General features: G+C 45.6%; 1 protein-coding gene across 1 annotated transcript; it reads left to right on the forward strand.

The window, feature by feature from the left end:
* The first annotated feature begins 17,677 nt into the window (after positions 1–17,677).
* On the forward strand, positions 17,678–47,198 carry LOC120999955 (oocyte zinc finger protein XlCOF6-like). Its single transcript, XM_040430987.1, has 3 exons — positions 17,678–17,775; positions 17,912–18,032; positions 44,719–47,198. Exons 2-3 carry the CDS (start codon positions 17,912–17,914, stop codon positions 47,196–47,198), a joined length of 2,601 nt encoding a protein of 866 aa, XP_040286921.1. The 5' UTR covers positions 17,678–17,775.
* The last annotated feature ends 24,891 nt before the right edge of the window (positions 47,199–72,089 follow it).

The raw sequence follows: 72,089 nt of genomic DNA on the forward strand, positions 1-72,089 counted from the left end.
AAAAGTAAATTTGAGCATAACGAAGAGCTGGAAGACCAATTAACACTAATTAGGTCAATTGGCAACATGATTGGGTATAAAAAGAGCTTCTCAGAGTGGCAGTGTCTCTCAGAAGCCAAGATGGGTAGAGGATCACCAATTCCCACAATGTTGAGCAATATCAGAAAGGTGTTACCCAGCGAAAAATTGCAAAGACTTTGCATCTATCATCATCAACTGTGCATAACATCATCCGAAGATTCAGAGAATCTGGAACAATCTCTGTGCGTAAGGGTCAAGGCCGTAAAACCATACTGGATGCCCGTGATCTCCTGGCCCTTAAACGACCCTGCACCACAAACAGGAATGCTACTGTAAAGGAAATCACAGAATGGGCTCAGGAATACTTCCAGAAACCATTGTCAGTGAAAACAATCCACCGTGCCATCCGCCGCTGCCAGCTGAAACTCTACAGTGCAAAGAAGAAGCCATTTCTAAGCAAGATCCACAAGCTCAGGCGTTTTCACTGGGCCAGGGATCATTTAAATGGAGTGTGGCAAAATTTTCTCAGTTTAAACTTTTGTTCCGTGATTTATGTTCTATTCTGAATAAAATATTAGAAGTTGGCACCTCCACATCATTGCATTCAGTTTTTATTCACGATTTGTATAGTGTCCCAACTTTTTTGGAATCCGGTTTGTAGATGTCCTCACCCGGATTACATCCTGCAGTGATGTAGATGTCCTCACCCGGATTACATCCTGCAGTGATGTAGATGTCCTCACCCGGATTACATCCTGCAGTGATGTAGATGTCCTCACCCGGATTACATCCTGCAGTGATGTAGATGTCCTCACCCAGATTACACGCTGCAGTGATGTAGATGTCCTCACCCAGATTACATCCTGCAGTGATGTAGATGTCCTCACCCAGATTACACCCTGCAGTGATGTAGATGTCCTCACCCGGATTACATCCTGCAGTGATGTAGATGTCCTCACCCAGATTACACGCTGCAGTGATGTAGATGTCCTCACCCAGATTACACCCTGCAGTGATGTAGATGTCCTCACCCGGATTACATGCTGCATTGATGTAGATGTCCATCTCCTTGTCCTCCCCTAGATTACACCCTGCAGTGATGTAAATGTCCTCACCCAGATTACACGCTGCATTGATGTAGATGTCCATCTCCTTGTCCTCACCCAGATTACACCCTGCAGTGATGTAGATGTCCTCACCCGGATTACACGCTGCATTGATGTAGATGTCCATCTCCTTGTCCTCACCCGGATTACACGCTGCATTGATGTAGATGTCCATCTCCTTGTCCTCACCCGGATTACACCCTGCAGTGATGTAGATGTCCTCACCCGGATTACATGCTGCATTGATGTAGATGTCCATCTCCTTGTCCTCCCCCAGATTACACCCTGCAGTGATGTAGATGTCCTCACCCAGATTACACGCTGCAGTAATGTAGATGTCCTCACCCAGATTACACGCTGCAGTAATGTAGATGTCCTCACCCAGATTACACGCTGCATTGATGTAGATGTCCATCTCCTTGTCCTCACCCAGATTACACCCTGCAGTGATGTAGATGTCCTCACCCGGATTACACGCTGCATTGATGTAGATGTCCAACTCCTTGTCCTCACCCGGATTACACGCTGCATTGATGTAGATATCCATCTCCTTGTCCTCACCCGGATTACACGCTGAAGTGATGTAGATGTCCTCACCCGGATTACATCCTGCAATGATGTAGATGTCCTCACCCGGATTACATCCTGCAGTGATGTAGATGTCCTCACCCGGATTACATCCTGCAGTGATGTGCAAACCGGATTCCAAAAAAGTTGGGACACTAAACAAATTGTGAATAAAAACTGAATGCAATGATGTGGAGATGGCAAATGTCAATATTTTATTTGTAATATAACGTAGATGACAGATCAAACGTTTAATCCGAGTAAATGTATCATTTTAAAGGAAAAATACGTTGATTCCAATTTTCACAGTGTCAACAAATCCCCAAAAAGTTGGGACAAGTAGCAATAAGAGGCTGGAAAAAGTAAATTTGAGCATAACGAAGAGCTGGAAGACCAATTAACACTAATTAGGTCAATTGGCAACATGATTGGGTATAAAAAGAGCTTCTCAGAGTGGCAGTGTCTCTCAGAAGCCAAGATGGGTAGAGGATCACCAATTCCCACAATGTTGAGCAATATCAGAAAGGTGTTACCCAGCGAAAAATTGCAAAGACTTTGCATCTATCATCATCAACTGTGCATAACATCATCCGAAGATTCAGAGAATCTGGAACAATCTCTGTGCGTAAGGGTCAAGGCCGTAAAACCATACTGGATGCCCGTGATCTCCTGGCCCTTAAACGACACTGCACCACAAACAGGAATGCTACTGTAAAGGAAATCACAGAATGGGCTCAGGAATACTTCCAGAAACCATTGTCAGTGAAAACAATCCACCGGGCCATCCGCCGTTGCCAGCTGAAACTCTACAGTGCAAAGAAGAAGCCATTTCTAAGCAAGATCCACAAGCTCAGGCGTTTTCACTGGGCCAGGGATCATTTAAATGGAGTGTGGCAAAATTTTCTCAGTTTAAACTTTTGTTCCGTGATTTATGTTCTATTCTGAATAAAATATTAGAAGTTGGCACCTCCACATCATTGCATTCAGTTTTTATTCACGATTTGTATAGTGTCCCAACTTTTTTGGAATCCGGTTTGTAGATGTCCTCACCCGGATTACATCCTGCAGTGATGTAGATGTCCTCACCCGGATTACATCCTGCAGTGATGTAGATGTCCTCACCCGGATTACATCCTGCAGTGATGTAGATGTCCTCACCCGGATTACATCCTGCAGTGATGTAGATGTCCTCACCCGGATTACATCCTGCAGTGATGTGCAAACCGGATTCCAAAAAAGTTGGGACACTAAACAAATTGTGAATAAAAACTGAATGCAATGATATGGAGATGGCAAATGTCAATATTTTATTTGTAATAGAACGTAGATGACAGATCAAACGTTTAATCCGAGTAAATGTATCATTTTAAAGGAAAAATACGTTGATTCCAATTTTCACAGTGTCAACAAATCCCCAAAAAGTTGGGACAAGTAGCAATAAGAGGCTGGAAAAAGTAAATTTGAGCATAACGAAGAGCTGGAAGAGCAATTAACACTAATTAGGTCAATTGGCAACATGATTGGGTATAAAAAGAGCTTCTCAGAGTGGCAGTGTCTCTCAGAAGCCAAGATGGGTAGAGGATCACCAATTCCCACAATGTTGAGCAATATCAGAAAGGTGTTACCCAGCGAAAAATTGCAAAGACTTTGCATCTATTATCATCAACTGTGCATAACATCATCCGAAGATTCAGAGAATCTGGAACAATCTCTGTGCGTAAGGGTCAAGGCCGTAAAACCATACTGGATGCCCGTGATCTCCTGGCCCTTAAACGACACTGCACCACAAACAGGAATGCTACTGTAAAGGAAATCACAGAATGGGCTCAGGAATACTTCCAGAAACCATTGTCAGTGAATACAATCCACCGGGCCATCCGCCGTTGCCAGCTGAAACTCTACAGTGCAAAGAAGAAGCCATTTCTAAGCAAGATCCACAAGCTCAGGCGTTTTCACTGGGCCAGGGATCATTTAAATGGAGTGTGGCAAAATTTTCTCAGTTTAAACTTTTGTTCCGTGATTTATGTTCTATTCTGAATAAAATATTAGAAGTTGGCACCTCCACATCATTGCATTCAGTTTTTATTCACGATTTGTATAGTGTCCCAACTTTTTTGGAATCCGGTTTGTAGATGTCCTCACCCGGATTACATCCTGCAGTGATGTAGATGTCCTCACCCGGATTACATCCTGCAGTGATGTAGATGTCCTCACCCGGATTACATCCTGCAGTGATGTAGATGTCCTCACCCGGATTACATCCTGCAGTGATGTAGATGTCCTCACCCGGATTACATCCTGCAGTAATGTAGATGTCCACCTTCTTGTCCTCACCCAGATTACACCCTGCAGTGATGTAGATGTCCTCACCCAGATTACACCCTGCAGTGTGATGTAGATGTCCTCACCCAGATTACAGGCTGCAGTGATGTAGATGTCCACCTCCTTGTCCTCATCCAGATTACAGGCTGCAGTAATGTAGATGTCCACCTTCTTGTCCTCACCCAGATTACACCCTGCAGTGATGTAGATGTCCTCACCCAGATTACACCCTGCAGTGATGTAGATTTCCTCACCCAGATTTCAGGCTGCAGTGATGTAGATGTCCACCTCCTTGTCCTCATCCAGATTACAGGCTGCAGTGATGTAGATGTCCACCTCTTTGTCTTCACCCAGATTACACCCTGCAGTGATGTACAGTCGTGGCCAAAAGTTTTGAGAATGACACAAATATTAGTTTTCACACAGTTTGCTGCTAAACTGCTTTTAGATCTTTGTTTCAGTTGTTTCTGTGATGTAGTGAAATATAATTACACGCACTTCATACGTTTCAAAGGCTTTTATCGACAATTACATGACATTTATGCAAAGAGTCAGTATTTGCAGTGTTGGCCCTTCTTTTTCAGGACCTCTGCAATCCGACTGGGCATGCTCTCAATCACCTTCTGGGCCAATTCCTGACTGATACAACCCATTCTTTCATAATCACTTCTTGGAGTTTGTCAGAATTAGTGGGTTTTTGTTTGTCCACCCGCCTCTTGAGGATTGACCACAAGTTCTCAATGGGATTAAGATCTGGGGAGTTTCCAGGCCTTGGACCTAAAATGTCAACGTTTTGGTCCCCGAGCCACTTAGTTATCACTTTTGCCTTATGGCACTGTGCTCCATCGTGCTGGAAAATGCATTGTTCTTCACCAAACTGTTGTTGGATTGTTGGAAGAAGTTGCTGTTGGAGGGTGTTTTGGTACCATTCTTTATTCATGGCTGTGTTTTTGGGCTAAATTGTGAGTGAGCCCACTCCCTTGGATGAGAAGCAACCCCACACATGAATGGTCTCAGGATGCTTTACTGTTGGCATGACACAGGACTGATGGTAGCGCTCACCTTTTCTTCTCCGGACAAGCCTTTTTCCAGATGCCCCAAACAATCGGAAAGAGGCTTCATCGGAGAATATGACTTTGCCCCAGTCCTCAGCAGTCCATTCACCATATTTTCTGCAGAAGATCAATCTGTCCTTGATGGGGTTTTTTTTGGAGAGAAATGGCTTCTTTGCTGCCCTTCTTAACACCAGGCCATCTTCCAAAAGTCTTCGCCTCACTGGGCGTGCAGATGCGCTCACACCTGCCTGCTGCCATTCCTGAGCAAGCTCTGCACTAGTGGCACTCCGATCCCGCAGCTGAATCCTCTTTAGGAGACGATCCTGGCGCTTGCTGGGCTTTCTTGGACGCCCTGAAGCCTTCTTATCAAGAATTGAACCTCTTTCCTTGAAGTTCTTGATGATCCTATAAATTGTTGATTGAGGTGCAATCTTAGTAGCCACAATATCCTTGCCTGTGAAGCCATTTTTATGCAACGCAATGATGGCTGCACGCGTTTCTTTGCATGTCACCATGGTTAACAATGGAAGAACAATGATTTCAAGCATCACCCTCCTTTTAACATGTCAAGTCTGCCATTTTAACCCAATCAGCCTAACATAATGATCTCCAGCCTTCTGCTCGTCAACATTCTCACCTGAGTTAACAAGACGATTACTGAAATGATCTCAGCAGGTCCTTTAATGACAGCAATGAAATGCAGTGGAAAGTTTTTTTTGGGATTAAGTTAATTTTCATGGCAAAGAAGGACTATGCAATTCATCTGATCACTCTTCATAACATTCTGGAGTATATGCAAATTGCTATTATAAAAACTTAAGCAGCAACTTTTCCAATTTCCAATATTTATGTAATTCTCAAAACTTTTGGCCACGACTGTAGATTTCCACCTCCTTGTCCTCACCCAGATTACACGCTGCAGTGAGGGCTTGACCTAGAAGGCAGTGATTTATGTATCATTGCCTCACCCTTCTGCACCGCGGCATGCTTAGTGATGAACTTCCCGTGGTCCGTATTCCACCCTCTAGGACCGTCTACAGAACTCTCAGTATAAGGATCAGTGAGACAGACATAGGTGATACTGTGCTGACACTTTGGTTTCCATGTCCTTCGATGTTTGACTACCATGTACATATATCATCACAGACAGTGGTCTCATCAATGGTCAGTGGTCTCTCAATGCCCCCCTTTTTATCAATGTAATTTCCTATCCCCCCCTTTCTGAACCCACGGACAGCAGCAGAGCTGGTTCGCTGCATTACAAGATTAGGGGTTGTAATAAGCACAACCTCATATTTGTGGAGTCACTGGAGAGGTGTCTGGAATGTCTATGAGAGGACCTTGGAGGACTATCCTCCATCTTCTTGATGAGTTCAGGGGATCCCAGCAGTATCCCGGGGGCTTCTGTTTACCCCTGTGCCCGTATACAAGACCCCCGAGGCTTCCCCCACCAGTTCATAACAAAATAATATAAACTTTTTATCATAATTTTGGAAGCAGCGATTAGTGTAAGCTACCACCTACTCTTATAGTGACTTCACCATCACCACCTCCTCAGGCAGAGTCCATAGTCTCACTGCTCTTACAGTAGAGTCCATAGTCTCACTGCTCCTACAGTAGAGTCCATAGTCTCACTGCTCTTACAGTAACGAGTCCATAGTCTCGCTACTCTTACAGTAAAGAGTCTATAGTCTCGCTGCTCTTACAGTAGAGTCCATAGTCTCGCTGCTCTTACAGTAAAGAGTCCATAGTCTCGCTGCTCTTACAGTAAAGAGTCCATAGTCTCGCTGCTCTTACAGTAAAGAGTCCATAGTCTCGCTGCTCTTACAGTAAAGAGTCCATAGTTTCGCTGCTCTTACAGTAAAGAGTCCATAGTCTCGCTGCTCTTACAGTAGAGTCCATAGTCTAGCTGCTCTTACAGTAGAGAGCCCATAGTCTCGCTGCTCTTACAGTAGAGAGCCCATAGTCTCGCTGCTCTTACAGTAGAGCCCATAGTCTCGCTGCTCTTACAGTAGAGCCCATAGTCTCGCTGCTCTTACAGTAGAGCCCATAGTCTCTCTGCTCTTACAGTAGAGAGCCCATAGTCTCGCTGCTCTTACAGTAGAGAGCCAATAGTCTCGCTGCTCTTACAGTAGAGAGCCCATAGTCTCGCTTCTTTTACAGTATAGAGTCCATGTAACACAAAGGGTTGCCCACTGTGGTTGTTGAATTTCATTAGTCTCGTGGGAGATAGTCCTGGTCATGTAAAAGAAGTCTGTTGACATTTCTGAGTTTCTAACACCATGGACTGTAGATGGAAGCCCTCTTCTCTGGAATTTGGGGGAGACTTCAATGGCCTCCAAGTCTGTCACTGAGAGAAAGAAAGACACAGATACTATGTCTCCAGGTGTGTTTTATATATCCATACGAAGGGTCTCCTGCCCAGTACTATACCAGTATGAACTGGACTTCTCCAGTCTGAACCATCCTATGGACACCGTTTATGAACTCTACAGTAGGAGAGATGAAGGGGGATGTGCGAGATGTATGGGAAAAGCAGAAGTCATCTTTGTCAGGCACTTCAGCCCTGATATCGTGGGCGCTCTCGTCCCTCTATGAAGGTTCAGTCCTGATATCGGGGGGTGCTCACCTCCCTCTATGGGGGTTCATTCCTGATATCGGGGGGCGCTCTCCTCCCTCTATGGGGGTTCAGTCCTGATATCGGGGGGCGTTCTCCTACTTCTATGGTAGTTCAGCCCTGATATCGAGGCGCTCTCCTCCCTCTATGTGGGTTCAGTCCTGATATCGGGGGTGCTCTCCTCCCTCTATGGGGGTTCAGCCCTGATAACGGGGGCGCTCTCCTTTCTCTATGGGGGTTCAGCCCTAATATCGGGGGGTGCTCTCTTCCCTCTATGGGGGTTCAGTCCTGATATCGGGGGGCGCTCTCCTCCCTCTATGGGGGTTCAGTCCTGATTATTGGGGGGCGCTTCTCCCTCTATTGTGGTTCAGCCCTAATATCGGGGGCGCTTTCGTCCCTCTATGGGGGTTCAGCCCTGATATCGGGGGGGACGCTCTCGTCTCTCTATGGGGCTTCAGCCCTGATAACGGGGGCACTCTCATCCCTTTATGGGGGTTCAGCCCTGATATCTGGGGCGCTCTCCTCCCTCTATGGGGGTTCAGTCCTGATATCGGGGGGCGCTCTCCTCCCTCTATGGTGGTTCAGCCCTAATATCCGGGCCGCTCTTTTAAATTAGAGGGGCAAAGGTTTAAAAGTAATATCAGTAAGTATTACTTTACTGAGAGAGTAGTGGATGCATGGAATAGCCTTCCTGCAGAAGTGGTAGCTGCAAATACAGTGGAGGAGTTTAAGCATGCATGGGATAGGCATAAGGCCATCCTTCATATAAGATAGGGCCAGGGGCTATCCATAGTATTTAGTATATTGGGCAGACTGGATGGGCCAAATGGTTCTTATCTGCCGACACATTCTATGTTTCTCTATGGGGGTTCAGCCCTGATATCGGGGGGAGGGGGGCGCTCGTCCCTCTATGGGGGTTCAGCCCTGATATCGGGGGGAGGGGGGCGCTCGTCCCTCTATGGGGGTTCAGTCCTGATATCGGGGGCGCTCTCCTCCCTCTATGGGGGTTCAGCCCTGATATCGGGGGTGCTCTTTTCCCTCTATGGGGGTTGAGCCCTGATATCGGGGGGCGCTCTCCTCCCTCTATGGTGGTTCAGCCCTAATATCGGGGGCGCTCTCGTCCCTCTATGGGGGTCACACTTTCCTTGGATTTTCTTTTCAATTAGAAGCAGAAAACTGAAGGGTCAGAAATTCTCCTAGAAACCGTAAAATGATTTATCTGTGGCTCACAAACTGCTGCCGGCTGCCCATAGACTTCCAGGCTGCTGAACTCCACCCTAGTGCACTCTAGGGTTGGGCGATATACAGCGGTATTAAAAAAACGGTAATATGGCGATATCGCTGTTTCCTAATTACCGCAGTATTTTGTGGCGTCATCAAAACGGTCATGTGCGCTGACCGCTTCTTAACGTGCGTCCGCCCGCCCCTGCACTTAGCATAGCGCTGAGTAACATTACTTGCTTTCGCTCCTGGCTCCTTCTTGCTCCGCCCCCCTAGTCAAGTCTCCACCCACCATCTGACATCACCGTCGTCACCGACCAGTGCCGACTCTATTGTATGTGGCGAACTCTGTGTGAGTACTGGTGTCTCTGGAGAGACTTTTCCTGCGGCTGCCTCGCTCGTGTGCTCTGATGACAAAATTACAAACGTATTACTTCCCGCAGCGGCCGCCCCCGGCTCTCCCTCCTCCTCGCTCCCATATTCAAATCTCTGCCCACCGGTATCTGATGTCAGAATCGGAGCACACAAGCGAGGCAGCCGCGGGAAAAGGATATCGTAAAGTATTACTGTATGTATGGTGGCCTGTGGCCACAAGACTTTATTATAATGTCTCCTTGTGGCCCCGCCCCCTACAGTGTAACATTTCCTTGTGGCCCCCCATACAGTGTAACGTCTCCTTGTGGCCCCCCATACAGTGTAACGTCTCCTTGTGGCCCCCCATACAGTGTAACGTCTCCTTGTGGCCCCCCATACAGTGTAACGTCTCCTTGTTTCCACCCCCATACAGTATAACGTCTCCTTGTGGCCCCCCCATACAGTATAACGTCTCCTTGTGGCCCCCCCATACAGTATAACGTCTCCTTGTGCCCCCCCCCATACAGTATAACGTCTCCTTGTGTTTTTCCTTTTAAACGGGTATTTATCGCGATATATATCGTTATCGCGATAAAAAAATTTATATCGTTATCGTCTGAATATTTTTGTTATCGCCCAACCCTAGTTCACGCATATGTTCCTGCTCTCCTCTGACGCATTTCAGCGCTCAGTATTGTATTTAGTATGTGTGTTATCTCCTATAGGTTCTGACTCCGGGAGGAGAAGTCCCCCCGAGAGATGTCCCCGTCCTCTGTATTCCCAGGACTGTCCAGAGGAGAAGCTCCCAGAGAACCATCAGGTAGATGGAGCTGAAGTCTCCTCAGAATCTGACCAGAAAGGGACTGAACCAAAGACCATTTTACATTTCTCTTCTTTAGGATGAAAATCTGATGGATATTAAGGCTGAGGTTAAAGATGAAGAAGAGGAGACAGATTTATGGGGCAATCAGCAGGGTAAGGAGGGGGGCTGTCATGGGTCACCTGGATACTACTCCCATCATCTCATCATCACATGTAATAATCTCTCCTGTCCCTGTGTGTTTCCTACAGATGGACTCATAGAAGGAAATCCCCTCGAGAGATGTCCCCGGCCTCTGTATTCCCAGGACTGTCCAGAGGAGATGCTCCCAGAGAACCATCAGGTAGATGGAGCTGAGCCCTATACACATCAATATAGGGGGTCCTGCAGTCATAGAGGGGTCATAGATGGTGGGGGTCTCTTATGTGGATCTGTTAGATTTCCCACCTGTCTGCTGTATTGTCCTGAATTGTTACAGATGACAAATCAGGGGGAAGATGTGACTGATATTAAAGTGGAGGATGAAGAAGAGCGGACGATGGGCGATCCCCTGTGTAAGAGTGAGGTGGAGGAGGACATTCTAGTCCATGTGACCACAGGTATGGAATCATGAATGGAGGAAGGGAATTGGGAGGTTTCTTCAGGTGAGGCTCCACCTTAGAGCTGCAGTAAAGGAGCACTCCGGGCAGTGACCCAGCTTTGAGTCTTGAAATATCAGGCTGATGTTTTTATACTAGTAAAGGCATTGGAGACATGTAGTAATGGCTGTTATACCTCAGGTAGGTGTCATCAGATGCCGGGTGTTATAGATGACATTACTACTACACTATAAAGGCCGGAGACATGTAGTAATGGCTGTTATACCTCAGGTAGGTCTCATCAGATGCCGGGTGTTATAGATGACATTACTACTACACTATAAAGGCCGGAGACATGTAGTAATGGCTGTTATACCTCAGGTAGGTGTCATCAGATGCCGGGTGTTATAGATGACATTACTTCTACACTAAAAAGACTGGAGACATGTAGTAATTTCTGTTATACCTCAGGTAGGTGTCATCAGATGCCGGGTGTTATAGATGACATTACTACTACACTGTAAAGGCTGGAGACATGTAGTAATGACTGTTATACCTCAGGTAGGTGACATCAGATGCCGGGTGTTATAGATGACATTACTACTACACTATAAAGGCTGGAGACATGTAGTAATGGCTGTTATACCTCAGGTAGGTGTCTTCAGATGCCGGGTGTTATAGATGACATTACTTCTACACTATAAAGGCTGGAGACATGTAGTAATGGCTCGATATTTTTACTAAAGACCAATTGAAAAAATGATTTTCTCTTTCACCTATGACCGCACCCCTGGAGAGACCGCCTCCTCCTCTGGACAGGAATCAGGAACCAGAACGCGTTTTAAAAGAGGGGACCTCCCCTCCACCTCCAGCTCTGTTTCCTGTCCTAAGAGGCAGGAAGGAATCGGATCACCGATACTCTTTTACAGCTGCGGGGGCCCCGGCAATTTATGCAATTGAGGAGGGTTACCCCAAGCGGCTTAAGTCTCCATGAGGAGCCGCTGCTCAGTTTGGGCTCCAGAGTCTGTCCCTCACCTTCCGTCCCCTTCCCTGGATCTGGGGGGTTTGTACCTCTGGGTCTTCTGCGAACCTCTGCGGCCGTGTTCGCATGTTCGGCCGCCGGCCCGCGTGTGTCTGAACTTCCGGGTTTGGCGGTGGAAGGAAGCCGACGCTGCGGACCGGAAGGGGAGGGCCACCAGCGCGTGCCGAGGACAAAATGCCCAGCCAGCTCACTGCCATGCGGACTGAAGAGCTGTCAGTTTCCCATTCCGGCTGAGTTTGCTGTGTAAGGAATTGAGCAGGTTCAGCGCGCTGAGACCACCAGTAATACATCAGTACCAGGGTGGGGTAAGAGGGGTCATTCCCCAACAGATTTAATTTACTATTGCTTATGGGGTTATGTTTGTTTGTGCCTAGGTATCTAAGGAGTCTTCCAGGAAGACCTCCAGAGCTAAAGAGAGGGGATGTGCGGTTTGTAAAAAGAAGCTACTCTCTGCATGGGCTAAACTCCTTTGTCAAGGATGTGTCAGCAAGTTAATGGAGGAGGAAGCTCCATCCTTGATGAGCAGTATTAAGCAGATGATCAGGGATGAGGTCAGAGTTGGTTAGCGGATTGATTAAATGTCCCCCCGGTACTTCTGCTGCTGCATCTAAAGATTCTTCCTCCAGCGACAGCGATATTCTCTCTGGGAGGAAGAAGGAGAGTGTTTGTCATCGGACGATTCTTCTGAGGACGAGGACGCAGGAAAACTGCTGTTTCATACTGAGAACACTAACTCCCTAGTCAAGGCGGTTAGAGCTACTATGGGATTGGATGATCAAAGACCTCAGCAATCAGTGCTATGTTTGAGGGCCTGGGTCCTAGAAAGAGGAAGGTGTTTGATGTACATAAGAACATTCAGGCGGTAATCGCCAGGGAATGGAAGAGACCAGATAGGAAGTTTTTCGTTCCTTCCTCTGTTAAACATAAATGTCCGTTTGATGAAGTGGTCTCCGCCCCCTGGGATAGGACCCCAAAACTGGATGCTCCCGTGGCTAAGATGTCCAGGAAAAATTCTCTACCCTTTGAAGATATGGGTTCCCTTAAAGACCCAATGGACAGAAGGGCAGAGGTTTACTTAAAGAGAAATTGGGAGGCCTCTGCAGCAGCCTTTAAATCTGCTATTACTGCTACCTCTGTCGCTAGGTCCCTAAAGGTGTGGATGGGAGACTTAGAGGCCCGCATTAAAGGGGGGTACCCCTAGGGAGCAGTTGCTTACCTCCTTCCCCATTATAAACAATGCCCTAGATTTCTTGGCTGATGCCTCTACGGATTCTTTAAGATTCTCCGCCAGGGCTACGGCCTTGTCCAACTCTGTCTGTAGGGCTATTTGGCTAAAGGGCTGGAATGGGGATGCTTCCTTTAAGGCTAAGCTTTGTGCTATCCCATGTCAGGGTGAGTTTTTGTTTGGCCCAGTCCTTGACGACCTTTTAGAAAAGGCTTCCGACAAGAAAAAAGGTTTTCCCTCCGCTGTCCAACCCCCTCGGAGAACTTTCCGTCCTCGATTTAATAAAGAAGGGTTTAAGGGAAAGTAAAGAGCAAAACAGTTTTCTGGTGTTACTAGAAAGAATAAGGGGTTTATTTTTTTCCGGGTCTGATGCCTCTAAGAAACAGTCCCAATGACGCCAGGCCCCCTGTCGGAGGTCGTCTGTCTCTGTTTGCAGATCGGTGGCAGGAGATTTCCAACAGTGCTTGGATAAACTCGGTGGTAAGGGAAGGCCTAAGATTACATTTTCAAAGCATTCCAGAGGGGAGGTTTGTGGTCACAGATTACCACTCAGATCCGGCAAAACAGTCAGCTATCATTACAGAGGTTCTCTCTCTAATAGAGAAAAAAGTATTGATAAAGATCCCAGAGCAGGAAGTGGCAACAGGGTTTTACACTCCCCTGTTTCCTGTCAAGAAACCAAATGGTTCATTTTGGACCATAATAAACCCTAAAGTGCTTAAATCAGTATCTGGTGTACGAGAGGTTTCGTATGGAGTCCATCAGGTCAGCAATAAGCAATCTTTTCCCGAACTGCTTTATGGCCACTGTGGACCTGAGGGATGCATATTACCATGTCCCTATCCATCCCAGCCATCAGAAGTTTCTGAGATTAGCAGTCCAATCGGAGCAGGAAGTTCTTCATCTTCAATTTCAGGCCTTACCCCTTGGGCTTTCGCAGGCTCCTAGAGTGTTCACAGAAATCGTTTCAGAAATTATGGCCCATGTGAGGGAGAAAAATAGTGATCATACCTTACCTGGACGACTTTCTTCTCGTGTCTAAATCGTATCGGGCCCTTCAGAGGCAGATTGCCTGGTTGAAGGAAGTTCTAAAAAAGCTAGGATTGGAGATAAATCTAGAAAAGTCCAGTTTATGTCCAAGCCAGAGGTGCAACTTCCTAGGGATGATTGTAGACTCCAGAGCCCAGAAGTGTCGGTTGCCCCTTCAGAAGGCCTTACAAATTAAGTCCAGGGTCCAACACATTCACTCGCACCCGTCTGTCACCCTAAAAGAGGCCATGTCTGTGTTGGGCCTCATCACGGCTCCTATTCCAGTAGAATGGGCCCAAAATTATTCAAGGATTCTACAACTTCAGATTCTACAGGAATGGGACAGATGTATACTCTCGCTGGACTCTGAGATATCTCCATCTCCTGGGACTCTGAGCTCCTTGAGGTGGTGGATGAATTTAGAAAATCTTCAAAAAGGGGTTCCGTGGATTAGAGAAGTGGTTCTTCCTTTGACTACAGATGCAAGTCCATCCGGTTGGGGAGCCCATGTGGAGTCCCTTCTGTTGCAGGGGAGCTGTGACAGCAGAGCCTTATCCCAGATCAAGTTAGCCCAGGAAAAGAGTATTCCAGTTATCAGGGGCAGAAATGTAGAGATCTACTCGGACAACACAACAGCCATAGCATATATCAATCGGCAGGGAGGTACAAGAGCTCAGGGCCTCGTGTCTCTTACCCATCAGATATTCAGTCTGGCAGAGGCTTCTCTATCTTCTCTTTCTGCGGTGCATCTCAAGGGCTCGGACAATGTGAAAGCGGACTTCCTCAGTCGTCACCACCTGAGCCAGGGAGAGTGGTCCCTAGAGCAGAGGGTTTTCAACCAGGTCACAGCATTATGGGGGATTCCGGAGACAGATCTTTTTGCCACCAGATCAAACAGAGAGGTAGAAGTTTTCTATTCTCTATCTCCGTGGGAACATCCGAAAGCGGTGGACGCATTGTCTCAATCTTGGAGACAGAAGTGAAAGTAAATCCCGGCAACTGCTTGGATATGCTGAATCTTTTTCAACAGGCAGTGTGCCGAAACGCGTTGTTACCTCTTTGTATATATAAAATAAAAAGAAGAAGATTTAGCATATCCAAGCAGTTGCCGGGATTTACTTTCACTTTTGTTCTCGTGGAGCTCCACTCCTCCCCGCAGCAACGCTGACCTTTAGCAGCTAGCGCTGGCTGGATTTGTCTTTATCTCAATCTTGGAGACAGGGCCTTCTCTAGGCTTCCCCCCCCCCCCCTAAAAATGTTAGAGTTTTCTCAAAAAGATCAGAGAGGAAGAGGCCACTGTATTAGTTATAGCCCCATTCTGGCTGAGAAGAGTTTGGTTCTCCTGGCTCCGCAGGATGTCGATAGCAACTTCGTGGGAGCTTCTGTCTCAAGGTCCAGTCTTTCACCTAGAAGTAAAAAAATCTACATCTGACTGCTCAGCTCTTGAGAGGGAGATTCTAAAAAGAAAAGGTCTTTGTGAAGAGGTAGTTAACACTCTGTTTGCCAGTCGGAAGAGGGTTACTTCTGAGATCTACCTTAGAGTTTGGAGGGCCTTTTTTAGATTCGCCAATAGACCAGTGGATGTGCTAGAGGTTCCTGACATTCCGCTAGTGCTAGAATTCTTGCAGGAAGGTTAGAAGAAAAAACTTTACCAATATCTGGACTTTTAAAGAACTAGGCCTAAGTGCCTTGTTTGAGTTTAGATTAGCAGTCCATCCCTGGATCAAGAGGTTTGGTACAGCTGTGTCCAAGTTATCTCCTGTCTCTAAGGTCAAAACCCCTGTTTGGGATTTAAACTTGGTCCTCTCTGCACTTTCTTCTGACCCCTTTGAGCCGATTGATAGTATCTCCCCTAAGATGCTCTCCCTAAAGCTTGCTTTCTTGCTTGCTATTACCTCGGCTAAAAGGGTTAGTGAGATCAGTGTACTCTCTGCTGATTCCCCCCCCCCCCCCCCAATTTGGTTATCTTGGAGGATCGGGTAGTTATTTCTCCTGATCCTTCTTTTTTACCAAAAGTATCTTCTCATTTTCACCGCTCTCAGGAGATAGTGCTACCTTCCTTCTGTGCCTCCCCTAAGAATGAGAAGGAATCAGAGTTCCACTGCCTAGACGTTAGGAGGTGTATTTTACTGTATCTGAAGATCACTCAGCCTTGGAGGGCCTCCTCTCGTCTGCTGCTTTTGTTTCAGGGAGCTAAGAAGGGTTCTGCTGCCTCTTCTCAGACCATTGCTAGGTGGATCAGACAGGCCATTGCCTTAGCTTATTCTTCTAAGGGACTAGTTCCGCCCTCGGGCTTTGGGGCTCACTCTACAAGATCAGTCTCCACATCATGGGCAGAGAGAGCTTTCGCTTCAATTGAGCAGATCTGTAGAGAAGCTACCTGGAGCTCTCCAAATACTTTTTTTAGGCACTATACACTCACTTAAAGAATTATTAGGAACACCATACAAATACGGTGTTGGACCCCCTTTTGCCTTCAGAACTGCCTTAATTCTACGTGGCATTGATTCAACAAGGTGCTGATAGCATTCTTTAGAAATGTTGGCCCATATTGATAGGATAGCATCTTGCAGTTGATGGAGATTTGAGGGATGCACATCCAGGGCACGAAGCTCCCATTCCACCACATCCCAAAGATGCTCTATTGGGTTGAGATCTGGTGACTGTGGGGCCATTTTAGTACAGTGAACTCATTGTCATGTTCAAGAAACCAATTTGAAATGATTCGAACTTTGTGACATGGTGCATTATCCTGCTGGAATTAGCCATCAGAGGATGGATACATGTTCTCATTCTGTTTACGCCAAATTCGGACTCTACCATTTGAATGTTTCAACAGAAATCGAGACTCATCAGACCAGGCAACATTTTTCCAGTCTTCAACAGTCCAATTTTGGTGAGCTCGTGCAAATTGTAGCCTCTTTTTTCTATTTGTAGTGGAGATGAGTGGTACCCGGTGGGGTCTTCTGCTGTTGTAGCCCATCCGCCTCAAGGTTGTGCGTGTTGTGGCTTCACAAATGCTTTGCTGCATACCTCGGTTGTAACGAGTGGTTATTTCAGTCAACGTTGCTCTTCTATCAGCTTGAATCAGTCGGCCCATTCTCCTCTAACCTCTAGCATCCACAAGGCGTTTTTGCCCACAGGACTGCCGCATACTGGATGTTTTTCCCTTTTCACACCATTCTTTGTAAACCCTAGAAATGGTTGTGCGTGAAAATCCCAGTAACTAAGCAGATTGTGAAATACTCAGACCGGCCCGTCTGGCACCAACAACCATGCCACGCTCAAAATTAAATCCCCTTTCTTTCCCATTCTGACATTCAGTTTGGAGTTCAGGAGATTGTCTTGACCAGGAGCACCCCCCTAAATGCATTGAAGCAACTGCCATGTGATTGGTTGACTCGATAATCGCATTAATGAGAAATAGAACAGGTGTTCCTAATAATTCTTTAGGTGAGTGTAGACTGCAGCTACCTTCTAATGAGGGTCTTTCCTTTGGCTGTAAGGTGCTGCAAGCTGTAGTCCCTCCCTAGATTCAATTATTGCCTATTCTCCTGGGGTGCTGTCATAGGCAAAAGAGAAATATTGGATTACACTTACCGATGACAGCATCCGGTTAATTCCCACCCCTCCCCCCCAAAAAAGAGGGTCGAAGTATTTACGGGAAAAAAAAATTGCTCTCCTCTGCCGCATTTCAGCACTCAGTATTATATTCAGTCTGTGTGTTATCTCCTCTAGGTTCTGACTCCAGGAGGAGATGTCCCCGTCCTCTGTATTCCCAGGACTGTCCAGAGGAGAAGCTCCCAGAGAACCATCAGGTAGATGGAGCTGAGCCCTATACACATCTATATAGGGGGGTCCTGCTTTCATAGAGGGGTCATAGATGGTGGGGGTCTCTTATGTGGATCTGTTAGATTTCCCACCTGTCTGCTGTATTGTCCTGAATTATTACAGATGACAAATCAGGGGGAAGATCTGACTGATATTAAAGTGGAGGATACAGAAGAGCGGATGATGGGAGATCCCCTGTGTAAGAGTGAGGTGGAGGAGGACATTCCAGGAGATGTGACCACAGGTATGGAATAATGAATGGAGGAAGGGAATTGAGAGGTTTCTTATGGTGGTGCTCCACCTTAGAGCTGCAGTAAAGGAGCACTCCGGGCAGTGACCCAGCTTTGAGTCTTTAAATAGCAGGCTAATGGTTTTATACTAGTAAAGGCACCGGAGACATGTAGTAATGGCTGTTATACCTCAGGTAGGTGTCATCAGATGACTTTTATTATGAATGATCAGATTTTCAAATTTCTCATGTTATATCCACAAACTTAAAGGCTATGGACACCTTTGGGGGCATATTAGCGTATTGTACTTATTTTGAGCTTAAATTCTTTTTTTCAATTGATCTATTAAAAATATGGAGTCCTTTTCTCTGTACAGAGCTGAGATGCTCTGCTGGCAGGATATGAATTTTATCTATGCTCCGTCAGGCAGGGAGGTGACGGGCTCCTTATCTCTGACATTATAGACCCTCATTATAGATCAGTTCTTATCTTACTGATGGCCTCTAAGGCCTGTATTACACCAACAGATTATCTGACAGATTTTCTGACCATTCATTGGTCAGATGGCCTATTACACACACAGATCTTTTGTTATACACACCAACTATTGGTCTCATTGGACAGATATTGGTCAGATAATCTGTTGGTGTAATACAGGCCATAGTAATTTAGGGATCAGGATTATTAGATGACCAGCACAAGTACCAGTCACACAGCTAGAAAAACAATTAACCCTTTGTGACAGAACGGCTCAATATTTTTACTAAAGACCAATTGAAAAAATGATTTTTTTGCCCCAAATGAGTAAAATGCAATCATAAAAATACTGTTCCCCATACATGTTCTTTAAATGTATTTTATTGGGATTTCATGTGATCGACCAACACAAAGTACAAGTCTGTGTGAGGTTTCTCTGCAGAAGCGTCTGTGAACAGCAATTTTTAAGTCTTGTCACAGACAAGACTAAACCCTTCCATTGTAGGTCTGGCTGGATGTTTAGGGTTGTTGTCCTGCTGGAATGTGAACCCCGCACCAGTCTGAAGTCTTCTGCAGCCTCTACCAGGTTTTCCTCCAGGATTGCCCTGTATTTAGCTTCTTCCATCTTCTCACAAACTCTGACCAGCTTTCCTGTCCCTGCTGAAAAGAAGCCCCCCCACAGCATGATGCTGCCACCATGTTTCACGGTGGGTATGGTGGGTTCAGGGTGCTGTGTAGTGGTAGTTTTTGTCACACACAGCATTTTGCATTTGTGCCAAAAAGTTCCACTTTGGTCTCCTCTGACCAGAGCACCTTCTTCCACGTGTTTGCTGTGTCCCCTACATGGATTGTGGCAAACTGCAAGATTTCTTATGGCTTTCTTCTTGCCACTCTTTCATAAAGGGCAGATTTGTGGAGTACACAACTAATAGGTGTCCTGTGGACAGATTCTCCCACCTGAGCTGTGGATTTCTGCAGTGTGACCATGGTCCTCCTGGCTGCTTCTCTAATTGGTGCTCTCCTTGCCTCGGCTGTCAGTTAAGGTGAACGGTCATGTATTGCTAGATTTGCAGTTGTGCCATACTCCTTCCATTTTCGGTTAATGGATTGACCAGTGCTCCGTGAGATGTTCAGAGCTTTGGATCTTTTTTATAACCTAACCCTGCTTTACACTACTTCACAACTTTATTCCTGACCTGTCTGGCGTGTTCCTTGGTTTTTCATGATGCTGTTTGATCCCTGATGTTCTCTAACAAACCTCTGAGGCCCTCACAGAAGAGCTGGAGTTATACTGAGAATACATTACACACAGGTGGACTCTATTACTAATTAGGTGACTTCTGTCAGTCCAGGGACGGCACTGCCGCAGCCGGACACTTCCTCTGCCAGTCAGGGGAATGTCAGCTCCGGTAAGCAGGGGACCAGGAGAGCAGGGCAGGCCAGACAGGTGCTGGTAGTGGGAGACTCAATTATTAGGGGAACAGATAGGGAAATCTGTCACAAAGACCGTGATCGCCGAACAGTGTGCTGTCTTCCTGGCGCTAGAGTTCGACATATCGCGGATCGGGTTGACAGATTACTGGGAGGGGCTGGAGAAGATCCAGCGGTCATGGTCCATATCGGAACCAATGACAAAGTTAGGGGTAGGTGGAGAGTCCTTAAAAATGATTTCAGGGATTTAGGGCAAAAGCTTAGGGCAAGGACCTCAAAGGTAGTATTTTCCGAAATACTACCGGTACCACGGGCCACACAAGAAAGGCAGCGGGAGATTAGGGAAATTAACAAGTGGCTCAAGAACTGGTGTAGGATGGAGGGGTTTGGGTTCCTGGAGAACTGGGCCGACTTCGCTGTCGGCTACAGCCTCTATCGTAGGGACGGGCTGCACCTCAATGGGGAAGGAGCAGCTGTGTTGGGGAAGAAGATGGCTAGAAGGTTGGAGGAGTGTTTAAACTAGGGACTGGGGGGGAGGGTAATTACACTATAGAAGGGGAAGATAGTGCAGATAGAGACCGGGGGCAAGGTAGTGGGACTGGGGGAGAAATGGAAGGAGGGACAAGAACAGTTCAGAAGGAAAGGTGTAGGGTAAAAAATATACATAAACCTCTCATATGTATGTATACTAATGCCAGAAGTCTGACTAATAAAACTGGTGAACTGGAATTAGTGATGTGTGAGGAGGACTATGACATAGTGGGAATAACTGAGACATGGCTGGATGATAGCTATGACTGGGCAGTTAATGTACAAGGTTACAGTCTGTTCAGAAAGGATCGTCAAAACCGGAGAGGTGGAGGGGTCTGCCTTTATGTAAAATCTTGTCTAAAGCCCACACTCCGTGAAGATATAAGTGAGGGACATGAACATGTGGAGTCACTGTGGGTAGAGATACATGGAGCTAAAAACAACAATAAATTACTAATAGGAGTCTACTATAAACCACCTAATATACCAGAGTCCACAGAAAATCTACTACTAAACGAGATAGACAAGGCGGCAAATCATAATGAGGTGGTTATTATGGGGGACTTCAACTACCCAGATATAGACTGGGAAACTGAAACTTGTATATCTCATAAAGGAAACAGATTCTTGGCAATAACCAAAGACCATTATCTCTCCCAACTGGTTCAGGACCCGACTAGAGGGACGGCCATACTGGACTTAATATTAACCAATAGACCTGACAGAACAACAGACGTGCAGGTTGGGGGACACCTGGGAAATAGTGACCATAAAGTAATAACCTTCCAATTATCATTCAAAAGAGCGTTTCTACAGGGAGAAACAAAAATACCAAACTTCAAAAAAGCTAAATTTAGCCAACTAAGAGAGGCCATAGGCCTAACTAACTGGGACAAAGTCCTCAAAAATAAAAATACAGCCAAAAAATGGGATATCTTTAAAAACATCCTAAAATCTCATTGTGAGAGGTACATACCGTATGGGAATAAAAGGTTAAGGAACAAAAAGAAACCAATGTGGATAAACAGAACTGTAAAGAAAGCAATAAATGACAAAAAGAAAGCATATAAAACCCTAAAACAGGAGGGTAGCACGGAAGCACTGAAAAACTATAAGGAAAAAAACAGAACATGTAAAAAACAAATAAAAGCGGCCAAACTAGAGACCGAGAGATTAATTGCCAAACAGAGTAAAACTAACCCTAAAATGTTCTTCAATTATATAAATGTTAAAAAGTATAAATCTGAAGGTGTCGGCCCTTTAAAGAGTAATGAGGGGGGAGTCGCAGAGAGCGACGAGGAGAAAGCAAAGCTGTTAAATATTTTTTTCTCCAGTGTATTCACTGAGGAAAATAAACTGTCAGATGAAATGCTGAATGCTGAAATAAATTCGCCATTAAAAGTGTCCTGTCTGACCCAGGAAGAAGTACAACAGCGACTTAAAAAAATCAAAATAGACAAATCGCCAGGACCGGATGGCATACACCCCCGTATCCTAAGGGAATTAAGTAATGTCATAGCCAGACCCTTATTTCTGATATTTGCGGACTCTGTACTAACAGGGAATGTCCCACAGGATTGGCGCATGGCAAATGTGGTGCCAATATTCAAAAAGGGTCCAAAAACAGAGCCTGGAAACTATAGGCCGGTAAGTTTAACATCTGTTGTGGGTAAACTGTTTGAAGGTTTTCTGAGAGATGCTATGTTAGAGCATCTTATGGGAAATAAGCAAATAACGCCATATCAGCATGGCTTCGTGAGGGATCGGTCATGTCAAACTAATTTAATCAGTTTCTATGAGGAGGTAAGTACTAGACTTGACAGCGGCAAATCAATGGATGTCGTGTATCTGGACTTCTCCAAAGCATTTGACACTGTACCACATAAAAGGTTAGTATATAAAATGAGAATGCTCGGACTCGGAGAAAACGTCTGTAAGTGGGTAAGTAACTGGCTCAATGATAGAAAACAGAGGGTGGTTATTAACGGTACATACTCAGATTGGGTCACTGTCACTAGTGGAGTACCTCAGGGGTCAGTACTGGAGGGGTCACTGTCACTAGTGGGGTACCTCAGGGGTCAGTATTGGGCCCTATTCTCTTCAATATATTTATTAATGATCTTGTAGAAGGCTTGCATAGTAAAATATCAATTTTCGCAGATGACACTAAACTGTGTAAAGTAATTAACACTGAAGAGGACAGTATACTGTATATATACTACAGAGGACAGTATACTACTACAGAGGGATCTGGATAGATTGGAGGCTTGGGCAGATAAGTGGCAGATGAGGTTTAACACTGAGAAATGTAAAGTTATGCACATGGGAAGGAATAATGCAAGTCACCCGTACATACTAAATGGTAAAACACTCGGTAACACTGACATGGAAAAGGATCTAGGAATTTTAATAAACAGCAAACTAAGCTGCAAAAAACAGTGTCAGGCAGCGGCTGCCAAGGCCAATAAGATAATGGGTTGCATCAAAAGGGGCATAGATGCCCGTGATGAGAACATATTCCTACTACTTTACAAATCACTGGTCAGACCACACATGGAGTACTGTGTACAGTTCTGGGCTCCTGTAAACAAGGCAGACATAGCAGAGCTGGAGAGGGTCCAGAGGAGGGCAACTAAAGTAATAACTGGAATGGGGCAACTACAGTACCCTGAAAGATTATCAAAATTAGGGTTATTCACGTTAGAAAAAAGACGACTGAGGGGAGATCTAATTACTATGTATAAATATATCAGGGGGCAGTACAGAGATCTATCCCATCATCTATTTATCCCCAGGACTGTGACTGTGACGAGGGGACATCCTCTGCGTTTGGAGGAAAGAAGGTTTGTACACAAACATAGAAAAGGGTTCTTTACGGTAAGAGCAGTGAGACTATGGACTCTATACTGTAAGAGCAGTGAGACTGTGGAACTCTCTGCCTGAGGAGGTGGTGATGGTGAGTACAATAAAGGAATTCAAGAGGGGCCTGGATGTATTTCTGGAGTGTAATAATATTACAGGCTATAGCTACTAGAGAGGGGTCGTTGATCCAGGGAGTTATTCTGATTGCCTGATTGGAGTCGGGAAGGAATTTTTTATTCCCCTAAAGTGAGGAAAATTGGCTTCTACCTCACAGGGTTTTTTTTGCCTTCCTCTGGATCAACTTGTAGGATGACAGGCCGAACTGGATGGACAAATGTCTTTTTTCGGCCTTATGTACTATGTTACTATGTAAAGGTCACACTGGATTTTATTTATGGGGATCAGAGTACAGGGGGCTGAATACAAATACCACATTTTTCAGATTTTTATTTATTAAACATTTTGAAACCATGTCTCATCTTCTTCTCACTTCACACAGACTTGTGCTTTGTTGGTCGATCACATAAAACCCCAATAAAATACATCTAAGTTTGTGAGTGTAACGTGAAAAAATGTGGAAAAGTTCAAGGGGTACGAATAAGTTTTATGGCACTGTATAAGACCTACATTCCGAATATTGCGCCTTCTTTATGAAAGAACCCAGCCAGCCTACATCGCTTCATGGAATGTTCACTATGCCTTGCCTCCAGGATGTATGAGGAGAGGGCTGAGCGAGCTGAAGTTTAAAGGGGAGTTATACCCTGTGGGTTATACAGGGAGTGCAGAATTATTAGGCAAGTTGTATTTTTGAGGATTAATTTTATTATTGAACAACAACCATATTCTCAATGAACCCAAAAAACTCATTAATATCAAAGCTGAATATTTTTGGAAGTACTTTTTAGTTTGTTTTTAGTTTTAGCTATTTTAGGGGGATATCTGTGTGTGTAAGTGACTATTACTGTGCATAATTATTAGGCAACTTAACAAAAAACAAATATATACCCATTTCAATTATTTATTTTTACCAGTGAAACCAATATAACATCTCAACATTCACAAATATACATTTCTGACATTCAAAAAAACAACAAAAACAAATCAGTGACCAATATAGCCACCTTTCTTTGCAAGGACACTCAAAAGCCTGCCATCCATGGATTCTGTCAGTGGTTTGATCTGTTCACCATCAACATTGCGTGCAGCAGCAACCACAGCCTCCCAGACACTGTTCAGAGAGGTGTACTGTCTTCCCTCCTTGTAAATCTCACATTTGATGATGGACCACAGGTTCTCAATGGGGTTCAGATCAGGTGAACAAGGAGGCCATGTCATTAGATTTTCTTCTTTTATACCCTTTCTTGCCAGCCACGCTGTGGAGTACTTGGATGCGTGTGATGGAGCATTGTCCTGCATGAAAATCATGTTTTTCTTGAAGGATGCAGACTTCTTCCTGTACCACTGCTTGAAGAAGGTGTCTTCCAGAAACTGGCAGTAGGACTGGGAGTTGAGCTTGACTCCATCCTCAACCCGAAAAGGCCCCACAAGCTCATCTTTGATGATACCAGCCCAAACCAGTACTCCACCTCCACCTTGCTGGCGTCTGAGTCGGACTGGAGCTCTCTACCCTTTACCAATCCAGCCACGGGCCCATCCATCTGGCCCATCAAGACTCACTCTCATTTCATCAGTCCATAAAACCTTAGAAAAATCAGTCTTGAGATATTTCTTGGCCCAGTCTTGACGTTTCAGCTTGTGTGTCTTGTTCAGTGGTGGTCGTCTTTCAGCCTTTCTTACCTTGGCCATGTCTCTGAGTATTGCACACCTTGTGCTTTTGGGCACTCCAGTGATGTTGCAGCTCTGAAATATGGCCAAACTGGTGGCAAGTGGCATCTTGGCAGCTGCACGCTTGACTTTTCTCAGTTCATGGGCAGTTATTTTGCGCCTTGGTTTTTCCACACGCTTCTTGCGACCCTGTTGACTATTTTGAATGAAACGCTTGATTGTTCGATGATCACGCTTCAGAAGCTTTGCAATTTTAAGAGTGCTGCATCCCTCTGCAAGATATCTCACTATTTTAGACTTTACTGAGCCTGTCAAGTCCTTCTTTTGACCCATTTTGCCAAAGGAAAGGAAGTTGCCTAATAATTATGCACACCTAATATAGGGTGTTGATGTCATTAGACCACACCCCTTCTCATTACAGAGATGCACATCACCTAATATGCTTAATTGGTAGTAGGCTTTTGAGCCTATACAGCTTGGAGTAAGACAACATGCATAAAGAGGATGATGTGGTCAAAATACTCATTTGCCTAATAATTCTGCACGCAGTGTATACTTCATGGGTTACCTGAAATGCTCTTATTTTGTTGTAGAGCTAAGACCAAGGGGAGAGAGTGTTCCTCAAGAAACCTGCCCCCGCATGGCTTACACCATTGTATAAGCAGTGAGTGGATAAGGTTATGGAGGAAGAATCCCCATCTCTCAGTCAGAACATTAGACGTGATTAGGATGGAAGTATCTACTTCTTTTAAAGCTTTTGAGAATCTTCCACATTATCTGGGAAGTTAGCATCTTCTATTACTGAATTAACAGAAGACAGGGCAACACAAGTAGACGGGATTAACAATACCATAGTGCAAAATACCTTCCCAGCAGAACCAAATAACACAATGTAGCACAATATACTGCCCCAAAAGCTGCCCCTCTGTGGTGGCCATCAATAGCTATCTGTCCTCCTCCTCCTCCTCCAGTCATCTATGGAGCAGGGGGCTTAGGAGGTGAGGTGCGGGCAATGTGCGGTCGCTGGCTGGGTACCTGAGTACCTGATTCTCACAGCATTAGTCACTGTTGACACCTCATTATGTACTCAGTCAGCAGCTGAGAGGAGAAATTTCCCTGTAGGGTCTATGGCTAATCTGCCCCTGGACAGGGATACTCTGATGATAACTGAGGGATTTCTTTGTAGGAGCCAGTCAAACTTAGAAAAAAAAGTCTAATCAACGAAGACGTAGGATCACTGGGCCTGAGAAAAAGGGGCACTCTGCTTTTTTTCCCCAGGTTTGTGAAAACATTTTGGCAAGCTGTTAGATGAGAAGCATAGTAAAGGAGGGTTACCACCTTCAGTCCCAGCCCCAGAAAAATACAAAATCTCAGATTTACATGCAATTTCAGAAAGAGCTTCTGCAGTAAACAAGGAGGTCTTTTCTCTATTGGAAAGGTCTGAAAACTTTATGGTTCCTTTTATATGATTATAAACCTCAGGGAGATGAATCCATACCTGGCGTGTAAGGAAATTCAGGTCGGAGTCCATCCAATCCACAATCAAGTATCGTTTCAAGGACTGTGTGATGGACACAATAGTTATGAAAGATGCTTAGTATCGCGTGCCGATTCTTCATTTTCAATATCGTGCCCTACCATTCGGAGTCTGCCAAGCCCCCAGAGTGTTCGCGGGGAGACCCGTGTAGCCCTTTGAGTAGACCACCATAAAAAGGCATATTGGCGGTCATTGGGTTAAAGAGGTTTTCAGGTTTAATGTTTCCTCCGCTCCAGATAAATAGCATGGGATGCCTTTAAGGCTTTTGTTGGGGGTTTGGGTTAAAGGGGTTCTCCAGGCTTTTACTATAAATATCAGATCAGCGGTGGTCCGACGCTTGGCACCCTCGCCGATCAGCTGTATGAAGGGAAGGCGCGTGCACTGCGCACATGCCGTCTCCCTTCCTGGTCACCGCTGCTGCCTTCTCCTGTGAGCGGCGTCACATCTTCTGTACTTTATTTCACACCATCAACACGGATCCATCTTTAATATCTTTTCTTACGCGTTTCGATCATAACGTCTTAGTCACAGCCGGGGTTACACTAATAAATGCCATCTTTACATAATGTCCAGTCTGAGACTCCCAGCATGCACCTCTCACTATGGGGTGAGCGCCGGCCCCTGTGGTTACCAAACCTTACTGAAAACAGATGGAATTGGAAACCTGAGCATGGTGGAGAGTCACTCCTGAAGTGTTAGTAGGTGAGCGATGGTGGGATGTTATGTCCGTCAGTACGCCTCTCCTTCCTCATCTGAAACCATCTGGATTGTTCTTGTGATGTTTTATGAAATGTTTGGAGGCCGAGGAAGGGTTAACTGCACTTTTGCTGGTGACAAATGCTTCCGCAGGGCAGGTTGTGCAGCCACGTACTGGACACTGCAAAACGTGGCAGTTATTCCACTAGGTATGTAGTGGAGCAGTGGATGTAGGACTGGATCTGCGGTGCAAGATGGAAACAGATGCCGCACTTCCAAAAACCTGCAAGCTTTGCAGATATTGTGTCCGCACTTATGGGAACCATTCACACTAAGCCAAGTAGCCGCAAACAAACTGTGTGAACCGGTCCTGATAAAGCGTCTCATATCTAATGCTTTACATCTACAAATTACTGCACATTTTCATTCTTTTTTTAATCAGTTTTTTGGATTTAAATATTTACAGTGGTCTTGTCTGAGGTGAAATCCGTCCGTCCACGTAGCGTAAACCCGTCTCGTGTCGTCCAATACACCGTAAAAAAGCCGCCCCTATGGGTGAACTGGGCAAAGAGAAACTGCTCCACTGAAGGTGGGACTACAAGTACCAGACTAACTGAGCGAGGCTATCCCGGGTGGACTGTCCATCGGGCAGCGCAGAATTAACATGATCAGCGGTGATGGTAAATCCAAAGCACAGAGCGAGACGCAGTCACATACCGTGAACTATTCCAGGAAATACAGAGGATATTTGATCATTTCTCCCCATTCTGAGACACGGCCACGTGCCGGATAAAACTGCCGCAGAAGGAGCGCAGATTGTGCCTAAGAAGGCCCCAACATTGGGACCGCAAAAAACTGCGGATACTTGGCTTAGTGAGAATGGTTCTCATAAGTGCGGACACAATATCTGCAAAACTTGTAGGTTTTTGGAAGTGGTGCATCTTTTTTAGGGCTCATGCACACGAACATGCCATGTTTTGCTGTCTGCAAATTGCGGATCCTCAAAATACGGATGCCGCCCATGTGCCATCTGCAATTTACGGATCAGGCGGCCCATTATAGAAATGCCTATTCTTATCCGCAAAGCGGACAAGATCAGGAAATGGTTATAAATTTTTGCGGGGCCACGGAACAGAGTAATGGATTCTGACAGCGCACAGGGTGCTAGATGAAGAGAAAACCGGCACTCCAATAAGTTTCTAAATGATTCTCTTTATTGGTCACTTATAAATACAGTGACGCGCGTTTCGGCACGTACATGCGCCTTTGTCAAACAGTGAGTGTACAGCTGATTGCAAAGTAAAAAAGTGAACAAGGATTTAAATAGCCCGCCCCGTGTCACATGACCTAGGCGTCACGTTACCAGTCAATGGGTGCCGAGTCTGTTTTCTCAGACACGTTATCCCATGACCACTGCATGCAGCGTTTTTCTGTCCGGCATGGGAATGCAACCAAATGGAAAGGAATGTAATCTGGTGACTCCGTTCCGTTAAGTTTTGTCCCCATTGACAATGAAGGAACAGAACTGAAGTGTTTTCCAGTATTGAGATCCTATGACATACAGTTAGGAACAGAAGTAGTTGAACACCCTGCGATTTTGCAAGTTCTCCCGCTTAGAAATCATGGAGGGTCTGACATTCACATTGTAGGGGCATTCCCATCTGAGAGACAGAATAAAAAAAAATATTCAGGAAATCACATTGTATGATTTTTAAAGAATGTCTTTGTCTTGCTCTGCTGAACAGAAGTATTTGAACATCTGGGAAAATCCGTGTTAATATTTGGTACAGAAGCCTTTGTTTGCAGTTCCAGAGGTCAAACGTTTCCTGTAGTTCTTGACCAGGTTTGCACACACCGCAGCAGGGATTTCGGCCCACTCCTCCACACAGATCTGTCAGGTTTCGGGGCTGTCGCCAAGCAACACAGCGTTTCAGCTCCCTCCAAAGATGTTCTATTGGATTTAGGTCTGGAGACTGGCTAGGCCACCCCAGAACCTTGATATGCTTCTTACGGAGCCGCTCCTTGGTTATCCTGGCTGTGTGCTTCAGGTCGTTGTCATGTTGGAAGACCCAGCCACGACCCATCTTCAATGCTCTGACTGAGGGAAGGAGGTTGTTGGCCAAAATCTCACAATAAATGGCCCCATTCATCCTCTCCTTAATACAGTGCAGTCGTCCTTTCCCCTTCGTAGAAAAGACCCCCCAAAGCATGATGTTACCACCCCCCCATGCTTCACAGTAGGGATGCTGTTCTTGGGATGCAACTCATCCTTCTTTTTCCTCCATACACGACGAGTGAAGTTTAGACCAAAAAGTTCTACTTTGGTCTCCTCTGACCACATGACTTTCTCCCCGGCCTCCTCTGGAGCATCCAGATGGTCATTGGCAAACTTCAGACGGGCCTGAACCTGTGATGACTGGAGCAGGTGAACCTTCCGTGCAATGCATGATTTGAAACCATGACGGCGTAGTGTTCTACCGACAGTGTTCTTTTGAAACTGTGGTCCCAGCTCTCTTCATGTCATTGACCAGCTCCTTCCTTGTGGTTCTGGGCTGATTCCTCACCTTTCTTATCAGCGATACCCCACGAGGTGAGATCTTGCATGGAGCCCCAGTCCGAGGGAGACTGACAGTCATCTTTAGCCTCTTCCATTTTCTAACAATTGCTCCAACAGTTGATCTATTTTCACCAAGCTGCTTGGCCACTGCCCCGTAGCCCTTTCCAACCTTCTGGAGGTCCACAATTTTGTCTCTGGTGTCTTTTGACAGCTCTTTGTTAGTAGTTGGCGTCTGACTGACTGTGGGGTGGACAGGGGTCTTTAAAGAGCTCAGGCAGGTGCGACTAAGTTAAATTAATTAATGGAGTAGAGGTGGACTTTATAAAGGTGCAGTAACAGGTCTTTGAGAGACAGAATTCTTGCTGTTACTTAGGTGTTCAAATACTTCTTCTGTTTATCACTGTATTTCAATACTGGAAAGGAAATACGCTGATGTGAAAGTAGCCTTAATCTTGCACCACAGAGGACACTACATTCCTAGTTCAATAACTTGCACTTAATGCAATGTCCAGTACGTGGGCTGCACAACCTGCCCTTTGAAGGGCTCATGCACGCAAACCTATTTTTGTTTCGCATCTGATCAGCATTTTTTGTGGGTCAGATGCGGACCCATTCACTTCAGTGGGGCCGTAAAAGATTTGGACAGCACACCATGTCTGTCCACATCCATATGTCCGTTCCGTGGCCCTGCAAAAAGATAGAACATGTCCTACAACACAGATGGTTTAGATGTATGGGAACTGAAAAAGTTAAACGGGGGGGGGGATTCAGAACAGAAGATGACTGAACGAGAGGCGTACTGAAAACTAGATATCCAGAAGGATGGAATGACGGATAATGTTAAAGGAAATATAAATTATTGATATTTTGAGAAATCTCAATAATTAATATTATAAATAGGCGTGAGTCGTCTATTTATGACTCTGCCTATTTATACCTAAAAATAAATACTAACTAACTCTGTTGCCTTACCTAATTTCCTGAACTAAGTGCGAATTACTACTACGATATACTACGGCGGCTACTACTACTACAATAAACGACTATACGGTGTGTTATGAATAACAAGGACTTTATTAAAACAATTACAGATAGGGGTACAGAAAGGGTAACACAATCCCAATAATAAGCAGGGATTGTAGTGAAGGGATTAGCCCAGTAAAGGGTTAATATAAGGCTGCAGGAATGCTGGGGCCACAGGGATTTGAAGGGGTTAAAATGCAATTACAATAATGAGCAGGAATTGTAGTGAAGGAGTTAATGCAATGCCAGGGTTAACTACAATGCAAGGGTTAACTGGGCTGGGTATGCAGGGGGTACAGGGCAGCAGGGGTTAATGCTAGGGCTGGGTATGCAGGGGTTCATGGCAGCAAGGGTTAATTCTAGGGCTGGGGTACCTGGGTATGCAGGAGTAAATCAGTGCAGGGGAGCAAGGCACAGTAGGGGTTAAGGCAGGGAATGGAGGCAGAGCAGGGATACTTAGCCAGCTGCAGGGCACTCTTCCATGGAGCTGCTCCGTCCATCCTGCGTTTCCTGCTCTCCTCCTCTGGGGCTGTTAGGGGTTCAACTCCTGGGAGACACTTTCTTCTGAGCGCTGCCTGCACTCTTCCTCTCTTCTCCAGGTTGGTCGGGTGTCTTCCAGAGCGCTGCCTGCGCTCTTCTTTCATGCCGGGCTGCAGGAGTTAACTCACTTCTGGGTGGGTCAGGGTTAACTGCCAGAGCGCAGTGCCGCCAGGGTATTTAAACCCCGCTGCGCTCGCTCCCGTCCTCCCACGCACGTCGGCAGCCAAGTCCACGTGCCTTGCAGGAGATGTTATCAAAGGGCAGAAGATCTATTGATCCTCTGTCCTTTGAAGTGACCGAAACTGGACATAATTGTCCATTTATCGGTACCTCCCCCTGCAGGCGCTGGTATGCGCCTGCAGGGGGATTAATCAGCTGGGGGGTACCCGCGCCGGGGGACAGCATATTGGCCACATTTTAGGATAATAAGTATATACATAGATGCATGTAATAAGAGGGGCATATATATACAGTCAGGTCCATAAATATTGGGACATGGACACAAGTCTAACATTTTTGGCTCTATACACCACCACAATGGATTTGAAATGAAACGAACAAGATGTGCTTTACCTGCAGACTGTCAGCTGTAATCTGAGGGGATTTACATCCAAAGCAGGTGAACGGTGCAGGAATTACAGCAGTTTGCATATGTGCCTCCCACTTGTTAAGGGACCAAAAGTAATGGGACAATTGTCTTCTCAGCTGTTCCATGGCCAGGTGTGTGTTATTCCCTCATTATCCCAATTACAATGAGCAGATAAAAGGTCCAGAGTCCATTTCAAGTCTGCTATTTCCATTTGGAATCTGTTGCTGTCAACTCTCAAGATGAGATCCAAAGAGCGGTCACTATCAGTGAAGCAAGCCATCATTAGGCTGAAAAAACACAACAAACCCATCAGAGAGATAGCAAAAACATTAGGCCTGGCCAAAACAACTGTTTGGAACATTCTTAAAAAGAAGGAACGCATCGGTGAGCTCAGCAACACCAAAAGACCCGGAAGACCACGGAAAACAACTGTGGTGGATGACCGAAGAATTCTTTCCCTGGTGAAGAAAACACCCTTCACAACAGTTGGCCAGATCAAGAACACTCTCCAGGAGGTAGGTGTATGTGTGTCAAAGTCAACAATCAAGAGAAAACTTCACCAGAGTGAATACAGAGGGTTCACCACAAGATGTAAACCATTGGTGAGCCTCAAAAACAGGAAGGCCAGATTAGAGTTTGCCAAACGACATCTAAAAAAGCCTTCGCAGTTCTGGAACCACATCCTATGGACAGATGAGACCAAAATCAACTTGTACCAGAGTGATGGGAAGAGAAGAGTATGGAGAAGGAAAGGAACTGCTCATTATCCTAAGCATACCACCTCATCAGTGAAGCATGGTGGTGGTAGTGTCATGGCGTGGGCATGTATGGCTGCCAAAGGAACTGCTTCTCTTGTATTTATTGATGATGTGACTGCTGACAAAAGCAGCAGGATGAATTCTGAAGTGTTTCGGGCAATATTATCTGCTGATATTCAGCCAAATGCTTCAGAACTCATTGGACGGCGCTTCACAGTGCAGATGGACAATGACCCAAAGCATACTGAAAAAGCATCCAGAGTTTTTTAAGGTAAAGAAGTGGAATGTTCTGCAATGGCCAAGTCAATCACCGGACCTGAATCCGATTGAGCATTTCACTTGCTGAAGACAAAACTGAAGGGAAAATGCCCCAAGAACAAGCAGGAACTGAAGACAGTTGCAGTAGAGGCCTGGCAGAGCATCACCAGGGATGAAACCCAGCGTCTGGTGATGTCTATGCGTTCCAGACTTCAGGCTGTAATTGACTGCAAAGGATTTGCAACCAAGTAATAAAAAGTGAAAGTTTGATTTATGATTATTATTCTGTCCCATTACTTTTGGTCCCTTAACAAGTGGGAGGCACATATGCAAACTGCTGTAATTCCTGCACCGTTCACCTGATCTGGATGTAAATACCCTCAAACTAAAGCTGACAGTCTGCAGGTAAAGCACATCTTGTTTGTTTCATTTCAAATCCATTGTGGTGGTGTATAGAGCCAAAAATGCTAGAATGGTGTCCATGTCCCAATATTTATGGACCTGACTGTATAATAGTGGATATAAAAAGTCTACACACCCCTGTTAAAATGTCAGGTTTCTGTGATGTTAAAAAATGAGACAAAGATAAATCATTTCAGAACTTTTTACACCATTAATGTGACCTATAAACCGTACAACTCAATTGAAAAACAAACTGAAATCTTTTAGGTGGAGGGAAGAAAAAATATAAAAATAAAATAATGTGGTTGCATAAGTGTGCACATCCTTAAACTAATATTTTGTTGAAGCTCCTTTTCATGTTATTCCAGCACTCAGTCTTTTTGGGGATGAGTCTATCAGCATGGCACATTTTGACTCTTCTTTGTAGAAACCCTCCAAATCTGTCAGACTGCGAGGGCATCTCCTGGGCACGGCCCTCTTCAGATCACCCCACAGATTGTCAATCAGATTCAGATCTGGGCTCTGGCTGGGCCATTCCAAAACTTTAATCTTCTTCTGGTGAAGCCATTCCTTTGTTGATTTGGATGTATGCTTTAGGTCGTTGTCATGCTGAAAGATGAAGTTCCTCTTCATGTTCAGCTTTCTAGCCTGAAGGTTTTGGGCCAATATTGACTGGTATTTGGAACTTTTCATAATTCCCTCTAGCTTAACTAATGCCCCAGTTCCAGCTGAAGAAGAACAGCCCCTTGGCATGATGCTGCCACCACCATGCTTCACTGTGGGGATGGGGTTCTTTTGGTGATACGCAGTGTTGTTTTTGCACCAAACATATCTTTTGGAATTATGGCCAAAAAGTCCAACCTTGGTTTCATCAGACCAGAACACCTTTTCCCACATGCTTTTGGGAGACTTCAGATGTGTTTTTGCAAAATGTAGCCTGGCTTGGATGTTTTTCTTGGTAAGAAAAGGCTTTTGTCTTGCCACTCTACCCCATAGCCCAGCCATATGAAGAATACGGGAGATTTTTGTCACATGGACCACACAGCCAGGACTTGCCAGATATTCCTGCAGCTCCTGTAATGTTGCTGTCGGCCTCTTGGTAGCCTCCCAGACCAGTTTTCTTCTCGTCTTTTCATCAGTTTTGGAGGGACGTCCAGTTCTTGGTGATGTCACTGTTGGGTCATATTTTCTCCACTTGATGATCTTCACTGTGTTCCATGGTAGATCTAATGCCTCGGAAATTCTTTTGTCCCCTTCTCCTGACTGATACCTTCTAACAATGAGATCCCTCTGATGCTTTGGAATCTCTCTGTGGACCATGGCTTCTGCTGTGGGATGTGACTAAGAACATTTCAGGAAAGACCAACTAGAGCAGCTGAGCTTTATCTGGGGTTAATCAGAGGCACTTTACATGATGGCCGCTGTATGCTGACTCCGATCTAACAGGATTCTGAATGTGATTGCTTAATTCTGAACACCGCTACATCCCCAGTTATAAGAGGGTGTGCAAACTTATGCAACCACATTATTATTATTTTTTGTTTTGTTTTCTTCCCTCCACCTAAAAGATTTCAGTTTGTTTTTCAATTGAGTTGTACAGTTTATAGGTCACATTAAAGGGGGAAAAAGTTCTGAAATGATTTATCTTAATCATTTTTTTATAGCACAGAAACCTGACATTTGTAACAGAGATGTGTAGACTTTTTATATCCACTGTATGTATATACACATCTAAATATACACATACATAGAGATATATATATATATATATATATATATATATATACAGATGTGTGCAATATAAGGGGCATATATATATATATATATATATATACTGGCCATAATACAGGGCCAATATATACATGTATATATTAGACATATATATATTCAAATATCATCCTTCCCTCTGCAGATAACATCCCACTATTGCTAATAGTGATGAGCGAAGCGAGCTGCGGATCCTAGATCCGAAGTCGATTTCCTTAAAACTTCGGATTAATGCTGTACAGAGATCCATCTCCTTACAGCATTAAAATGTACGGCCTCCGATGAGGAGAAGTCTCGCAAGAGTTCATGGAATAACTGCGGCATTTGAAGTGGAAAACGACTTTAAAACTTGGATCTGAACTTCGCTTAAGATCGGAGGTAGCAGTCAGAACCATAGGAGCACAGTGTAATTGTACTAGACTCCAATGCATACATGCCCCAACATGAGCCCTCGCACAGCTCCGAGCACATAATAGAATCATAAATAAGGGTAAGAATATGCTGATGCAAAGAGAGGTTTTTTTTCCCCCAAAAATTTGTCAGTTTTTTCCCAGTATTAAAACACAAGAAAAACTATACACATTTGATATCATTATAATCGTAGTGACCCGGTGAATGGAAGTAACAGGTCAGTTTTACCTCATAGGAAATGCTGTAAAAGCATAAGCCTTAAAACTGTCAGAATTTTTTATTTTTTATAATTCCACCCTATTTGGAATTTATTTCCCCGCTTCTTACTACATTGTATGCAACCGTAAATGGTGCCATTAAAAAGTACAACTTGTCACGCAACAAAAAAAAGCTTGCATACGGCTATGTGAATGGCTTTGGGAAGGCTGGGAGTAAAAAAATGAAAAAAATTGAAAATTGCCTGAACATTAACCACCTCAGGACCGCCGTACGCAGGATTGCGTCTTTGCGGCGGTCCTGTTGTTCTGGGTGGACGCGCCGGTGCGTCCTCTCGCGAGACGCGAGATTTCGTGCATTGCCGGCCCGCGCATGCGCATCGCGGGCCGGCAAAAGTTAAAGAAGTATTTCGTCACCAGCCTGCCAGCAACGATCATTGGCTGGCAGGCTGGCGATTTTCAAAAAATCGAATCAGAAGCCAGATAACAGATCATATTAGTAAATATGATCTGTTATATGGCTTCTCTGCTCCTGTGCTGGTCCTTTTCGTCGGTTGGATCCAGCACAGGAGCAGACTTCACAGTGAGTAGCACCAACACCACACTTTAGCCCCAGATCACCCCCCTGCACCCCAATTAACCCTTTGATCACCCCTTTGATCGCCCCTGTCAATCACTATTGAAAGGAAAAAAAGTGATCAGTGTAAACTGTCACTTTTTTTTTTTCACTAGTATTGGCTGTTAGGTTTTAGGGATAGTTTAGGCCCCTTGGTTAGGTAGTTAGCGTCAGTTAGCGCCCACCGCACCGCAGTCACTTTTATTCGCTGATTAGCGTATCGCTAATCAGCATTTGTACTTTTATAGTATCTGTAAGTGATCAAAACTGATCACGGTCAGATCTATAATAGTATTAGTGTCACCTTAGCTCGCCCTCCACCCAAAACGCAGTGTTTGCCCGATCAGGCCTGATCGGTCGCCCACACGTGCGTTCACCCACGCCCGCCCCACCGCAGTGACAAAAAAAATTTTGTTTTTTGATCACTGCACATTCACTTTACAAGCACTGCGGCGATAAAAAAATCAGTTTTGATATTTTTTATCAACCGCAGCGGCCTCCGGTACTTCGCTAGCCTCCCCTTTGTAAGACAGGTTTGCTTTTTTTCTTGGGTAGTCTCAGGGAATACCCCTAAATTTAGTAGTCCAAATGTCAAACAGGGGGTATTCTTCTGAAGAGGCCTACAGGATTCTGACCCAGTCGGATGAGGAGTGGGAACCCTCATCTGATGAATCTAGCGGGTCAGAATATGAACCTGTGGAAAGCAGTGGCTCTCTGACCCAAAGTTCGGACGAGGAGGTGGAGGTCCCTGGCAGCACCAGGCGTACCCGGCCCCGTGTCGCTAGACCACAGGTTACGCAGGATCCGTTTCAAGAGCAGCAGAGTGGGGCTGTCGCTGCCGGATCACGTGGTGAGGCATACACCAGCAGCGCAGCCCTTCCTGGACCTAGTACCAGCACTGCCGTACAACATGGTGACGTGGCGAGCACCAGAAGGGCAGTTGAAGCTGGTACGGTGGCACGTGCACTAGTTACCCCGTCGCAGCCACCGCGCAGACAGGCCCGTAGAGCCCCTAGAATCCCTGAGGTGCTGGCAAACCCTGATTGGCAGTCACCAACTTCAGCCGCACCTGTAGTTCCCCCTTTCACCGCCCAGTCTGGAGTTCGGGTTGAGACGGCTCAAATCGGTTCGGCCCTGGGATTTTTTGAGCTGTTCTTGACTGCGGAGCTCTTGGACTTAGTCGTGGCAGAAACAAATCGGTATGCCACACAATTTATATCCGCCAACCCGGGAAGCTCTTATGCCCAGTCTTTCCGGTGGAAACCAGTCCAAGTTTCCGAAATTAAAATTTTTTTGGGCCTTCTCCTCAACATGGGTCTAACTAAAAAGCATGAATTGCGGTCATATTGGTCCACGAACCCAATTCATCACATGCCCATGTTCTCTGCTGCTATGTCCAGGACACGATTTGAGACCATCCTACGTTTTCTGCATTTTAGCGACAACACCACCTCCCGTCCCAGAGGCCACCCAGCTTTTGACCGGCTCCACAAAATTCGGCCCCTCATAGACCATTTCAACCAGAAATTTGCAGATTTGTATACCCCTGAGCAAAACATCTGCGTAGACGAGTCCCTAATACATTTTACCGGGCGCCTTGGCTTCAAACAATACATCCCAAGCAAGCGTGCCCGGTATGGGGTCAAATTGTATAAGCTCTGTGAAAGGGCCACAGGCTATACCCACAAATTTCGGATCTATGAGGGAAAAGATCAGACCCTGGAGCCGGTCGGTTGCCCTGACTACCTGGGGAGCAGTGGGAAGACAGTCTGGGACTTGGTGTCACCCTTATTCGGCAAGGGGTACCATCTTTATGTGGACAATTTCTACACAAGTGTGGCCCTCTTTAGGCATTTGTTTCTAGAACGGATTTGCGCCTGTGGCACCGCGCGAACTAGTCGCGTGGGCTTCCCCCAACGGCTTGTAACCACCCGTCTTGCAAGGGGGGAGAGGGCTGCCTTGTGTAACGAAGAACTGCTCGCGGTGAAATGGAGAGACAAGCGTGACGTTTACATGCTCTCCTCCATTCACGCAGACACGACAATCCAAATTGAAAGGGCAACCCGTGTCATTGAAAAGCCCCTCTCAGTCCACGACTATAATGCGCTCATGGGAGGGGTGGACTTCAATGACCAGATGTTGGCTCCCTATTTAGTTTCCCGCAGAACCAGACGCTGGTATAAGAAGGTGTCTGTATATTTAATTCAATTGGCGCTGTACAATAGTTTTGTTCTCTACAGTAAGGCTGGGAGAACACGATCTTTCCTCAAATTCCAGGAAGAGATCATCGAGAACCTCCTTTACCCAGGAGGTTCCGTGGCCCCATCCACCAGTGTAGTTAGCCGTCTACACGAGCGACATTTCCCCAGTGTCGTTGCTGGTACCTCAACCCAACCGCCCCCCCGAAAAAAATGTCGTGTCTGTAGCAGGAGTGGAATAAGGCGTGACACCCGCTATTTCTGTCCTGACTGTCCTGACCACCCTGCCCTATGCTTTGGTGAGTGTTTCCGGAAGTACCACACACAGGTACACCTAGCATAGGGATTGCATCTCACAGGACAGGCACACAGGGCTATTAGGGCCCTTTTACTCACAGCTGCTGCAAACCTCTCCTTTCACCTGGGATAAAGTGCATAATGTACTTCGCCACATCTTTGGGCAATTTGCGCTTTGCACATTGTCCCATGGGGAAGGAGAGGTTTGTTCTATAAAGGTAAAAAAAACTAAACAAAAAAAAAATTACCGGTAAGTAAAAAAGTTAAACGTTCAGTTAAAAAAGTTAAAAAAAAGTTTCTATGTTCTGTTCAACAGTTAATAAATTTATTGCGTTGCGGCCTGGTTTTTTCTTTTTTGTTTTGTTTTTTTTACCTTTCAGGTGGACCAACCGATCGACTAGCTGCAGCACTGATGTGCATTCTGACAGAAGCATTGCGCTGCTGTCAGATTACACGCAAGTCGGTGTATGCGGCGCTGCAAGACGGGATTTCTCCTCTGCAGTAAAAGATATGTTTGCCGAGGCATATGAGCTGAGGAGGTGGCGGTGTTCATATACTTTGGCAAACACTTTGTATATATAAAAAAAAAAATCCCGGCAATGATTTATTCATCCACATCGATTGATGTGAATGGAGAAATCTGGTTTGCCAGGGCATACGAGCTGAAGTGGGTATGGATGTTGGGCGGAGCTCCTATGTCCTGGCAGACGCCTTTCCCCTCCTTTTTTTTTTTTTGGCAGAGATTTTTTCATCCACATTGATCGATGCGAATGAAGAAATCTGTGCCGTTCATTTTTTTCTTTCAGCCCAGAGGCTGAACGGAAAAAAAAAATCTCATTACCCGTATGCTCAATATAAGGAGAATAGCAGAAACTCCTAATGCTGGGCATACATGTAATGATTGTGGAGACCCTCAAATGCCAGGGCAGTACAAACACCCCACAAATAACACCATTTTGGAAAGAAGACACCCCAAGGTATTCGCTGAGGGGCATATTGAGTCCATGAAAGATTGAAATTTTTGTCCCAAGTTAGCGGAAAGGGAGACTTTGTGAGAACAAAATCAAAAAAATCAATTTCCGCTAACTTGTGCCAAAATTATTTTTTTTCTATGAACTCGCCATGCCCCTCATTGAATACCTTGGGGTGTCTTCTTTCCAAAATGGGGTCACATGTGGGGTATTTATACTGCCCTGGCATTTTAGGGGCCCCAAAGCGTGAGAAGAAGTCTGGTATCCAAATGTCTAAAAATGCCCTCCTAAAAGGAATTTGGGCCCCTTTGCCCACCTAGGCTGCAAAAAAGTGTCACACATGTGGTATCTCCGTATTCAGCAGAAGTTGGGGAATATGTTTTGGGGTGTCATTTTACATATACCCATGCTGGGTGAGATAAATATCTTGGTCAAATGCCAACTTTGTATAAAAAAAATGGGAAAAGTTGTCTTTTGCCAAGATATTTATCTCACCCAGCATGGGTATATGTAAAATGACACCGCAAAACACATTCCCCACCTTCTCCTGAGTACGGAGATACCAGATGTGTGACACTTTTTTGCAGCCTAGGTGGGCAAAGGGGCCCACATTCCAAAGAGCACCTTTCAGATTTCACAGGTCATTTACCTACTTACCAGACATTAGGGCCCCTGGAAAATGCCAGGGCAGTATAACTACCCCACAAGTGACCCCATTTTGGAAAGAAGACACCCCAAGGTATTCCGTGAGGGGCATGGCAAGTTCCTAGAATTTTTTATTTTTTGTCACAAGTTAGTGGAAAATGATGATTTTTTTTTTTTTTTTTTTTTTCTTACAAAGTCTCATATTCCACTAACTTGTGACAAAAAATAAAAACTTCCATGAACTCACTATGCCCATCAGCGAATACCTTGGGGTCTCTTCTTTCCAAAATGGGGTCACTTGTGGGGTAGTTATACTGCTCTGGCATTCTAGGGGCCCAAATGTGTGGTAAGGAGTTTGAAATCAAATTCAGTAAAAATTGACCTGTGAAATCCGAAAGGTGCTCTTTGGAATATGGGCCCCTTTGCCCACCTAGGCTGCAAAAAAGTGTCACACATCTGGTATCCCCGTACTCAGGAGAAGTTGAGGAATGTGTTTTGGGGTGTCTTTTTACATATACCCATGCTGGGTGAGATAAATATCTTGGTCAAATGACAACTTTGTATAAAAAAATGGGAAAAGTTGTCTTTTGCCAAGATATTTCTCTCACCCAGCATGGGTATATATAAAATGACACCCCAAAACACATTCCCCACCTTCTCCTGAGTACGGAGATACCAGATGTGTGACACTTTTTTGCAGCCTAGGTGGGCAAAGGGGCCCATATTCCAAAGAGCACCTTTCGGATTTCACTCGTCATTTTTTACTGAATTTGATTTCAAACTCCTTACCACACATTTGGGCCCCTAAAATGCCAGGGCAGTATAACTACCCCACAAGTGACCCCATTTTGGAAAGAAGACACCCCAAGGTATTCTGTGAGGGGCATGGCGAGTTCCTAGAATTTTTTATTTTTTGTCACAAGTTAGTGGAAAATGATTTTTTTTTTTTTTTTTTTTTTCATACAAAGTCTCATATTCCACTAACTTGTGACAAAAAATAAAAACTTCCATGAACTCACTATGCCCATCAGCGAATACCTTGGGGTCTCTTCTTTCCAAAATGGGGTCACTTGTGGGGTAGTTATACTGCCCTGGCATTCTAGGGGCCCAAATGTGTGGTAAGGAGTTTGAAATCAAATTCAGTAAAAAATGACGAGTGAAATCCGAAAGGTGCTCTTTGGAATATGGGCCCCTTTGCCCACCTAGGCTGCAAAAAAGTGTCACACATCTGGTATCTCCGTACTCAGGAGAAGGTGGGGAATGTGTTTTGGGGTGTCATTTTATATATACCCATGCTGGGTGAGAGAAATATCTTGGCAAAAGACAACTTTTCCCATTTTTTTATACAAAGTTGTCATTTGACCAAGATATTTATCTCACCCAGCATGGGTATATGTAAAAAGACACCCCAAAACACATTCCTCAACTTCTCCTGAGTACGGGGATACCAGATGTGTGACACTTTTTTGCAGCCTAGGTGGGCAAAGGGGCCCATATTCCAAAGAGCACCTTTCGGATTTCACAGGTCAATTTTTACTGAATTTGATTTCAAACTCCTTACCACACATTTGGGCCCCTAGAATACCAGGGCAGTATAACTACCCCACAAGTGACCCCATTTTGGAAAGAAGAGACCCCAAGGTATTCGCTGATGGGCATAGTGAGTTCATGGAAGTTTTTATTTTTTGTCACAAGTTAGTGGAATATGAGACTTTGTATGAAAAAAAAAAAAAAAAAAAAAAATCATCATTTTCCACTAACTTGTGACAAAAAATAAAAAATTCTAGGAACTCGCCATGCCCCTCACGGAATACCTTGGGGTCTCTTCTTTCCAAAATGGGGTCACTTGTGGGGTAGTTATACTGCCCTGGCATTCTAGGGGCCCGAATGTGTGGTAAGGAGTTTGAAATCAAATTCAGTAAAAAATGACGAGTGAAATCCGAAAGGTGCTCTTTGGAATATGGGCCCCTTTGCCCACCTAGGCTGCAAAAAAGTGTCACACATCTGGTATCTCCGTACTCAGGAGAAGGTGGGGAATGTGTTTTGGGGTGTCATTTTATATATACCCATGCTGGGTGAGAGAAATATCTTGGCAAAAGACAACTTTTCCCATTTTTTTATACAAAGTTGTCATTTGACCAAGATATTTATCTCACCCAGCATGGGTATATGTAAAAAGACACCCCAAAACACATTCCTCAACTTCTCCTGAGTACGGGGATACCAGATGTGTGACACTTTTTTGCAGCCTAGGTGGGCAAAGGGGCCCATATTCCAAAGAGCACCTTTCGGATTTCACAGGTCATTTTTTACTGAATTTGATTTCAAACTCCTTACCACACATTTGGGCCCCTAGAATGCCAGGGCAGTATAACTACCCCACAAGTGACCCCATTTTGGAAAGAAGAGACCCCAAGGTATTCGCTGATGGGCATAGTGAGTTCATAGAACTTTTTATTTTTTGTCACAAGTTAGTGGAATATGAGACTTTGTAAGAAAAAAAAAAAAAAAAAAAAAAAATCATCATTTTCCGCTAACTTGTGACAAAAAATAAAAAGTTCTATGAACTCACTATGCCCATCAGCGAATACCTTAGGGTGTGTACTTTCAGAAATGGGGTCATTTGTGGGGTGTTTGTACTGTCTGGGCATTGTAGAACCTCAGGAAACATGACAGGTGCTCAGAAAGTCAGAGCTGCTTCAAAAAGCGGAAATTCACATTTTTGTACCATAGTTTGTAAACGCTATAACTTTTACCCAAACCATTTTTTTTCTACCCAAACATTTTTTTTTTATCAAAGACATGTAGAACTATAAATTTAGAGCAAAATTTCTATATGGATGTCGTTTTTTTTGCAAAATTTTACAACTGAAAGTGAAAAATGTCATTTTTTTGCAAAAAAATCGTTAAATTTCGATTAATAACAAAAAAAGTAAAAATGTCAGCAGCAATGAAATACCACCAAATGAAAGCTCTATTAGTGAGAAGAAAAGGAGGTAAAATTCATTTGGGTGGTAAGTTGCATGACCGAGCAATAAACGGTGAAAGTAGTGTAGGTCAGAAGTGTAAAAAGTGGCCTGGTCTTTCAGGGTGTTTAAGCACTGGGGGCTGAGGTGGTTAAAGGGCTAATGTCCCAGGATTGAGGGATGGAGGGGGGGGGGGGGGGGGGGGGGGGGGGTTACTGAGTGCAGACCAGAATCTGTGATGTCACTCAAACATGTTAGCTTATGTTCTCATTAGCATTTTTTCTGCCCTAACTTCGGAACGTATTCTGTGTCATACTCCAGGCTGAATCTATCATCTAGTAGATGATTTATCCGCACACTGTAGCAAGAAAAAAAGTGACATCCTTCCTCCTGTTACAATTTCCTTGCGTAAAGTCGCTCCATTGATTTATGCACATGACCATTGTTTGGGTCCGCATCCGAGCCGCTGTTTTGGCGGCTCGGATGCGGACTTATTCACTTCAATGGGGCCGCAAAAGATGCGGACAACACTCCGTGTGCCTTCCGCATCCGTGGCTCCGTTCCGCGGCCCCGCTATAAAATATAACATGTCCTATTCTTGTCCGCGCTTTGCAGACAAGAATAGGCATTTATATTGCCGGCGCCCGTTCCGTTCCGCAAATTGCGGAAGGCAACATGGGCGGCTTCCGTTTTTTGCGGATCCGCGGTTTGCAGACCGCAAAAAATGGAACGGTCGTGTGCATGAGGCCTTAGGCTAAATCTGCAAGCAGATCCTCAACATGCAAACTGTAGAAACTCAGGAGATGTTTAAGAGTCAGCCTTAAATTTGTAAAGCAAATACATAGCAGAGAAAGGAAAGGGTGTATTCCTCACATTCCTGATGGATCCACTTCTGACTGGCACAAAAAAATAATTTTATATTGTATGTGTCTCTCCAGCCTAAGGCCAGATTCATATGAGCTTATTGCGCACATATTATCCATCTGTATTGTGCACGTCTGTCCCGACCACAGGTTAAGCTGACACCAACTCACAGCATCATAGATACATGTGCACGTAACATAGATGGACATGTCTGTTACATGTGAATCCAGCCTCATTGGAATGTGATAAATGTATCCAATTGTTTTAACAAAAAAATCATAAAATCTATTATTAATCTTAACAGAAAATCCCTGTGAGAAGCTTGAAGGAAACATCATGTTATCTCTAGATTATAAAGAAGATGAAGATACCATGCAGCGCTCTTCAGGAGAAAACTTCATTACCTGTAATGTACATCCAGGACTTCACAGTGCAGAGTCAGCAAATAATTCCCCCAAGAATGAGGAACTTTCTAATGACCAATCACAGATTTTCCCAAGTCCAAATCTATCATATAATCATCCTAAACATGAGGAATCTTCTCCTGACCAATCACAGATTATTACTCCAAATATAAGGCAGAAACGGGGTAAAAGGTTTAATTGTGAGGAACATGGAAAACAGTTCAGATATAAGTTAGAGCTTTCTATACACAGAAGTCACACAGGAGACAAGCCATATTCATGTTCAGAATGTGGGAAATGTTTTCCATATAAATCACTGCTTTTAAGACATGAGAAAATTCACACAGGAGAGAAGCCGTATTCATGTTCAGAATGTGGGAAATGTTTTAACAAGAAGTCAAGTCTTGATCAACACAAAAGACTTCACACAGGAGAGAAGCCATATTCTTGTTCAGAATGTGAAAAATGCTTTAACCAAAAATCAAGCCTTGACCAACATAAGAGAATCCACACAGGAGAGAAGCCATATTCTTGTTCGGAGTGTAGGAAATGTTTTACCAAGAAATCATATCTTGATAATCATAAAAGAATTCACACAGGAGAGAAGCCATATTCATGTTCAGAATGTGGGAAGTGTGTTACCAATAAATCAAGTCTTGAACAACATAAGAGAATTCACACAGGAGAGAAGCCCTATTCATGTTCAGAATGTGGGAAATGTTTTAACAAGAAGTCAAGTTTTGATCAACACAAAAGACTTCACACAGGAGAGAAGCCATATTCTTGTTCAGAATGTGAGAAATGCTTTAACCAGAAATCAAGCCTTGATCAACATAAGAGAATCCACACAGGAGAGAAGCCCTATTCATGTTCAGAATGTGGAAAATGTTTTAACAATAAGTCAAGTTTTGATCAACACAAAAGACTTCACACAGGAGAGAAGCCATATTCTTGTTCAGAATGTGAGAAATGCTTTAACCAGAAATCAAGCCTTGATCAACATAAGAGAATACACACAGGAGAGAAGCCATTTTCATGTTCAGAATGTGGAAAATGTTTCACAGAAAAAAAAAGTCTTACTATACATCAACGAATTCATACAGGAGAAAAACCATTTTCATGTTCAGAATGTGGTAAATGCTTTATCAGGAAATCAAATCTTAATAAACATAAGATAATTCATACAAGAGACAAGCTATATTCATGTTTAGAGTGTGGTAAATGTTTTGCAGATAATTCATATCTGGTTGCACATCAGAGAATTCACACAGGGGAAAAGCCATATTCATGTTCAGAATGTGGGAAATGTTTTAACCACAAATCAAGTCTTAATCAACACAAAAGAATTCACACAGGAGAAAAGCCTTATTCATGTTCAGAATGTGGAAAATGTTTCACAGAAAAAAAAAGTCTTACTATACATCAACGAAATCACACAGGAGAAAAACCATTTTCATGTTCAGAATGTGGGAAATGTTTCACAGAAAAACGAAGTCTTACTATACATCAACGAATTCACACAGGAGAAAAAACATTTTCATGTTCAGAATGTGGGAAATGCTTTAACCAGAAATCAAACCTTGATCAACATAATAGAATCCACACAGGAGAGAAGCCGTATTCATGTTCAGAATGTGGGAAATGTTTTGGACATAAATCAGACATTTTAAAACATGAGAGAAGTCACACAGGAGTGAAGCCGTATTCATGTTTGGAGTGTAGGAAATGTTTTATTAAGAAATCACATCTTGATCACCATAAAAGAATTCACACAGGAGAGAAGCCATATTCATGTTCAGAATGTGGGAAATACTTTAACCACAAATCAAGCCTTGATCTACATAAAAAAATTCACACAGGAGAGAAGCCATATTCATGTTCAGAATGTGGGAAATGTTTCATAGAAAAAAGATGTCTTACTACACATCTGAGAATTCACACAGGAGAGAGACCATTTTTATGTTCAGAATGTGGGAAATGCTTTGTTAGGAAATCAAATCTTCATCAGCATAAGAGAATTCACACAGGAGAGAAGCCATATTCATGTTCAGAGTGTGGTAAATGTTTTACAGATAAATCATATCTGGTTGCACATCAGAGAATTCACACAGGAGAAAAACCATATTCATGTTCAGAATGTGGGAGATGCTTTAATCAGAAATCAAGCCTTGTTCAACATAAAAGAATTCACACAGGAGAGAAGCCATATTCATGTTCAGAATGTGGGAAAAGTTTCACAGATAAAAGAAGTCTTACTACACATCAGAGAAGTCACACAGGAGAGAAACCATTTTCATGTTCAGAATGTGGGAACTGCTTTGCCAAGAAATTAAGTCTTGATCTACATAAGAGAATCCACAGAGGGGAGAAGACATGTTGATGTTTTGTGTAAGAATAATGTTTTACAAAGAAATTAGTCTTTCAAACTTGCAGACTTGTGTGTTCATTTTACCTTATTGTGCCAATATTGTATTTGAATAAGCAACAGAAGTCAGACTAACAAGTCGCTGGTACAAAATCCCACTTGTTTCTTTTATTTCTTTTTTACTTCATTCCAATATAAAATGGTATATCATGAGGGACACTGAGAAAGACATCGTTCACACCTCACACGACCCCTTACTCATGCGTGCAGTTAGAGAAGGTGGGATTTTTATAGCACCAACAGCTGATACATATATACAAACCTTATCCTTATATACAAAATACATCGCCATAAACAACCCTAACATATGAAAGTGATCAATCGTATAAATGCACTAAAGCTACAAATTTCATTTAACCCCTTAGGTATTAAAGACTGGAGTTTCACTATCCAGAAGGTCTCCCTTTGTAACAATTAACAAGCCTTTGAGACAAGGCATGTATTCTGTGTGGGTGGCTTCGCTATGTGAATGATGTGTTCATGCTATGGAGGGGTGATGAATCTTACACAGTTTGTTACCCATTTAAACGAGTGCCATAATACCATCAAATTTTCGTTATGATGGAAATGTTATTCATTTTTTAATCTTGAATTACGGCGCATAAAGAGAGGATTTGAGACCACACTATTCACAAAGACCACAGATCGAAATAACCTGCTGCTTCATTCCAGCCACCGCGCCCCTCACATTTTTTCTAGTATCCCTAGGAGTTCACACTGGCCAGAAGGATATCTAGTACAGATAAAAAAAATATGAAAAAACCTATTATTATTGATGGGTAATACATTTATACAGAGGGGTTTTAAGAAAGAGGTGACTGAAATTGAAATAGAGGTTGGTAAAAAAAAAAAAAAAGACAGGACATAGGACAAGTTAAAAAGAGGGATAACAAAAGAAACAATTTGTGTGTTTCCAAATATGATCGACATTCTAAACTAATAAAAAATATACAAATGGAAAATGCAAATGTGATCGCACACTACATCCAGCATTCTGCCCTGCCTCCATGCTGGATGAGACATTGGTGTACATTTTGGCCAAAGCGTAATAAGCCACTCACCGCGTCAAGGTCGTCTCATTTGAGTGGTCCCTAACACTTGTTCCTACCTGTTTATGGGCCATGACAGTCACATAAAGTCCAGGGAATGCAGGTCAGCATGCAAGCCAAGCACACTCTGCTTTTAACCCCGTCCGGTGCCATTAAAGCTTTCATCGGATCCAGGGATGCAAGTACCAACATGCATGCTGAGCCCACCATATACTTCTCCTGGAGCCAAATGGCTACTGGTAGGTTCTATATAAGCAGACTCAGTTTTATACTGACTTTAAAACCAGCCTCCAGGACAGATTGACTGGTCAGGTGTGCATGACTCCAAGGAGATCGCCACGCCTCCAATATAAGCTACAAAGAAAAAATGTGGGGGGTTGAGCATTTTCCATTTGTATATGTATTTCGGGGTTAAAAGCAGAGTGTGCTTGGCTTGCATGCTGACCTGCATTCCCTGGACTTTATGTGGCTGTCATGGCCCATAAACAGGTAGGAACAAGTGTTAGGGACCACTCAAATAGAGGCGACCTTGACGTGGTGAGTGGCTTATTACGCTTTGGCCAAAATGTACACCAATGTGTCATCCAGCATGGAGGCAGGGCAGAGTGCTGGATGTAGTGTGCGATCACATTTGCATTTTCCGTTTGTATATGTATTTCGCCATAGTGATATGCACCTACATGCGGGTTGTGCGGACTCAACCCCCCACATTTTTTCTTTGTAGCTTATATTGGAGGCGTGGTGATCTCCTTTGAGTCATGCACACCTGACCAGTCAATCTGTCCTGGAGGCTGGTTTTAAAGTCAGTATAAAACTGAGTCTGCTTATATAGAACCTACCAGTAGCCATTTGGCTCCAGGAGAAGTATATGGTGGGCTCAGCATGCATGTTGGTACTTGCATCCCTGGATCCGATGAAAGCTGTAATGGCACCGGACGGGGTTAAAAGCAGAGTGTGCTTGGCTTGCATGCTGACCTGCATTCCCTGGACTTTATGTAGCTGTCATGGCCCATAAACAGGTAGGAACAAGTGTTAGGGACCACTCAAATGAGACGACCTTGACGCGGTGAGTGGCTTATTACGCTTTGGCCAAAATGTACACCAATGTCTCATCCAGCATGGAGGCAGGGCAGAATGCTGGATGTAGTGTGCGATCACATTTGCATTTTCCGTTTGTATATATATTTCGCCATAGTGATATGCACCTACATGCGGGTTGTGCGGACTCAACCCCCCACATAATAAAAAATATAATTCTGAAATATTGGGAGGTACTAAGACATGATCAAAAACATGGGGGAATGTTTGTTGATGACCCCCTTTTTGCCTCTCTGAATAACATGCTGATTAGAAGTGACACGCCCTAAAAAAATGGAAAGACAGCGTTTCCTTGCAGCTCAGAGGTGGGGGCGTTCTCCCTGCCTGAGCTGTGGGGATTGTAGTGCTATAATTAAAGGTGACACTGTACCCCACACAGGGAGACAGAATACAAATTAAGGATTTTGCAACGTGCGAGACATGTAATGTCATATACTGCTTGAAATGCCCATGTGGTAAGATATATGTTGTGTAAACATCTCGGGCTATAAGGATCAGAATCAATGAGCATAAGTCCAGCATTAGGAAGGAACTCAGAAGGAAAAGTAAGTTAGATACAGTGGAGGTGAAAAACAAGGTGAAACTACGGTTGCCCGAAATTTTTATGATCGGGCCTGTTCTGTCTTCATACATGTTCACACAATGTGCAGTCTGACATTCAGTATAAACCATTGCTGTCTTCCAAATAAGAGGACTGTTCTCTGTAGTCTAACTTGTTTATTCACAAAACAGGAGTATTGATGTGATAAAACTATAAGAATTCAAGAACTTGTAGAAGTAAAAGACATAGAACAGCATGTATTATAACTTTACATTTCAGGCCATTTTTATATCCGTTATAAAACTTAACATTTAATAAAGATATACTTAAAATCTAAAATGTCTATTGCCCAAAAGACTAGCACTAATAAAATTTTTAAGTGACCATCTGAGTGTATTTTGGTCTCTTTCAGTGATTTTTTTTTAACAGGTGTGAGGGATCCACTGGGATATTCACTTCCTATTCCTTTATAATCACTATGCTATGATTTTGTTCACTTTGTATTGCTTTGTAACAGATAGTATCAAATAGTGTCAATATTGGCTGTTATTGTTGCCACCCAATTAGCAGCTTATTGCTAGGCTGCTAATTGGGTGGCAACAATAACAGGCAATATTGACACTATTTGATACTATCTGTTACAAAGCAATACAAAGTGAACAAAATCATAGCATAGTGATTATAAAGGAATAGGAAGTGAATATCCCAGTGGATCCCTCACACCTGTTAAAAAAAATCACTGAAAAAGACAAAAATACACAGATTGTCACTTACAAATTTTACTAGTGTTAGTATTTTGGGCAATAGACATTTTATATTGTATATGTTTATTAAATGTTAAGTTTTATAACGAATATAAAAATGATCTGAAACAGGAACTAGATAGCCATTGGCTTTTGGATCTATCAAATTGATTATATCCTGGGTCAAATATAGGGTTTACGTCTTGAATTGAATATAGCTTTATGGTTGTCCGGGATTGGGGACATTGGTCTAATAGTAATCTACTGACATACACATTACAAACATGCATGTACTACCTTTTGAACATATTTCTCATGCCCTGTTTTAATCCAGTAAATTCTTGGCCGGAAGTATTTTCTTGTCTTCAGTGATGTTCCAGGTCCCTGGCAGGCGAGCAAAGCCTCATCTTCCACTGCTCAGGGAGCCCTATGACGTCAATGGCAGCCTAGGTAATTATGCAGAGAGGATGGAGGGGTGGTAACTAGGCCGGCCGACATCGCGCCCTCCAGTTCGCCCCGCCCCTCCAGTTCGGTGACATCACCGGGAATGGAGCTTTATAATGAATGGAGTTAGGAGGATGAATATGTATGAGGGGGCGGATATGTAGGAGTGGACGATGTGCAGGAGGCATGAATATGTATAAGGGGGTGGGTGCATGGATGCGATGTTAGACAGTATAAACCATGAGACCTGCAGTGCGGCAGGAAGTGATCGCACAGATAAACATATGTAAACAATCTGGAGCATGGCTCCTACCGTCCCCAACAGTGTAAAAGCTACCTAAAGCTATCTTGGGAACATAGACTCGGCTACTAAAGGTGAGTAAGATGTTTTTAAAAAAATGAGTTTGATCCCGGACAACCCCTTTAACACTGGGCACATTTTAAAATGGCTGTGTGTACATAGGATTGCATAGCTAACAAACAGAACAACTTCCTGAGTACTGATTAGAACTAGCTGGACAGCTCTGCATAACACAATATCCCTAAGACAGAGGAAGAACTCTTACCACATATGCTGGCACAAGGATGGTGGGGTTTGAAAAGGAGACTGGGCTTCTCTTTCCCAGAATGCATTACACTCCCACCTTGCACCACCCACAATACAATAATCTTTATTAACAGAAAAACAAGGTGCAATACATTTTTAAGACCTCTAGATCGTGCTATAACGAAACTAATAACTATGAAACTGAAGCAGAACGTGATCTGAAATGATTCTCCCTCTGCTGGGGCAGAACACTCCCTGTCTGGTGTCAACAGACGCCACTACTGGGTCCTTCTCTCTTAGCAACCCATATTGGTCAATGATGGGATCAAGCTTCTTCAAAGCATTATTCTTAGAGGCTGTTTGGCCTTTGCTGAGGTAGTCTATTTCCTTAGCATGACATTCACATTGTATCTTGCAAATTATTATGTTCTTGGACCTTTCCAGATTAGGAGCGGTAAAGGCATGTTTGCAGTGATGCCAAGCTTTGCAGGGCTTCTTGCTCACAGGTAATGTGTGAGCTGTATGGACTACACAGGCTATAGCACAAACGAGCAACATCCAGACGGAGAACCTGTGGAAACAATGGGATTTGAGTTGGTGGTCTGAAGTCACTGTACATAGAACAGATACTTCAGGTCGGACTTCATCGGCATCTGGGTCTACCAATTTGAACGTGTGGGATCTGATGTCGCAAGACGTTGAACGGTACAGGAATGCAGGACCCTTAAACTATGTAGTGTCCATAAGGTGTCGTATATCTTCTATATAAAAATAATCTTCATATAAAAGAGAGGATCAAAGAAAAATATAAAAATTATATGATCCTTCAGGTAGAAATAATTGCTAAGTTTTTTTTTCCCGAGTATCTTAATTTGTTTTGTGCAAGCAGTGAAACAAAGGGACAATTGTCTATGCAAAAATATATATGTAATTTATTACTTTCCAAAGAACGAGGCAGCACTTCCAGATTTCAGTGGCAGGGTGAAGACCCCAAAAACTTTATTCCCAGCAACGTTTCGGCCTACTCAATTAGGCCTTTGTCATTTATTATACACAATACGAACCAAGAATATAAAATCAATACAATTGCAAAGACAAACAATGAAGCTGTAAAATAATACCCAAAATATGCCACAAGATGGTGCTGACACTCTTTTTAGTAGAGGCGTCTGGGTTAAGAAGAAACCTTCTTCCTCTACCTCTACAAAACTGCCAGCATCACCTGGCCAAGACCTCAAACAGATTGCTCTATGGGTGGCATTTGATAGAGCCGTGGATCTGGCCGAAAGTCTTACCAGGTCCGCAGAAGCATTGGCTAGGAAATCTGAGGCCTGCTTCACTTTCCAATATTTTTAGGGATCTGCATATCGGCGTGGAACGTCTCCAGCATCAGCTGTCCTACAGCTGAGAAATTCATTTTAACTTCCTGGCAGCATGCTTTACTAGCGTCCTCAACAGAGAGACAGAAGAGGAGACCCACTGACTGCAGAAAGGGGAGCCGACCTCAACAAATATCTGAGCTATGAGAGTGGAGAAGTGCACTTCCCCCAACAGAGAGATGGAGGAGGAGACCACCAACTGCAGAGAGGAGCGGACCTCCACTAATGGCCGAGCTGTGAGAGCGGAGAAGAGCACTGCCCCCAACAGAGAGATGGAGGAGGAGACCACCGACTGCAGAGAGGAGCGGACCTCCACTAATTGCCGAGCTGTGAGAGCGGAGAAGAGCACTGCCCCCAACAGAGAGATGGAGGAGGAGACCACCAACTGCAGAGAGAGGAGCGGACCTCTACTAATGGCCGAGCTATGAGAGCAGAGAAGAGCACTGCCCTCTGTTGTGCCTTTTCATAGGTAAATGCATTGATATCCAATTCATTATTGTCAAAATGGATGTTCATTGCCTTTAAGAGCCATGCTCAACTATAGTTTCAATTTTGTATGTCTTAAATAGGCCAAATTAAGGTCACACAAAGCTTAATGTTATTCTTCTCATGAATATACCAGTCTGAGAAGAGGCCTCCTTGTTTACTTACTTAAATTTATGACGGGAGTAAAAGATAAGCTCTATGCAGCTGGTAATAATTACCTATACAATTAGGCATTTATAAATGAAGCAAAATATATGATATGTATGTATTCATTTAATGAGCCTTAGTTAGTCCTTAGCATAATACAATCAGTAGGACATATATATATTTGTTTATATTATATTGTTATATGTTACGAAGACAACATGTATCCAGTATATTGTATATATTTCTCATTAGGAGTATCTGTCTCTAAAAAAAGAGTGCCTGTGAAGATGTGTGTTTTGTAACAATTAATCACATCTTTGGTATGACAGAGGAGGTACTGATATCTCTGTGAGAAAACAAGGGCATTTACGACCCATAAATTAAGTGTGAGAAACATTCAAAAGAGACGCCTAGAGGTCTGTCTCTAATTGCTACAAGTGTCAGAATTAATCCCTATAGCTTTGAATTAAAGCTTCTAAGGTCAAAATGTATATTCAGACTTATATAAGTTAACCCTTTATGCTATGATGCAGATAGCTTATACAGCAGTGCCACCTAGGTATCAGTAGGTGACATTACAACAGTAGCAAAAGTGCATTCTGGGTAAGGTTATGATGTCACATTTTTATCAATGGTCACGCCCATCCGACAATGATTGGAACGTTCCAAACCAGGAAGGTGTGTCTAACTGATAAGTTTGTGATCATAAGCCATACACAGGAGGGAAGGAGAGAGAAAGAGAGAAGGAGAAAGGAGAAGAGAAGTTGAGCTCTCTAGAGAGGTCTATCAAGATGGAAGCCATGGTGAGATGTTCTATGATGGACCACCCAGCTTTCCTAGGAGCAGAAGTGAGATTCCTACTAGGACTTGGTAAGAGACACAGAAAATGATATTTCATTTTATTAAGACTAATTTGATAGTGTGGGTGAAATTATACCATCTAGATTGGCGAATAAATAAATAATTAAATTAATTGATCATCTCCATATTGAGATGTAGTCTTAGGATATTGTGAGGATTCATTCTACCTGCAGAAGAATCTAGACTCATAATCTAACAAAGCATTAAATGATTGCTTATATATATATATATATATATATATTTATTGATAGAACATTCTTCGCCAAGCTAAGTGATGGATTCCCACCGGAAGGACTTATTTCAAGTCCTTTCCATTTAAGATATGGTCTAGCAAAATCCTAGATCCCTGTTATTTGTCTTAATAGTCTTACCAATGTTATATATGAGAAAATAGTCCAGGATGGGGCGGAAGGATACAGTTATCTCTTCTAAGTTATATCCTTGGATGGATTTCCCCATCTTGAAGCCATGTGATGTGTAGTTGGTTAGGGGGGGCAGAATGTATGTAGCATTCTATATTGATGTCTAGGATTAGACATGCCCATCTTGATATCATGAGGTTTTCTCTGAACAGAAGTAATATATATATAACTTATGTTCCTACTTTGATATCCTAACCTAATAATAGCTTGGTTATAATGTGACAAGTTATTTCCACTCACATGTATTGTTAAGCTTGTAATGCTTTATATTAACGCTATATATATTCATTTGCATGTATCATTGTGTTTATTTACTTATATATGTTTATAATCTTGTAACCAATAAATCTGCATATTTTTATAATACCTGTGTATTATTGTATAATGAAGAACTACATATTATCATTAACGTCATCTCACGTCAAAAAAAACTTATTTATCTGACGAAATAGTCGGACTCAGATGTGAATTGTATCAATTAGGTTGTCTACAATTCACCAGGTCATGATTTTAAGAATTTATGACAAATTTTATAAATTTTATTTTTTATGGTTAATAATTTTTATGACCATAATTAATAATTCTTAATTGAATTATTACCCACAGACACCTCAACAGAGAGATGGAGGAGGAGACCACCGACTGCGGAGAGAGAAGCGGACCTCCACTATTGGCCGAGCTGTGAGAGCAAAGAAGAGCATTGCCCTCAACAGAGAGATGGAGGAGGAGACCACCGACTACAGAGAGGAGCGGACCTTCACTAATGGCCGAGCTGTGAGAGCAGAGAAGAGCACTGCCCCCAACAGAGAGATGGAGGAGGAGACTACCGACTGCAGAGAGGAGCGGACCTCCACTAATGGCCGAGCAGTGAGAGCAGAGAAGAGCACTGCCCCCAACAGAGAGATGGAGGAGGAGACCCCCAACTGCAGAGAGAGGGGACCTTCGCTAATGGCCGAGCTATGAGAGCGGAGAAGAGCACTGCCCCCAACAGAGAGATGGAGGAGGAGACCACCGACTGCAGAGAGGAGCGGACCTCCACTAATGGCCGAGCTATGAGAGAGGAGAAGAGCACTGCCCCCAACAGAGAGATGGAGGAGGAGACCACCGACTGCATAGAGAGGGGAGCGGACCTCCACTAAATGGCCGAGCTGTGAGAGCAAAGAAGAGAACTGCCCCCAACAGAGAGATGGAGGAGGAGACCACCGACTGCAGAGAGAGGAGCAGACCTCCACTAATGGCCGAGCTGTGAGAGCGGAGAAGAGCACTGCACCCAACAGAGAGATGGAGGAGGAGACCACCGACTGCAGAGAGAGGAGCAGACCTCCACTAATGGCCGAGCTGTGAGAGCGGAGAAGAGCACTGCCCCCAACAGAGAGATGGAGGAGGAGACCACTGACTGCAGAGAGGAGCGGACCTCCACTAATGGCCGAGCTGTGAGAGCAGAGAAGAGCACTGCCCCCAACAGAGAGATGGAGGAGGAGACCACCGACTGCAGAGAGAGGAGCGGACCTCCACTAATGGCCGAGCTGTGAGAGCGGAGAAGAGCAGTGCCCCAATAGAGAGATGGAGGAGGAGACCACCGACTGCAGAGAGAGGAGCGGACCTCCACTAATGGCCGAGCTGTGAGAGCGGAGAAGAGCACTGCCCCCCACACAGAGATGGAGGAGGAGACCACCGACTGCAGAGAGGAGCGGACCTCCACTAATGGCCGAGCTATAAGAGCGGAGAAGAGCACTGCTCCCAACAGAGAGATGGAGGAGGAGACCACCGACTGCAGAGAGAGGAGCAGACCTTCACTAATGGCCGAGCTGTGAGAGCGAAGAAGAGAACTGCCCCCAACAGAGAGATGGAGGAGGAGACCACCGACTGCAGAGAGGAGCGGACCTCCACTAATGGCCGAGCTATGAGAGCGGAGAAGAGCACTGCCCCCAACAGAGAGATGGAGGAGGAGACCACCGACTGCATAGAGAGGGGAGCGGACCTCCACTAATGGCCGAGCTGTGAGAGCGGAGAAGAGCACTGCCCCCAACAGAGAGATGGAGGAGGAGACCACCGACTGCATAGAGAGGGGAGCGGACCTCCACTAATGGCCGAAATGTGAGAGCGGAGAAGAGCACTGCCCCAACAGAGAGATGGAGGAGGAGACCACCGACTGCAGAGAGGAGCGGACCTCCACTAATGGCCGAGCTATGAGAGCGGAGAAGAGCAATGCCTCCAACAGCGAGATGGAGGAGGAGACCACCGACTGCAGAGAGAGGAGCGGACCTCCACTAATGGCCGAGCTGTGAGAGCAGAGAAGAGCACTGCCCCCAACAGAGAGATGGAGGAGGAGACCACCGACTGCAGAGACAGGAGCGGACCTCCACTAATGGCCGAGCTGTGAGAGCGGAGAAGAGCACTGCCCCCAACAGAGAGATGGAGGAGGAGACCACCGACTGCAGAGAGGAGCGGACCTCCACTAATGGCCGAGCTATGAGAGCGGAGAAGAGCAAAGCCTCCAACAGCGAGATGGAGGAGGAGACCACCGACTGCAGAGAGAGGAGCGGACCTCCACTAATGGCCGAGCTGTGAGAGCAGAGAAGAGCACTGCCCCCAACAGAGAGATGGGGGAGGAGACCACCGACTGCAGAGAGGAGCGGACCTCCACTAATGGCCGAGCTGTGAGAGCGGAGAAGAGCACTGCCCCCCACACACAGATGGAGGAGGAGACCACCGACTGCAGAGAGGAGCGGACCTCCACTAATGGCCGAGCTATGAGAGCGGAGAAGAGCACTGCCCCCAACAGAGAGATGGAGGAGGAGACCACCGACTGCAGAGAGAGGAGCGGACCTCCACTAATGGCCGAACTGTGAGAGCGGAGAAGAGCACTGCCCCAACAGAGAGATGGAGGAGGAGACCACCGACTGCAGAGAGGAGCGGACCTCCACTAATGGCCGAGCTATGAGAGCGGAGAAGAGCAATGCCTCCAACAGCGAGTTGGAGGAGGAGACCACCGACTGCAGAGAGAGGAGCGGACCTCCACTAATGGCGGAGCTGTGAGAGCAGAGAAGAGCACTGCCCCCAACAGAGAGATGGAGGAGGAGACCACCGACTGCAGAGACAGGAGCGGACCTCCACTAATGGCCGAGCTGTGAGAGCGGAGAAGAGCACTGCCCCCAACAGAGAGATGGAGGAGGAGACCACCGACTGCAGAGAGGAGCGGACCTCCACTAATGGCCGAGCTATGAGAGCGGAGAAGAGCAAAGCCTCCAAAAGCGAGATGGAGGAGGAGACCACCGACTGCAGAGAGAGGAGCGGACCTCCACTAATGGCCGAGCTGTGAGAGCAGAGAAGAGCACTGCCCCCAACAGAGAGATGGGGGAGGAGACCACCGACTGCAGAGAGGAGCGGACCTCCACTAATGGCCGAGCTGTGAGAGCGGAGAAGAGCACTGCCCCCCACACAGAGATGGAGGAGAAGACCACCGACTGCAGAGAGGAGCGGACCTCCACTAATGGCCGAGCTATGAGAGCGGAGAAGAGCACTGCCCCCAACAGAGAGATGGAGGAGGAGACCACCGACTGCAGAGAGAGGAGCGGACCTCCACTAATGGCCGAGCTGTGAGAGCGGAGAAGAGCAGTGCCCCAACAGAGAGATGGAGGAGGCGAACACCGACTGCAGAGAGAGGAGCGGACCTCCACTAATGGCCGAGCTGTGAGAGCGGAGAAGAGCACTGCCCCCAACAGAGAGATGGAGGAGACCACCGACTGCAGAAAGGAGCAGACCTCCACTAATGGCCAAGCTATGAGAGCGGAGAAGAGCACTGCCCCCAACAGAGAGATGGAGGCGGAGACCACCGACTGCATAGAGAGGAGAGCGGACCTCCACTAATGGCCGAGCTGTGAGAACGGAGAAGAGCACTGCCCCCAACATAGAGATGGAGGAGGAGACCACCTACTGCAGAGAGAGGAGTGGACATCCACTAATGGCCGAGCTGTGAGAGCGGAGAAGAGCACTGCTCCCAACAGAGAGATGGAGGAGGAGACCACCGACTGCAGAGAGAGGAGCAGACCTTCACTAATGGCCGAACTGTGAGAGCGGAGAAGAGCACTGCCCCAACAGAGAGATGGAGGAGGAGACCACCGACTGCAGAGAGGAGCGGACCTCCACTAATGGTCGAGCTATGAGAGCGGAGAAGAGCAAAGCCTCCAACAGCGAGATGGAGGAGGAGACCACCGACTGCTGAGAGAGGAGCGGACCTCCACTAATGGCCGAGCTGTGAGAGCAGAGAAGAGCACTGCCCCCAACAGAGAGATGGAGGAGGAGACCACCGACTGCAGAGACAGGAGCGGACCTCCACTAATGGCCGAGCTGTGAGAGCGGAGAAGAGCACTGCCCCCAACAGAGAGATGGAGGAGGAGACCACCGACTGCAGAGACAGGAGCGGACCTCTACTAATGGCCGAGCTGTGAGAGCAGAGAAGAGCACTGCCCCCAACAGAGAGTTGGAGGAGGAGACCACCGACTGCAGAGAGAGGAGCGGACCTCCACTAATGACCGAGCTGTGAGAGCGGAGAAGAGCACTGCCCCCAACAGAGAGATGGAGGAGGAGACCACCGACTGCAGAGAGGAGCGGACCTCTACTAATGGCCGAGCTGTGAGAGCGGAGAAGAGCACTTCCCCCAACAGAGAGATGGAGGAGGAGACCAAAGACTCCAGAGAGAGGAGCGGACCTCCACTAATGGCCGAGCTGTGAGAGCAGAGAAGAGCACTGCCCCCAACAGAGAGATGGAGGAGGAGACCACCGACTGCAGAGAGAGGAGCGGACCTCCACTAATGGCCGAGCTGTGAGAGCGGAGAAGAGCACTGCCCCCAACAGAGAGATGGAGGAGGAGACCACCGACTGCAGAGAGAGGAGCGGACCTCCACTAATGGCCGAGATGTGAGAGCAGAGAAGAGCACTGCCCCCAACAGAGAGATGGAGGAGGAGACCACCGACTGCAGAGAGAGGAGCGGACCTCCACTAATGGCCGAGATGTGAGAGCAGAGAAGAGCACTGCCCCCAACAGAGAGATGGAGGAGGAGACCACCGACTGCAGAGAGAGGAGCGGACCTCCACTAATGGCCGAGCTGTGAAAGCAGAGAAGAGCACTGCCCCAACAGAGAGATGGAGGAGGAGACCACCGACTGCAGAGAGGAGCGGACCTCCACTAATGGCCGAGCTGTGAGAGCGGAGAAGAGAGCAGAGAGATGGAGGAGGAGACCACCGACTGCAGAGAGAGGGGACCCCCAACTGACACCCATCACAGGACATTACAGGAGAAGGTACAAGAGGAGAGGACTACAACTCCCAGCATGTCCAGCCTATTATGTGATATCAGAGGACATTACAGGAGGAGGTAGAAGAGGACTACAACTCCCAGCATTTCCAGCCTGTTATTATGTGGTATCAGAAGATATTACAGTAGGAGATATAAAATGGAGAGAACTACAACTCCCAGTCTGCTATGTGATATCAGAGGATCTTCTCTCTCATTCTAAGCTCCGCCCCTTCAGGTCACATGACATCTTTACAGCTTCGGGCCCATCAATCCTCAGAGCTATATAGCTCCCGCCCACAACTGCTGGCATCACATGACGGTGACGTCACCGCAAGTCCTGTACCACCACCTGTCTGCACTGCTGAGCTCCGCCCCTTCCTGATCACATGACAGTGACGTCACCGCAGGTCCTGTACCACCACCTGTCTGAACTGCTGAGCCCCGCCCTTTCCTGCTCTGGTCACATGACAGTGATGTCACCGCAGGTCCTGTACCACCACCGGTATGCACTGCTGAGCTCCGCCCCCTGCTCTGGTCACATGACAGTGATGTCACCGCAGGTCCTGTACAACCGCCTGTCTGCACTGCTGAGCTCCGCCCTTTCCTGCTCTGGTCACATGACCGTGACGTCACCGCAGGTCCTTCCGCTCCCTGTCCCCATGGAGAAGCTGCCCCCGGCTGCCATGATGGAGGCTCCCCTCCCAGGTAACGGGACTGCTCCGGGCTGACACTGCTGGATGTGCGGGGAGGTTCCCGGCGGCTCACTCTCGGCCATGGTTCCGGGCACATCTCGGGTAGATCCCCTGGGTTATGCCTTGCACATATCAGTCCTCCCAGACTGCGGCAGACTTGGCTCCCTGGGAGATGTGAGGGGTGAGGCAGGGCGGCCATCATGGAGACACGGGGCCGGCAGACCTTAGAGGCTCCTGTGCGGCCCCTGCCTCCGTCCATGTCTGGAACAGGTCCGCTGCGGCCACCATCCAGGGGAGTAATGCGGCCTCTGTGGCCTCCTGGTCTGTCAGGGCGGTCACCACAGCCGGAGGGTCTGCTCTTCAATATGGCCGCCCGTTTAGGGAATGACAATGGGTGTAATGGCCGCCGTCCAGCCCCGGCATTGTGTATAGGCTTACCTACAGAGCTCAGGAGGGCGCGGCTCCGCCAAATATCTCCGACATCAGGTTCTACACCAAACACAGACCTGGAGTCGTATAGATGTCCACCTCCTTGTCCTCACCCAGATTACACTCTGCAGGGATGTAGATGTCCTCACCCAGATTACACCCTGCAGGGATGTAGATGTCCTCACCCAGATTACACCCTGCAGGGATGTAGATGTCCTCACCCAGATTACACCCTGCAGGGATGTAGATGTCCTCAGCCAGATTACACCCTGCAGGGATGTAGATGTCCTCACCCAGATTACACCCTGCAGGGATGTAGATGTCCTCACCCGGATTACATCCTGCACTGATGTAGATGTCCTCGCCCAGATTACATCCTGCAGGGATGTAGATGTCCTCATCCAGATTACACCCTGCAGGGATGTAGATGTCCTCGCCCAGATTACACCCTGCAGGGATGTAGATGTCCTCACCCAGATTACACCCTGCAGGGATGTAGATGTCCTCACCCAGATTACACCCTGCAGGGATGTAGATGTCCTCACCCAGATTACACCCTGCAGGGATGTAGATGTCCTCACCCAGATTACACCCTGCAGGGATGTAGATGTCCTCACCCGGATTACACCCTGCAGGGATGTAGATGTCCTCGCCCGGATTACATCCTGCACTGATGTAGATGTCCTCGCCCGGATTACATCCTGCACTGATGTAGATGTCCTCGCCCGGATTACACCCTGCAGGGATGTAGATGTCCTCGCCCAGATTACACCCTGCAGGGATGTAGATGTCCTCACCCAGATTACACCCTGCAGGGATGTAGATGTCCTCACCCAGATTACACCCTGCAGTGTGATGTAGATGTCCTCACCCAGATTACACCCTGCTGTGTGATGTAGATGTCCTCACCCAGATTACACCCTGCTGTGTGATGTAGATGTCCTCACCCAGATTACACCCTGCTGTGTGATGTAGATGTCCTCACCCAGATTACACCCTGCAGTGTGATGTAGATGTCCTCACCCAGATTACACCCTGCAGTGTGATGTAGATGTCCTCACCCAGATTACACCCTGCAGTGTGATGTAGATGTCCTCACCCAGATTACACCCTGCAGTGTGATGTAGATGTCCTCACCCAGATTACACCCTGCAGTGTGATGTAGATGTCCTCACCCAGATTACACCCTGCAGTGTGATGTAGATGTCCTCACCCAGATTACACCCTGCAGTGTGATGTAGATGTCCTCACCCAGATTACACCCTGCAGTGTGATGTAGATGTCCTCACCCAGATTACACCCTGCAGTGTGATGTAGATGTCCTCACCCAGATTACACCCTGCAGTGTGATGTAGATGTCCTCACCCAGATTACACCCTGCAGTGTGATGTAGATGTCCTCACCCAGATTACACCCTGCAGTGTGATGTAGATGTCCTCACCCAGATTACACCCTGCAGTGTGATGTAGATGTCCTCACCCAGATTACACCCTGCAGTGTGATGTAGATGTCCTCACCCAGATTACACCCTGCAGTGTGATGTAGATGTCCTCACCCAGATTACACCCTGCAGTGTGATGTAGATGTCCTCACCCAGATTACACCCTGCAGTGTGATGTAGATGTCCTCACCCAGATTACACCCTGCAGTGTGATGTAGATGTCCTCACCCAGATTACACCCTGCAGGGATGTAGATGTCCACCTCCTTGTCCTCGCCCAGATTACACCCTGCAGGGATGTAGAAGTCCACCTCCTTGTCCTCGCCCAGATTACACCCTGCAGGGATGTAGATGTCCACCTCCTTGTCCTCACCCAGATTACACCCTGCAGTGAGGGCTTCACCTAGAAAGCAGTGGTTTATGTATCGTTGCCTTACCCTCTGCACCGCGGCATGCCTGGTGATTAACTTCCTGTGGTCCGTTTTCCACCATCTAAGAACGTCTACAGAACATTTAGTATAAGGATCAGTGAGACAGACATAGGTGATACTGTGCTGACACTTTGGTTTCCATGTCCTTCGATGTCTGACAACCATGTACATATATCATCACAGACAGTGGTCTCATCAATGGTCAGTGGTCTCCCAATGCCCCCCTTTTTATCAATGTAATTTCCTATCTACCCCTTTCTGAACCCACGGACAGCAGCAGAGCTGGTTCGCTTCATTACATGATTGGGGGTTGTAATAAGCACAACCTCATATTTGTGGAGTCACTGGAGAGGTGTCTGAAATGTCTATGAGAGGACCTTGGAGGACTATCCTCCATCTTCTTGATGAGTTCAGGGGATCCCAGCAGTATCCCGGGGGCTTCTGTTTACCCTGTGCCCATATACAAGATCCCCGAGGCTTCCCCCACCAGTTCATAACAAAATAATGTAAACTTTTTATCATAATTTGGGAAGCAGCGATTAGTGTAAGCTACCACCTACTCTTATAGTGACTTCACCATCACCACCTCCTCAGGCAGATTCCATAGTCTCACTGCTCCTACGGTAGAGTCCATAGTCTCACTGCTCTTACGGTAGAGTCCATAGTCTCACTGCTCTTACAGTAGAGAGTCCATAGTCTCACTGCTCTTACAGTAAAGAGTCCATAGTCTCACTGCTCTTACAGTAAAGAGTCCATAGTCTCACTGCTCTTACAGTAAAGAGTCCATAGTCTCACTGCTCTTACAGTATAGAGTCCATAGTCTCACTGCTCTTACAGTATAGAGTCCATAGTCTCACTGCTCTTACAGTAGAGAGTCCATAGTCTCACTGCTCTTACAGTAGAGAGTCCATAGTCTCACTGCTCTTACAGTAGAGAGTCCATAGTCTCACTGCTCTTACAGTAGAGAGTCCATAGTCTCACTGCTCTTACAGTAGAGAGTCCATAGTCTCACTGCTCTTACAGTAGAGAGTCCATAGTCTCACTGCTCTTACAGTAGAGAGTCCATAGTCTCACTGCTCTTACAGTAGAGAGTCCATAGTCTCACTGCTCTTACAGTAGAGAGTCCATAGTCTCACTGCTCTTACAGTAGAGAGTCCATAGTCTCACTGCTCTTACAGTAGAGAGTCCATAGTCTCACTGCTCTTACAGTAGAGAGTCCATAGTCTCACTGCTCTTACAGTAGAGAGTCCATAGTCTCACTGCTCTTACAGTAGAGAGTCCATAGTCTCACTGCTCTTACAGTAGAGAGTCCATAGTCTCACTGCTCTTACAGTAGAGAGTCCATAGTCTCACTGCTCTTACAGTAGAGAGTCCATAGTCTCACTGCTCTTACAGTAGAGAGTCCATAGTCTCACTGCTCTTACAGTAGAGAGTCCATAGTCTCACTGCTCTTACAGTAAAGAGTCCATAGTCTCACTGCTCTTACAGTAGAGAGTCCATAGTCTCACTGCTCTTACAGTAGAGAGTCCATAGTCTCACTGCTCTTACAGTAGAGAGTCCATAGTCTCACTGCTCTTACAGTAGAGAGTCCATAGTCTCACTGCTCTTACAGTAGAGAGTCCATAGTCTCACTGCTCTTACAGTAGAGAGTCCATAGTCTCACTGCTCTTACAGTAGAGAGTCCATAGTCTCACTGCTCTTACAGTAGAGAGTCCATAGTCTCACTGCTCTTACAGTAGAGAGTCCATAGTCTCACTGCTCTTACAGTAGAGAGTCCATAGTCTCACTGCTCTTACAGTAGAGAGTCCATAGTCTCACTGCTCTTACAGTAGAGAGTCCATAGTCTCACTGCTCTTACAGTAGAGAGTCCATAGTCTCACTGCTCTTACAGTAGAGAGTCCATAGTCTCACTGCTCTTACAGTAGAGAGTCCATAGTCTCACTGCTCTTACAGTAGAGAGTCCATAGTCTCACTGCTCTTACAGTAGAGAGTCCATAGTCTCACTGCTCTTACAGTAGAGAGTCCATAGTCTCACTGCTCTTACAGTAGAGAGTCCATAGTCTCACTGCTCTTACAGTAGAGAGTCCATAGTCTCACTGCTCTTACAGTAGAGAGTCCATAGTCTCACTGCTCTTACAGTAGAGAGTCCATAGTCTCACTGCTCTTACAGTAGAGAGTCCATAGTCTCACTGCTCTTACAGTAGAGAGTCCATAGTCTCACTGCTCTTACAGTAGAGAGTCCATAGTCTCACTGCTCTTACAGTAGAGAGTCCATAGTCTCACTGCTCTTACAGTAGAGAGTCCATAGTCTCACTGCTCTTACAGTAGAGAGTCCATAGTCTCACTGCTCTTACAGTAGAGAGTCCATAGTCTCACTGCTCTTACAGTAGAGAGTCCATAGTCTCACTGCTCTTACAGTAGAGAGTCCATAGTCTCACTGCTCTTACAGTAGAGAGTCCATAGTCTCACTGCTCTTACAGTAGAGAGTCCATAGTCTCACTGCTCTTACAGTAGAGTCCATAGTCTCACTGCTCTTACAGTAGAGTCCATAGTCTCACTGCTCTTACAGTAGAGTCCATAGTCTCACTGCTCTTACAGTAGAGAGTCCATAGTCTCACTGCTCTTACAGTAGAGAGTCCATAGTCTCACTGCTCTTACAGTAGAGAGTCCATAGTCTCACTGCTCTTACAGTAGAGAGTCCATAGTCTCACTGCTCTTACAGTAGAGAGTCCATAGTCTCACTGCTCTTACAGTAGAGAGTCCATAGTCTCACTGCTCTTACAGTAGAGAGTCCATAGTCTCACTGCTCTTACAGTAGAGAGTCCATAGTCTCACTGCTCTTACAGTAGAGAGTCCATAGTCTCACTGCTCTTACAGTAGAGAGTCCATAGTCTCACTGCTCTTACAGTAGAGAGTCCATAGTCTCACTGCTCTTACAGTAGAGAGTCCATAGTCTCACTGCTCTTACAGTAGAGAGTCCATAGTCTCACTGCTCTTACAGTAGAGAGTCCATAGTCTCACTGCTCTTACAGTAGAGAGTCCATAGTCTCACTGCTCTTACAGTAGAGAGTCCATAGTCTCACTGCTCTTACAGTAGAGAGTCCATAGTCTCACTGCTCTTACAGTAGAGAGTCCATAGTCTCACTGCTCTTACAGTAGAGAGTCCATAGTCTCACTGCTCTTACAGTAGAGAGTCCATAGTCTCACTGCTCTTACAGTAGAGAGTCCATAGTCTCACTGCTCTTACAGTAGAGAGTCCATAGTCTCACTGCTCTTACAGTAGAGTCCATAGTCTCACTGCTCTTACAGTAGAGAGTCCATAGTCTCACTGCTCTTACAGTAGAGAGTCCATAGTCTCACTGCACTTACAGTAGAGAGTCCATAGTCTCACTGCTCTTACAGTAGAGAGTCCATAGTCTCACTGCACTTACAGTAGAGAGTCCATAGTCTCACTGCTCTTACAGTAGAGAGTCCATAGTCTCACTGCTCTTACAGTAGAGAGTCCATAGTCTCACTGCTCTTACAGTAGAGAGTCCATAGTCTCACTGCTCTTACAGTAGAGAGTCCATAGTCTCACTGCTCTTACAGTAGAGAGTCCATAGTCTCACTGCTCTTACAGTAGAGAGTCCATAGTCTCACTGCTCTTACAGTAGAGAGTCCATGTAACACAAAGGGTTGCCCACTGTGGTTGTTGAATTTCAGTAGTCCCGTGGGAGATAGACCTGGTCAGGTAAAAGAAGTCTGTTGACGTTTCTGGGTTTTTAACACCATGGACTGTAGATGGAAGCCCTCTTCTCTGGAATTTGGGGGAGACTTCAATGGCCTCCAAGTCTGTCACTGAGAGAAAGAAAGACACAGATACAATGTCTCCAGGTGTGTTTTATATGTCCATACCAAGGGTCTCCTGCCCAGTACTATACCAGTATGAACTGGACTTCTCCAGTCTGAACCATCCTATGGACACAGTTTATGAACTCTACAGTAGGAGAGATGAAGGAGGATGTGCGAGATGTATGGGAAAAGCAGAAGTCATCTTTATCAGGCACTTCAGCCCTGATATCGGGGGCGCTCTTGTCCCTCTATGGGGGTTCAGTCCTGATATCGGGGGCGCTCTTCTCCCTCTATGGGGGTTCAGCCCTGATATCGGGGGCGCTCTCCTCCCTCTATGGGGGTTCAGTCCTGATATCGGGGGGGCGCTCTCCTCCCTCTATGGTGGTTCAGTCCTGATATCGGGGGGTGCTCTCCTCCCTCTATGAGGGTTCAGTCCTGATATCGGGGGGGCGCTCTCCTCCCTCTATGGAGGTTCAGTCCTGATATCGGGGGGCGTTCTTCTCCCTCTATGGGGGTTCAGTCCTGATATCGAGGCGCTCTCGTCCCGCTACGGGGGTTCAGCCCTGATATCGGGGGCGCTCTCGTCCCGCTATGTGGGTTCAGCCCTGATATCGGGGGGCGCTCATCACTCTATGGGGCTTCAGCCCTGATATCGGGGGCGCTCTCGTCCCTCTATTGGTGTTCAGCCCTGATATCGGGGGGCGCTCATCTCTTTATTGGGGTTCAGCCCTAATATCGGGGGGCGCTCTCGTCCCTTTATGGGGGTTCAGCCCTGATATCGGGAAGGGGGGCGCTCGTCCTTCTATGGGGCTTCAATGCTGATATCTGGGGCGCTCTCCTCCCTCTATGGGGGTTCAGCCCTGTTATCGGGGGGCGATCTCATCACTCTATGGGGGTTCAGCCCTGATATCGGGGGCGGTCTTTTCCCTTTATGGGGGTTCAGTCCTGATATCGGGGACGCTCTCATCCCTCTATGGGGGTTCAGCCCTGATATCGGGGGCGCTCTCGTCCCTCTATTGGTGTTCAGCCCTGATATCGGGGGGCGCTCATCTCTTTATTGGGGTTCAGCCCTAATATCGGGGGGGCGCTCTCGTCCCTTTATGGGGGTTCAGCCCTGATATCGGGAAGGGGGGCGCTCGTCCCTCTATGGGGCTTCAATGCTGATATCTGGGGCGCTCTCCTCCCTCTATGGGGGTTCAGCCCTGTTATCGGGGGGCGATCTCATCACTCTATGGGGGTTCAGTCCTGATATCGGGAAGGGGGGCGCTCGTCCCTCTATGGGGGTTCAATCCTGATATCGGGTTCACTCTCCTCCCTCTAAGGGTGTTCAGCCCTGTTATCGGGGGGCGCTCATCAGTCTATGGGGGGTTCAGCCCTAATATCTGGGGCGCTCTCCTGCCTCTATGGCGGTTCAGCCCTGTTATCGGGGGGCGCTCATCACTCTATGGGGGTTCAGCCCTGATATCGGGGGCGCTCTTTTCCCTCTATGGGCGTTCAACCCTGATATCGGGGGCGCTCTCCTCCCTCTATGGGGGTTCAGCCCTAATATCTGGGGCGCTCTCCTGCCTCTATGGCGGTTCAGCCCTGTTATCGGGGGGCGCTCATCACTCTATGGGGGTTCAGCCCTGATATCGGGGGCGCTCTTTTCCCTCTATGGGCGTTCAGCCCTGATATCGGGGGCGCTCTCCTCCCTCTATGGGGGTTCAGCCCTGATATCGGGGGCGCTCTCGTCCCTCTATGGGGGTTCAGCCCTGATATCGGGGGCGCTCTTTTCACTCTATGGGGGTTCAGCCTTGATATCGTGGGGGGCTCTCATCCCTCTAGACTTCCAGGCTGCTGAACTCCACCCTAGTGCACGCTAGGGTTGGGCGATATACCGGTATCACGATATACCGCGGTCTTAAAAAAACGGCGATATGGCGATATCGCTGTTTCCTAATTACCGCGGTATTTTGTGACGTCATCAAAGCGTTCATGTGCGCTGACTGCTTCTAAACATGCGTCCGCCCGCCCCTGCACCTTGCATAGCGCTGAGTAACATTACTTCCTCTCGCTCCTGGCTCCTTCTTGCTCCGCCTCCCTTAGTCAAGTCTCCACCCACCATCTGACATCACCGTCGTCACCCACCAGTGTCGGCTCTATTGTATGTGGTGAACTCTGTGTGAGTACTGGTGTCTCTGGAGAGACTGTTCCTGCGGCTGCCTCGCTCGTGTGCTCAGACCTGCGGTTTGCTGCGCTTTTGGCTGATTCTGATCCTTGCGGTCCCTGGGATCAAACTTCAAGATGCCGCATATACATTTTTTTCCACCCTTCCCCCAGCACCCCTGAATGGTTTTATGGCGGTGGGTGGTGCAGGGGGGGTGTTGCGGGAGGCGGCCTCCCCTTGAATAATCGTTGGTGGCTAGTGGGTATACCAGGGTGTCGGCACATTGCTGGCACCTTGGTATAAACGGCTGACATCAGTGATGCGATGTCAGCCGTTTAACCCTTTCCATACAGCGGTCCGTACGGACCGCTGTATGGAAAAAGTTAACAGTAAGAGGGAGCTCCCTCCCTCTCCCATCGGGGGGCTGCTGTGCCTTTGCAGCCCCCCGATGGAGAGGGAGAGAGCCCCCAGACAGCCCCCCTCCTTACCCTTCTTTGTCTTTGCAGTTCTGGCCACAACTGAGCAGACGGGGAAGTTTCCCATGGCAACAGGATGCCGCCTCAGGCATCCTGCTGTCCATGGTGCTGAACAGATCTGTGCTAAAGGCATAGATCTGTTCAGACAAAGTGTAAGTAAAATACAGTGCAGTACACTATATATTGTACTGTACTGTATTATACAGACATCAGACCCACTGGATCTTCAAGAACCAATTGGGTCTGGGTAAAAAAAAAAAGTGAAAAAAAAGTAAAAATCAAATAAACACATTTATCACTGATTAAAAATGAAAAAAAGAAATTTCCCTACACATGTTTGGTATCGCCGCGTCCGTAACGATCTGATCTATAAAACGGTCATGTTACTTTACCAGAACGGTGAACGCCATAAAAATAAAAAATAAAAAACTATGATGAAATTAAAATTTTGCCCACCTTACTTCCCAAAAAAGGTAATAAAAGTGATGAAAAAATTCGCATGTACGCCAAAATTGTAACAATCAAACAGTCATCTCATCCCGCAAAAATCATACCCTACCCAAGATAATCGCCAAAAAACTGAAAAAACTATGGCTCTTAGACTATGGAAACACTAAAACATGATTTTTTTTGTTTCAAAAATGAAATCATTGTGTAAAACTTACATAAACAAAAAAAAAGTATACATATTAGGTATCGCCACATCCGTGACAACCTGGTCTATAAAATTACCACATGATCTAACCTTTCAGATGAAAGTTGTAAATAACAAAAAAAAAAAAACGGTGCCAAAACAGCTATTCCTTGTTACCTTGCCGCACAAAAAGTGTAATATAGAGCAACTAAAAATCATATGTACCCTAAACTAGTACCAACAAAACTGCCACCCTATCCCGTAGTTTCTAAAATGGGGTCACTTTTTTGGAGTTTCTACTCTAGAAGTGCATCAGGGGGGCTTCAAATGGTACATGGTGTCAAAAAACCAGTCCAGCAAAATCTGCCTTCCAAAACCCATATGGCGTTCCTTTCCTTCTGCGCCCTGCCGTGTGCCCGTACAGCAGTTTACGACCACATATGGGGTGTTTCTGTAAACTACAGAATCCGGGCAATAAATAATGAGTTTTGTTTGGCTGTTAACCCTTGCTTTGTTACTTGAAAAAAAATATTAAAATGGAAAATCTGCCAAAAAAGTGAAATTTTGAAATTGTATCTCTATTTTCTATTAAATCTTGTGCAACACCTAAAGGGTTAAAGTTTGTAAAATGAGTTTTGAATACCTTGAGGGGTGTAGTTTCTTAGATGGGGTCACTTTTATGGAGTTTCTACTCTAGGGGTGCATCAGGGGGACTTCAAATGGGACATGGTGTAAATAAACCAGTCCAGCAAAATCTGCCTTCCAAAAACCAAACGGCGCACCTTTCACTCTACGCCCCGCTGTGTGGCCGTACAGTAGTTTACGGCCACATATGGGGTGTTTCTGTAAACTGCAGAGTCAGGGCAATAAAGATACAGTCTTGTTTGGCTGTTAACCCTTGCTTTGTTAGTGGAAAAAATGGGTTAAAATGGAAAATTAGGCAAAAAAATGAAATTCTCAAATTTCATCCCCATTTGCCAATAACGCTTGTGCAACACCTAAAGGGTTAACGAAGTTTGTAAAATCAGTTTTGAATACCTTGAGGGGTGTAGTTTATAGAATGGGGTCATTTTTGGGTGGTTTCTATTATGTAAGCCTCGCAAAGTGACTTCTGACCTGTAGTGGTCCCTAAAGATTGGGTTTTTGTAAATTTCTGAAAAATTTCAAGATTTGCTTCTAAACTTCTAAGCCTTGTAACATCCCCAAAAAATAAAATATCATTCCCAAAATAATTCAAACATGAAGTAGACATATGGGGAATGTAAAGTCATCACAATTTTTGGGGGTATTACTATGTATTACAGAAGTAGAGAAACTGAAACTTTGAAATTTGCAAATTTTTCAAAATTTTGGGTACATTTTGGTTTTTTTTATGCAAAAAAATATTTTTTTGGACTTCATTTTACCAGTGTCATGAAGTACAATATGTGATGAAAAAACAATCTCAGAACGGCCTGGATAAGTCAAAGCGTTTTAAAGTTATCAGCACTTAAAGTGACACTGGTCAGATTTGCAAAAAATGGCCAAGTCCTTAAGGTGAAATAGGGCTGAGTCCTTAAGGGGTTAAAAGAGGGGACCTTCCGTCCAGCTCTGTTTCCGGTCCTAAGAGGCAGGAAGGGATCGGATCGCCGATGCTCTATTAGAGCTGCGGGGGCCCCGGCAATTTCTGCAAGTGAGGAGGGTTACCCCGAGCGGCTTAAGTCTCCATGAGGAGCCGCTGCTCAGTTTGGGCTCCAGAGTCTGTCCCTCAC

Source organism: Bufo bufo, chromosome 4 (assembly GCF_905171765.1).
Source record: "Bufo bufo chromosome 4, aBufBuf1.1, whole genome shotgun sequence".
NCBI classification, from domain to species: Eukaryota; Metazoa; Chordata; class Amphibia; order Anura; family Bufonidae; genus Bufo; species Bufo bufo.

Excerpts from the sequence above, each read along its gene's own strand:
- LOC120999955 (XM_040430987.1), top strand. The coding sequence starts at position 17,912 with ATGACAAATCAGGGGGAAGATCTGACTGATATTAAAGTGGAGGATACA. Across the intron at positions 18,033-44,718 it reads TCCAGGAGATGTGACCACAG|AAAATCCCTGTGAGAAGCTT; the intron begins GTATGGAATAAT and ends TAATCTTAACAG.